Source organism: Apteryx rowi, unplaced genomic scaffold (genome assembly GCF_003343035.1).
Source record: "Apteryx rowi isolate R43461 unplaced genomic scaffold, aptRow1 scaffold_17, whole genome shotgun sequence".
Classification (NCBI taxonomy): Eukaryota; Metazoa; Chordata; class Aves; order Apterygiformes; family Apterygidae; genus Apteryx; species Apteryx rowi.
The window spans coordinates 5,803,668-5,864,801 of NW_020447974.1; the positions used below are offsets into that span (position 1 = coordinate 5,803,668).

The window sequence follows — 61,134 nt, forward strand, 5'->3', positions numbered from 1 at the left end:
AGGGGAGGGTAACTGCTGTGCACAGCTAAGAAAGATGGAACACACAAAGCACTTTGCTGGGCCGCAGGCTCCTCAGAATCACAGAACTGAAGGATTGGAAGGGGCTCCAAGAGATCCTTGCTCTTCCATCTGAAACAGGATGTGAACTGCTTGCCACAGATGTTTACCTAGCCTACTCTCCGAGTATGGCAGGGATTCTAACACCTCCCTATAGGATTGCCGCAGCACTTAAGCATCCTTGGAGTGAAAGGGAGAGAACTATTTTCCTGATATTTAACCTGAATTGCTTGTTATACTGGTTGCAGTCCAGAATTCTTAGAGCCCTCTGCAGGCATGTCACAGAGTGGTACTTTACCTGGGACAAGAGTGTTTGCATTATGGAGCTGGCAAGCTGGGAGTTCCTACGAAGGACATCATAAAAGCCCTGAAGACGGGAAGAAAGGACAGGTTGGCTTACACGACAAAGAAAAATGACCATATGCATAACAGGTTGGCGTCACAAGATGGCAACAACCCTTTGGCACTGCAAGTAATGATAAGCAAGTAAAAGTGTGCTCAGTGTAAAGCCCCATACCTGGGGAAGCAACGGCACAACAGAAAGATGGTATGAATCGCAAAGAGTACGAATTTCCTCACGGTGCCCTCTCACAAGCTGCATCTCCCTAGCAGTGGTGGCATCAAGCCCAGAGTGACTTTCCATGCTATTTAACACTAGCACTAGATCCAACTTCAAACTGTGAAATCGTGGTTCAAAGGCAAAACAACCCAGTGGGGAAACTGGAGGAGGCAAAAATCCTTTAGCCAGAGAAATCTCAGCGGACAGATAAAGCAAGTGCAAGACCTGTAGCGACACCAACAAACATATCAAAAACTCACAGCTCACCAAAAGTCAGTCCAAGAAAGTCAAGGAAGAACACAAAATCTCTCTGACCTAAAGAGTTTTCCTTTCCTCAAAGCTGGTACCCCCTAGTTACCTCAGCAGCTAAGATACGCACCTGCAAATTGCTCTTTATATTAGGCCCTTTGTCACAAGATATACATTAGAGAAGTTGCAAAAGGAAGGGAGAAGGCAGATCCCTTAGGGAGTCATTAAGGAATTTCCCCCATACTTTCCTGCCAGGGCCCTCTCTTTGGAGTCTATCATTAACTCCCAGCAACACTACTCTTATTCCAATGCCYGTTATAACATTACTCCCCACTGGGCACCAAATATGCTTTCCATTTCCTGGGCCACACCAAAGGAGGAGAGACTGACACATTTTAACTATCAAGCAATGCATCAAATAAGGAAGATACATGAATGCCTTCAGGCTTAGAATAGTCCAAAATAAAGAGAAGCAGGAGAACTGAAAAAAATATATAGTCTCTGGGATATGCACGTGTCCCATGAAGAACACGGGATGAGGGATCCTTTTCCACAATAACATGGTCATTATTGACCCGGAGCTACAACAGAACCAGACTACAGAAAAGCTAGTAGTTATTTAAAAGGAGATTGAAGGATCTGTGTTTACCTCATATAGCATGAGTCGGACATCTGCTTGCTGGCTCAAACATCGCCTCAGGCTGCCCAGGATTTCAAGGCAGAAGGCCTCATTAGCTGCAGAATTATAGCAGGCATGAACATCTGCCTGGACCTGAGAGGGAAGATTAGTCACATTATACTGGGTACAATTCTCAAATATCACAACAAAGAAGGAAGGTGATTAGGGGCCTGACCCCTAAACAATCATTGTGATAGTCCTTAGCATGGTGTCAGGCTCTGCACCATCATCATGGAGCAGTGTGAATGCTCCACAGCATACTGACGCTGTAAAAGATAACGACTCCGAGAGGCTACATCCCTAGACCAGCTTCCCTTTGGACACTGCATTTCCAAAAACTTTCCCTCCAGCACTAACCCTTACTGGAGTTATATTTTGATTTGGGGGAAACACTCCGCACTGAGATGTTTCAAACAGTGCATATGATATGTGAGACTGTCTCACACATCTGCACCAGGGGTTGCAGAACAACACTCACCTGAGTGGCACCAATGGCCTGGCTGCACTGGGAAGAGGACAGGCTGCCCAGAACCTTGAAATTTCTCAGCAGAAGTAAAAAGCCAGCAACTGCAGCTTTACGAGCATCAAGCTGCCTGTCAGTCAGGGAGAAAAAAGAGCAGCTTAAGGAAAAACAGAAGCAAGAAGCTCAGAAGAAGAAAGACCACCAACTCAATTATGATAAAGAGTCCACAAATACGGAGYGAACAGGCCAAATGGAACCACATTTCCCAGGACAGCAACACAGTTCCAGGCAGTTAAGAGCTCAGCAGTTTGCTGGGAACTCCTTAGCTCTTCACTCTCACAACATTCAATTTCCTTTCTGCCCTTGCCAGAACCCCAGACAGAGACCCAAGCATTAAATGACCCATGAAAACTTGAAAAGGAGCTTCTCACAGCACTCTTGTACTTGTCAGAAATGGAAAATTCTTAACAAAAAACTGGTGTTTTGCTTTGCTCCCTGAAACTGCAGATCTTTCCCCAAGACCAAGGCCTTTGCATTGAAAAATAATTATAAATTATGAATTCTGTATTCATAACCAGGCAGCCCCTGCTTAACAAAATCCTGTCTATGATCACAGCATTATGAAGACAGCAGGATGTACTGCTCAAAGCATTACCAAGACAACAAGCCTACTTTTCTACCACTTAGTAAAGGATCAGAGGGAAGATGGCAGCTCAGCATTCTGAGTCAGTGGTTCCTTCTGGACTCTTCCTAGCATCTGGACATACTCAGCTGTGTAGACACATACTGGAACTGTTTTTAATTTTGTCATCTTATTTGAATTTCCCAATAGCTTTCTGAATTTCCAAGACCCATCCAGCCAGGCGCTGGGATTTTTGTCTCATTGGGTAGATCTGTGATTGCATTACGGTCCCAGGCTAATGGGGAAGGAAATGTAACCACTTTCTTATAGGAAGAACATAGCAAGAAGACTATTATCCAAAACAGCAAAATTTATTTCAGCTCCAAAAAATGTAAACAAGTTGCAGAAACCTTTTCAAAGAATTCCCTTTCCAGCTTACCTGGAAAAGACAGCTTTATGGAGAACAAGTATCAGGGCRTCCCTCACTGACATGCTGACTTTAAGCAGGGGCTGGAAAGGAACAGATACTTTGGAGAAAAAAAGCATTAAGGCATGCCAAGCCCTGGGTGCAGGTGAGCTCATCTTCCCCAGGCCCATCTGGCCTTACATTTCCAACACTGTTATCAATATAGTAGGAAAGACAAAGTATTTTTAAAACCATATAAAATAAAAACCAGAGAGCTATAACAGCAACACACCTTAGCAGGTTAGCGAGAATATGATGTAAGGGTCTGGGAAAGAACTGTTGTCCCCAAATTGGGCTAAGCAGGTAGAAGTTTAACCCCAGGGCAATATTTCAGCMCAGGAAAAGAGAAATACTGACGTGGAGCTTGGATGGAGACAAATCAAAGCAGCAGCCACAGCTGTTCAGCTGCACACTGTATACCTAGATTTCTATACTGAGTAGCATCTGGGAATCTTCCAGATGAAAGGTCAGCACAGAGCAGCTCCTGTACGATATGCTTTTTGCTAGAGGGCACATGCAAATCCATACCTGAAGAGCAGTTCCGTGCTACTCTGAAGAACCTACAGCAGAGCATCACAGCTTATTTTGCAAGAACAGTTATCAGGCCAAGCATATAATTGTGGCCTAGAGCTATCATTGGAACTAAGCTAACAAAGACATTCATGGAGAAACACAGAGCTTTACCTGTACTGCCCTGAGCAGCCCTTGCACTGTATCGAGGGGCAGAAAGGACAAGTTGTCAAAGGTCTCTGTGACTTTGGAGGATGAATTCTGAAGCACAAGAGGAGCAGACACAACAATATTGGACAGCAAGTCTGAAAAATAAAATGGCAAAAGGAGCAGCTGCTACCAAGGGCAAAAAAAGGTCTACATTAAGGAATAGGGCAAGAGATTTTTGCAGGGATAACAATTATAGAATAATCAAAACCCTTCCATTAAATGAAGAGGTCATGATGAGATGAGCATTGATAATCCGAGAAATTCTGCAAGCACAAAGTGCAACATACCCGCAACCCTGCTACCCCACCAGAGGGCACTGAGGTATAAGACAAGGCTGCAGCACAGGCATCTTGGCAGCCCTAGGGACTCCCAAGCACCTTCCCAAGGGTGAGGAGGATCACAAGGCTAAGAACCTGTAGCAAATTACTGACGGATATCTGTGCGTCAGCTGTTCCATGGCAACTGCCTGCACACACGCTTTCATCCTGCGATAAATGCAAGGTGATCTGAGGTAGCTGACTGCTCGGTAAGAGAGGGGAAGGAACAACTGATTTTCTTGGCTTCAGGTCACTTCAGCAGGAATTTGTTCTGAGAAGCCACGTTCTGAGTGCCCACAGAACAGGACACACTTCTCTCTTTTTCCTGTTACCTATGAAGTGGCTGACAGGAGAAGCTGCTTTTGTGAGGACTCTGTTCAGAACCTGCTCAAGAATATCACTTCTGATGGGCTCGTGGACCTGAAATGAGAAAGAACAATAAATAAATTCAAAATCCACAAAAATCTAAGATACTCCTGTTGGTCAGAGCACAGGCACTGTCTAGTACAAAGCAAATCTACATCTAAAAGGTAAACTGGGACTGGTTGCCAGCAGCCCCCTTCAGCTATATTCACACGGACTGATTCAGATTTCATCCTAGTCCAGTCAGAACCAGCACATAAGTGAGGCATGCACAATACACTAGGAACATACTGGGGCAAGTCATCTGCGAGATGCAAATTTATCACTTAAGTAAAGAGGTTGGTTTTATTCCCAGCTCCATCAGATTTTCTTTGTACTTTTCAATTTCTCTACCTTCTCTGTAGTTTCTCAGATTCTGTAATAGGGATTACCCAAATATCATGCTAGATGGAACACTAAGTCTTTATAAAGAAGACCTCTTCCAGCTGGATAGGAGAAAACAGGAGATTAAAACTAGTATCATTTGTAAAGCACTCAGGCAGGCGAGATTTTGACACTATTTATCAAAAGATAGTAAGAACAGAGTTTCCCCCAAAGAAAACTCTCCAAACTGTACTCTACCTTAAAGGTTTCCAGCAGGATACTCGCTCCGAGTCTACAAGCCTGCTGGGCTGGTGTTTTTGACAGGCCATAACTGGTCTCAGCAACTTTTCCTCCAAATGGCTTTTTTGGTTCATACGATTCCATTAGGCTGAAGCCRAGATCCACAAGCCCCTGAGTAACATGGTCCCAGCCAAATGCACTGAGGAGAACATTAAACAGACCAGGAAATAAACAACTTAATCACAAAAGAAGTTTGGATCAGAGCAGTCAATAGTAAAATCTTCTGTAGTCATGCCAGTGTCCAAAGCAGCAGCAAGAGATGCTTGATCAGGCCCGGTGAGATGACATCCCTCACAACCCTGTGCCTATGTTTAAGCTGAGGGGCAGGTGCTTGGCACAACACATCTTGCAGTACTGGTTTTCCAGCCACCAGACTTCCTTTACACTCCAAAGGTTTCCTTCCTACAGGGAACAGTGTGCACTCATGCCTCATCTGAACATGACACCGAGATATAGTTGGGAGGCATAAATCACAGGCGTAACGATCTGAGGCACAGATCCTGAGTCTTCAAGTCAGAAAGGAAGAGAGAAGAAATCCTTACATCAAACTAAAGGACAACTGATGACAAATCTCAGAGCCGTCCACCTGGATGTTTAAGAGGACTAACCATGTCAGGGGAAACAAACAGTGAACCTATCGCTTATCCCTTGATCAGAACACGAACTACAGCGGGCAGCATGACTCATACTGCCAGCCTGTCAGCTGCTGTCCCATTAAGAAACAGATCGGCTCCTGATCAACTTAGTCCCCTGTACCACTAGATGCTGAGATCTGGGGTGGGGAGGGCAGATACATCCCTATAGTTTTTTTTTTGTTTTTTTTGTTTTAATTCACTAATATAAAACTATGATAAAAGCTTTGGATTTTGACAGTGTTCCGTGCTAGCACCTTTTGGGCAGTATTTAGGATCCCAGAGCATTCTAGCAAGGCTGAAACTCTCCCCCTCCCAAAGCCCACTGAGCATGCTGCAGCACATATCAGCAACTCACCTGTTTTCTACCACTTCCAGAATTATAGCAGTAACATCATACTTTTGAGGAAACAAATCCTGCAGAAACCTGGAGCCCTGAAGGAACTGCAGGTCCTTGCAGCTTCTCATGATTGATGTTTTCAAGAAATCAAATATCTGGAATATAAAGTCAGTGACAGTGAGGACGATATCTTTGAAATGGGATTTATATAGTCTTGAGTAAGCTCCAGTAAGAGCATCAGACAAAGCACAAGTCCCAGCACAGGCTGCCAAAAATCTTAACTCACTTATTTCTCAGGACTGTTACACCAGCCTCACTAAGTTCCTCAAGGAAGGTAACTTGCTACCACATGCCCTGTGGTTTTGGACTGTGGCTACCATAGAGCTAAAAACATTAAAAAAGAAGACACTGCTTTTCTTTTTATCCTATTACACCAGCTCACAAGAATCATGACTCTGGAGAACTCTAATATTGCTTCAGAGTCTCTTTTAGTATTCAGTAAACTACAGCATACCAATGATCTAACTGAATTTGTCCCTCTTCACAAGCATCCTGAAGCCATTTTTCACCCAGATTCTGATGGGACTATCACCTGACCATTCTTCCTTTCCCCTACAAGGAGGATTGTGTACATCCACACGGAAGCTCTCTGCATTCTGATCACACACCTACCTGCTCTTGCAGTCTGTGTTTTACTGCCACCGATAGCAAAAGAGCCACACTGAAGGGACACAGGGCTGTACAAGGATCCTTTTGTTGTTCAGTCTAGAGAATAGCAAGTAATAGTCAAAAAGCTTGTTAGCTGCAATTGCAACATCCCGCAACTTCAAGGACGCCACTACGCTGATATCACACTGCTCTTTTGGAGTAGAAAGGGACGCGTCTCTTCAAACATACCATAGCACTTGCTAAGGTTAATATGACTGTGACCATACAAATGATTAAATCCCTCCTCTAGAAAACCAATTAAGTTGATTTTAAAAGCTCTGCTTCAAGTACAGTGCCTGCCCTACCTTTGTCCTACCTTTAGATGTCTGATTAGTTCCTCGCCTAGGTCCTGATCCAGGTTGATAACAGAAACAATATGGAGAATAACAGTGCCTTCCACATGGCGGAGCTGGTCTAAGGGCATGGTRGCTACTTCAAGGTCCACTGATCTATAAGATTTATCAGAAAAAACAGAGCCATTCAACATCATAAACCATTTCTTAAATATCAAGAAGGACATACTTGTGCAAAGTTTGACAGTTCACATTCAAGGAGCACTGGGCAGAACACGGGTGATTTATAAATATGCAGGTAGGATGACAGGAAAAGAACTTACTGCGGAGCCCTCTGTTCTTCCTTTTGTCTCTTATCCAGCTGATTGAAAAAACTGATGATTCCTTCTAAAACAGCCTTCTTACTGCCCTGCAAGGCAGGACATTACATTAAGCCACGGCACGTTCTGCAGTATGCCAGAGAAATACGCTCTATTCCCACATCAATTACAAATGTCATAGTATCCTCTATTTCCTTTCTTAAATTGCTGTAGTGGGGCTCCKAGGCTGCTCATTTCCATATGAAGTGACTCTGGTTTAGTTTGCATATTTCTTTTGATTGCACTTACCAAAGAGTTGGAAGAAGCTGGATTTGAAGTTCTCAGGGTTTTTTTTTAAGTTATTATTACTAATTAGAAAGGTTCCTTTATGTTATAATCAATTCAGAGGGCTTTCAAACTCTGAAACTTAAACCATTATATTTTGGCCAGTAGATCAAAATGACCTCTTATAACACACGTCATTTGTCTCTGCCTGGATCACTTTTGTTTTGGCTCAGTCACAAAATGAAGCAAGCAAAAGAGCCACATCACCCTGTTGAAAGACAATTACATCATTGGCAGCCTCTGCTTGCAGAAAGAGCACAAAAATGAGACAATTCCAGTACAAGCCAGAATACAACCCAGAAGTGTTATACTGCATGAACTATTATTGTACCAGAAGTGAGTAGATCCCAAAAAGTGAGCAAATCCATACTTTAGAATATTGAAAACAATCCTCTCTGCTATCTCCTGGGTCTGTGTTCATCCCTTCATTCCTAAAGGTTCCTTGTCACAGTTCTCTGCTAGGAAGAACAAGACTGAATCTTCCTCAGAGCACTCAGTCAGCTTCCTCAGGCTAGAAGTTAAGAAAAAACCTCAAATAAGTCTTGCTCTATCCTGCTTCCCACAGCACCATTTGGGAGCAATCAGAATCCTCCCCAAAATCCAGCCTGTAGCTCAATCTGCGTATATTCTTTCTTATGATGCATGCTTAAGGGAAGGCCATCTCCTGTGAGCTTTTACCTTTGCAGAGAGCAGCAGCAGCTGATAGACCAAAGGAGGAATTTCCTGGAGGTCTAATTTGGAGAACATCCTCAGGACCTTTTCCACTACAAACTGCAGCTCCTCTGCTGTTAGTGGGACATCCCTGTAGAATCAAAGATGCAGCTTAATCATTTTCATTAATTTCCTCCAGAACCGAATTGCAGATTTAACTGTAACTAAAGAGCCTTAAGGTCCAGGCAGCTAGTGATCCCCAAGATCCTCATCAAAAGCAGTTGCCATAGATCCCTCAGTACACTGCCACTGTCCTAGGATCCTGTTCCAACCTTCCATGCTTGGATCTTCCTCACATTATGCTTGTCCATTAGTGCACTACTAATTTATCAAGGCATGGAATAAAAGCCACAACTCCAAAGTCAACTATACTCAAGGAGCAAAACCAGTACAGTCATGCACCCATGTGAACACTGGTTGCTCCACAGGTCTAATCAAGAACAACCGGCAACACTCTTATGAGAAATAAGTGAAGGATTTCAGAAGGATTTTAGTGCCCTCACTTGGTGTGACAGAGGTCATTAAGAAAGGAGATAAATAGGTGAAGCTCACACTAAAAGCCAGAAAATATAGTCTTCCTTGGAAGCACTAATGCAAAGGCAGAAGTGACTRGTTTTGTTTTGGGCTTTTTGTTTTTTTTTGTTTGTTTTTTAAACATAAGCGTACAAAATAATGTATGCAAAAGTCTGCTCCTAAGCAGCAGAACAGCCACTAAAGAAGTGGCTCTCACAAGTTGGGAAAAACATTAAGCCTCAGAGCTGTCTCCAGAGCATGCCTGCCCAGCTGTATTTTGTATCAAAATGGATATGATCTGTATGTTCATCAATGAAACCATTCACAGGCCTGTACCTGGTAGGGTACAGACCCACTCACTATTCACACTTTCCACAAGCGGCACTTGAAACAGGACATGGAGATGGCTGCGGCACAAGAAAGTGCCAGTGCTGGAGGAAAAAAAACTTACCTGAACATGTTGGCAAGATGAATGACACTCCGAGGATCCCACCTAGTAAAACAAAAATACCTCACAACACCGGAGCAAGCAGRATTATTATTGATCCCTGCCCTCCTCATACACAGTTATTCAATTCCACCATTTCCCCGTTACTTTCTGAAATGAAATTTCCACCAGRAATCACCACTGCTACCTGTTAATCACCCAGACTTAGAGCAGTTTTGAACTGCTCTGGCCCCCTCAAAAAGTATCTAGAAAGGAGAAAAATCAAGCACTTCCCAAGATCAATTCATGCAGCAATATGACAAGATCTGGGAACAAGGTGTTCCCTTGCCCTCCCAGCCAGAGGAGACACTGTCATGGAGGAGACAGATTCAAACAGAGCAGAACAGGACAGGACAGAGCAGGTGATGTCCAGTTCAGGCTGGCCACTTTTCAAAGGACAAAATGAAACGCATCATTTTGCCATATAACTAAGAGGATGAAGGTGCTACAAATGCTTCTAATTCTGACAGAACCCATATGATACCACGGGCAATTCTGTAAAAAGACAAATAGGACTAGGCACTGACTGCTTTTTAAGCAAACTAAGTATGGAAGAGCTGGCAGAGATGTACATACTTGCTGGAGCAGAGGGTATTTATCAGCTGTTTCTTAAATTCTTCCCCATTCAGTTCACCTGAAAAAAAAAAAAAAAATCTTTTAGGAGCACATTCCAGAGGGAATGAGGACAGAATAGGGAGAAGAAGATCAGAGATACCTTTCCCATAAGCCAGGCACTCCTTAGAACTGGCCAGTGCAGTAAGAACAGTGGAAAACAACTCCAAGGATTTCCCATTAGATAGGCTGCCTCCTTTAATAACATCAACAAAGAAGGTGGCAAGTTCGGCCAACGCACGGCCTGGCAGCTGGCGAGCCTGGTAGAAGATACAATAATACAAGAGCCTGAGGCAGCACACAAGAGAATTCCACATGTATGTCCAAATGATCACCAAAACTCAGCAACGGGCAACATTTTACAGTGCAGCATTSATAAGATAAAATGGGAATTCACCTCCAAGCCCTCTGTTTTATGATGTCCTTTACAGAACTGAGCAGTAAGTCAAGTTAATTTAATTATAGGTTTGAGGTTTKGAGTCTATGTCCAAATATCCATTGATAATCACATGTACACAGCAAATTCCAAAATTAACTAACTTAGTCCAGGGGAGATCCATGGATAGGACATAACTCATCTTCCTCAGTGTTCAAATGAAGCATCTCAATCTACATATTAAAGGATATTCAGCAGACCCCAAGAAAGCCAGCCCAAATGAGCTTCTACCTCCAGCATCAGCAGTCCTATGATTTCAGACACCTTGGCCAAATGCAGATCCCCTGACTCCACTAGTGGGACACAATGCTTGTAAACCATAAGCCTTCTGAGAACACCACTTTCCTGGGAACAAGGGGAACCTTATAATAAGAAAAYAAAGACAACAAAGAAAGAATGGGAAAAAATGACGTAAGTAACAACATCTTACTAAACAGCACAAAATTAGCAGAAGAACAAATCTGCTACCCAACTTCAACTCCTAGTTTTAACTATCTGACAAAACAGATAAAATAGCACAGGAAATGATAACCTCTGGGATAAAACAGCTGAAACACTCTCTGCCATTATCATACTCATCGTTTCACTCCATCTGCTGTCCACCATCAAGAAGTGTCAATATTTTGGAAGAAACCAGCTTGGCAGTTAAGTTCCAGCTGGTCAGCTCAGTTCTGCTCACAGACCCCTCAGGGCTCCCAAAAGTAAAGCCCACTTGCAAACTCACAACAAGTTAGAAGTGTATTAGTCCAATTTCCTATTCCCCCATAGCTATTTATTGATGTCATGTTTATGTTAAACCTGACTGCCTGGTTCTTACCAGAAGTGACACTTCCTCACACAGCAGGAACTGCTGCCCGCTCGCCTCATCCTGCTGGCCTGTAAGCAACCGGCTCAGCAGCGCGGCTGCGGTGACAGCCCCCCCAAAAGCGCAGCTCAGCGATCACCCACCTTTGAAGATCCCCCTTAGCAAAGCCGCCGTCTCCCTTCCCTTCAGAGCCTGCTTTGTCACCATGTCGCCCAGCTGCAAAGAGAAGGGGTCGCCGTGAGCTCCCCCAGCCTAGCTGCAGGGCCCTCACCGCCTTTCACCCCCGGCCTCTGGGCAAAACCACCCAGGCCTGGCAGGGCCCGGCCCGGCCCGGCCCGGCCCGCCCCGGGACACCCCTCCCCACACGCACGGCCCGGCCCGGGGGGCCGCACCTCGCCCTCCCCCAGGCTCTGCAGAGCCGCCTGGAGCCGCTCGGGGGCCTCCTCGGCCGCCAGCGCCAGGATGTGCTGGGCCATGGGGCCGCGAAGGGACCGGGCAAAGCCCGGTGAGCGCCGCCGCCGCCGCCGCCGCCGCCCTCGGCTCCGCCACCCCGAAATTCCCGCCCGGAAGTGCCCGCCCGTCCCCCGGGCGACAGGCCCCGCCCCCAGCGCTCACTTCCGTGCTCCCCGCACCCCCCGCGCCTTCCCTCGGGCCACAGGTTCGCGTCCCGCGCGGGGCGCCTCGGCCGCGCTGCGGGTGCCGCGGGAAGGGCCCGCTCGGGAGCAGCGCGGGGTTTGGCCCGCGATCCCGCTCCGGCTCCCCCCGACGCCAGGCTCTCCCGGGTTGCCCCGGCTGCACGCTGGGGTCGCTCGCGGGAGGTTAACCCGCGTTCAGGGCACCCTGCGGCCGGCCCGGCTGCGGAGGCAGGCCCTGCGCCCCGCAACGCCTTCGGGCCGCCTCGAGCCCCGTGTCACGCTCCTGTGGCCGGTGCAGCCGGCTCCCCTCTGCTGCAGTGTTTTCCTGGGGCAACCGGCTTTCAAGCTCCTTCCCCAACACCCCGGCGCATCACCGGCGCCTCGAGGTTGCCGGCCCCGCGCGCGGGCTCCCGAGCAGGCCCTGGCGCCCAGCGGGCCTCCCCGCCGGCGCGGTGTGTCTGGAGGATGCGGGGTGCGTGGCACGGGGCGCCGCAGCCAGCGGGAGCATGGAGCGCCCGGGCAGGGCCGGCCAGGGCTCACCCGTTTCCGTAAAGCCCTTAATCCTCCGGGGGGTCTTGGTTGCGGAGGAGGTTTAACCTGCCTTTAAGCAGCGGGATTTAGCCATGCGGCAGCGCGGGGGCTTTCGCGAGCCCTGTGCCAGCCGGGGGCAGGAGCCACCACAGCGGCTGGAGGGAGGACGGCAGCGCGGCTGAGCGGTCCCGTCTGGGCCTCCAGGCCCTTTGGCTTCAGGAGGAGCCCGGCGCTTGCCCGCGAAGCCCCTGCTGCCGCTGTGCCACCGACCTCCGAGCAAGGCGCTCGCRCCAAACAGGACACCCACTGATACCAAAAAAGCCAGGTTCACCCAAAACCGAGCAGGGGCTGCTCCAAGGATGAGAGAGCTTTGCCCTGAAATCAGYGGCTGTTTTGCATGACCTTCCTGATCTGCCTCTCCATGCCTGAGTCCAGGGGGTCCAGGGCTCTTTAGGAGCCCCTGCACTGACCCCGTCCCCCCGTCCTGCACTGTCCTGCTGGCTGGAAACGAATGTCCCAGGAGCTGGTGGGAAAGAGCAGCCCTGGGAGGGAGCTGAGCCTGGCGTCGGGGCTGGCGTGGGAAGGTGATGGGGCAGCTGGCAGGTCTCCCACAGGCTCCCTGCGGTGTTCCCAGCCATCACAGCATCGCCCCGGGACTTGGCACAGGTCTGGGTTTTCCTTCCCCTCTTCCCACCTGGCCTTCATCCCCAGTCACGTGTCTTCCTCCTCCTCCCCGCCTCGCGGCGGAGTCTCGGCCCTGTTTGCAGAGCGATGCCGTGGAATCCAAATCCTTAAATCCGCGCAGCGTTACAAAACATGCCTTGTGTAAACCCCTTCATCCTTGCCCCACCATCCTCCTCCTCCCCCTCCCAAAACCCCCATCACAGTAAGAGTCCAGCCAAGGCCCGGGCCTTTCAATGGGCTCTTGTCTTCCCTTCCCTCCTTGCCGGAGGTGAGTGAGCGATGCCTCCACCTAATAGGAACTTTATCTGCAGGGGAGAGGCTGTGAAAGAGTTACCATGCAGAGCTCCTTCGCTTGGATGAATTAAAAACTCAGAAACCTGCCTCCCGCTCGCCCCTYGGAGCAGGACAGCAAGCCAGCGGGAGGCTTTCCAGCCTACCACCCAATGCCCAAGAGAACAGTGGTGGTTTTGACATGGAGTTCAGGGTCTCACCACACCAGCCCGGGGCAGAGGGCAGGCTGCTGAGCAATGCTTGTCTCATGCAGCCCATTGTGGCCAGAGGTCTGAGGGTTCATTGCTGGGGATGGGGCTGGGAGGAACCAAGGACATGGGCAAGGAGTGTGCTGGGATGGAGCTGGGCAGCGGCTGGCCAGCAATGCCTCCTCAGCCACAGCGTGCCTGTGCCACATCCGCAGGAGGCTCCTGACATGCAGCTGTTACAGAGAGGGACTAAAAGCTGGAACAGGCTCCATTTCATGGCATAAGCCTGCATGGAACTGCGCTTGGCAAATGAAGCTGGCTGGGGGATTGCACCACGGCAAAGGAAAGAGCCCCACTGCTTCATACCTTAAATGCAGAAATGGAAAAATGGCCTTTGGCTTGGGGAAGGAGCCCTGCACAGCACCATCCACACAGCGTCCTTAATCAGCTCCTCATCCAGCTCCTGGGACAGTGAGGAATTAAAGCCGTGATGATCCCCAATGTGCTGCACACAAGGCATGCCGAGATGGTGAACACCCCCAGAAACCTCTTCTCACTGTCACTGCCACAGCCCTTGGCTTCCCTCGCTTGTACGTCCACAGCCTTGTTTTGGGGGTGAATTCATTTCAAGTTCCCAAAGCAAATGAGCACTGCAGGCAGCCAGGAGCAACACAACCTGGCAGTGCCTTGGCGCGGTGTGAGCTTCCCCTTGTGCTTTTTGTCCTGGCACAACCTGGTGATCCCCTCCTTGTGTGGGATGCTGCCAGCATGTATTTGCAGCGGCACGGTCAGAGGCTGTCCCCTTCCTGCACCCGTAACGCTGCCCTGACGCACGGCGCTGCGCTGTGGGGCAGCTCCTGTGCTGCAACGGCACAGGACTGCATCCGTAATTCAGGAGGATTGCATCTGCCCACACTTGCTCTTTAAAGGCTGAAGCACGCCCCCGCACAGAAGCTGGTTTAGGTGGTGGGCAGCCGCTGGGCTGCTTGGGTGCGTGGTGGAGGGAGCTGGTGGATGGGGTGCGCTCGGGGTGGAGGACGGCCCTGGCGGGACCAGCCGGGGTGCATGGGAACAGGCTGTGGGAGCATCCGCTAGCCCCCTGCCCTGGACCCATCCCCGCGGCCGGACCCTGGCAAGGGGGCCAGATTGACGCCGAGATCTTGAGAGGCTCCTTGGGAGCGCGGGAGACAGAAGCCACCAGAGACCTGGCCCTCTCGATTGCCTTCCCATGGAGCCCCGGCTCTGAGCGGGTGTTTTCCCCAGGGTGGCAGGCTGCCACCGGCTCCCCTCAATGTGCCTCTCCCCCTGCCCAGCGCTAACGAGCGAGTTACACAATGAGACGCCTTTATACTTCGTTAATCGGTGCCAGCATCACTCCCCAGCCCGCCTCCCCTCCGCACATGCTCCAGCCGGCCAGCAGCCCTCTGGCTCCCTCCTTCCCTCTCATCTGCCTTTTGTAAAGTTTTAATGGGGTTTCTTGCCTGGTTTGTGCTGACTTAATTAAAAAGCTGCAATGAGTTGATGCCTTGTGACAGCCTAATCCCAACCCGGTGACTACAAAGCTTTTGCTGGGCTTTCTTGCTGCTCCACTCCGGCCTTGCTGTCTGTGTGTCCGTCCCTGCTCCAGCAGCCCCCAGCCCCACACGCTGACCCCTTGAGGACAGTTTAGCTTTTCCTTTCTCCGGTGAGTATTTGGGAGTCTTTTCATCTTAACTGCTTTGCCTCAGAGACTGTAATCCAGCCCCCCTTAACCTGTCGCCTCCAGGGCCGTGTTTGCTTTTAATTTGCAATACCTCAAAAAAGCGGATCCCCATCCCTTCCCCAGGGTAAAAGTTTCCTGGCTTGGGAGCTGAGGAGGAAGAGGAAGCCACTGGGAGGTGCTAGGATCCTTCTGGTCACGCTAGAGCCCAGTCTCTGGCGGCAGGACTGGCTCAGGGTGGTGAAAAGATCCCTGGGCCTGCAGGCGAGCACGGCAAGGGGCTGCGTGGCTCGACTTGTCACCCGGCGCCTGGCTCCTGCAGTTGCTGTCATGGTGGGACAGGCTGTCGTGGTGGGACAGGCACCGTCGCCGGGAGGAGCACAGGGCTCTGCCTCCACGCTGTCCTCCCCAGGACCCTTCCTCTGCTTCCTGACCACCTCAAGATGCAAATTGCACGGAGACGGCAGCTCATGCAGGAATCCAGCAGCTGCGGCAGAGGAGCTGGGTCTGCATGCAGGGAGGCCGTTAGTCTCTGCAGCGGGATCAGGCACTGGAGCGATGAAGGCTACCCTCCTCTCTGCCTGCAAAATCAGGATGTTTCACCCAGAATGTGTTAAAAAGAGGTCAAGTTGTTTCATCACCCAGCTAGAAGTCCAGTCTTACAACTAGTGATGGGCTCGGGACTGGAGTAGCAGGGGCTTGAGTGTCTGATCCACTGTTTATGAAACACCTTGGGGACAATATGTTAGTAGAAATAAAAGGTAATAAAACCACCAGCCAGGTTGGGGGGCCACTCTGCACTAAGAGTGCAAAGAGGAAGCGTTGCCTGAGATGTTTCTGCATCATCCTCAATGACTCCAAGCAGAGGTCCTTGCTACAGACCTAGGACTAGTGTACGAAGAGCCCCGGAGTCAAGGAGAGCCTTTCGGAAGTGGGCACAAACACTGCTGTCCTGCTCCCATCAGCTCAGCTAGGTACTGTGGGCAGCACCGGACGGCTGGATGGGTCATCCCACGAGGACTTGCCAGGTGAGAGCTCTCCAGACCTGTGTGATGTCTCTGGAGCAGCGTGCCCCCGTGTCAGCCACGCTGGTGTGGAACCTCTCCTGCTTCCCATGTGCCATAAGCTGGGCATTTATGTCTGCCTGTATGAATATGCCTGAGATGAAACTGCACTGGATGAGCTCAGGGGGTTGTGGGTCCCCGTGACTCACTGAAACCCATGGATGCGTCTTCCCACAACCTCCAGCGGAAATGCAGGCCCTGAAACAAATGATGAAGTCAGAAGACCAAAAGCCACATTTTTAAGCTGCTTTTGCAAACATCCCTGGTGTTTCTCAAACACACTCAGCTTCCATTGGGCAGAAAGGGACACAGGCACTACGTGATCGAGCCGAGAGGAGGGCGAGGGTGGTGTCTGCTGGGAATCTGCCTCCCTCCCACCGCAGTCATCGCTGTCCCAGCTGAGCAGGGTCTGGGCAGGAGGGGCAGGGGATCTGGCCAGGGCATTGCATGCTGGCACCGGGGCTCTGCAAGGGCTTCAAAGGCCACTGGCATTCTCTTACTCTCCTCTAGATAACGTGGGGTTCCTTCTTCTGTCTTCCAGCGTCCCAAGGTCGATAAAGGACAACATGTCTGCAGTTGTGAGTACTGCCTCCACACTGCCCTGTCCCTGGACTCTGAGCATCTCCTCTCTGTGTGCTGGGCACCTGAGCACCCTTTGTCCACCAGCCCGGTGGCTGCCGCCGGCCCACGGCAGGCTGGGCCGGGCGCTGCGGGGAAGCACTGGTGGCTGCCCCGTGCATGGCCTCAGGGAGCCTCGGCCAGCACAAAGCTGGCCACAAAACCCCATCCCATTGCATCCCCTCGGATGCAGCATGGAGGCCTTGCCCAGCCCCACAGCCCCCAGCTCAGGCCCCCTCACCCCAGCAGGGATCCTTGTCGCTGTGGGGCTGGTGGTGGAGAGGTCGCGTTGGCGGGGAGGCTCGGTGCGGAGAGCCCGCTGTGGACGTGATATCAGCCCCATGGCCTCCCAGACAGGCACGTTTCGCTTCATCTCCGAGGAGGAGCAGGCCTTGCGCACCAAGCTGGAGCGCCTCACCACCAAGGACCATGGCCCTGTCTTCGGGCAGTGCAAGAAGATCCCACCACACACCCTGCAGAAGGTGAGGCCGGTGCTGGGTGCGGGGAGGAGGCACAGCCCGGAGCACATGCTCCTTCTCCAGGGGATGGGGATTAGCACGATCTGGGTCAGATGTCATCCTTGCAAGCCTTGCAAGTGTGAGGGAACCACTACCCCGCAGGAGGGATGGACTGGGGGCAAGGGGGGCTCGTGGTGGGGCAGGACTGAGGCGACCCCACTCCAAAATGCCTTCAGCGAGCAGGACTGCAACCAACCACTTTTTGCTGCCAAATGACACCTGCCCCTGGTTTCCCTGAGCTTGGTGCTGGTTTCAGGCCCCACGGTGTGCTGCAGGGTGCCCAGGCCATGCTGAGCGGGGCGTCTCTTCCCTCCTCAGGCAAAAGATGAGCTGAACGAGACGGAGGAGCAGCGGGAGGCAGTGGTGAAAGAGCTGCGGGAGCTGGTGCGGGAGCGGGCTGGCAGCGGCGAGGATGCGTGCAAGGCGGTGGCCGAGAAGGTGCAGGGCAAAGACGACTCCTTCTTCCTCCGCTTCATCCGTGCCCGCAAGTTTGACGTCCACAGGGCCTACGAGCTGCTGAAAGGTGGGGGCTCCCCAGCTCTCCCGTGGTGCGGACCCCCATGTCCCTGTCACATCGCCGGCTCTCGGGCAAGGACAGGGAGCCCCTTTGCCTCAGCAGCTCCCTGCCGCTTGCCAGGGCTTCCCAGTGCCCCCGGGCCTGGGCTCTGCCAGCAGAGCAGGTCCCTGGCAGGGAAGGGTGGGAGGAGAGAGGACAAACACCAAAAGGCAAGGCCAGGGGTCTTGGGGCAGAGGGAAAAGAGGGGAGATGGGGAAGGTAAAGAAGTCAGGGTGGTGCCGGGCTGGGAGGGGCAGGGGGAGCTGCCGCATGTCGAGCAAAATCAGGACAGTCCCACTTTTTGGTTATTTAACAAATAAAATGGTAAAAGTGTCCTTTGTGTGTTGGCTGGTGGCTGTTCCCAAAGCACTGACTCACTTGTTCAGCAGGGACTCGGATGCTTTAGGGAGCAGGAAGCAGCCCGAAGGGGGTGGCTGCGGGCCCCAGGTCCTGCCTGGCTCTGCTCTGGTCTCCTTTGCTTTCGCCTGGGGGATAATGAGTTGCAATTATCGGTGCTGGCTCCAGAGACGAGCAGTTTTGTTTAYTCATGTTTTCCCAGGGCGAATTTCCTTATTTCATGCCTGAAGGCCCTTTGTGGCTGCCGGGTGCCAGGGGAAGCAGAGCTGGGCTGAGGCGGGTAGCTGGGGATGTCACCCAAATGTGGAGCAGGGGAGAAGGGTAATGAGGGGGAAAATGACTTTATCTGTTCCTGGAAGTGCCAGAGAAAAGGCAGCTGTGAACTGGGTCTCTGGGGAGTTTCCAGCTCCTGACATGGGGGGGATTGAACTGAAGGCAGCTGGTCTGCAGAGCTCCTCTCAGCCCCTTTGCCAGATGATACCTGACCCACCTGGAGCCTGGGCACAGCCTATCTGAAGCCTGAAACCCTCAAGAGCAAAGCTGTTCATCGGGAACGCATCTCACCATCACCAGCCTGCCCCATCCTCGGGCGGCTCCCCTGCACTCCCCTGGGTTCCTGAGGACAGGGCAAGGAGCCACTCTTGCTCCCAACTCCATTTCTGTCTCTTCCCAGGCTACATGAACTTCCGTCAACAGTATCCTGAACTCTTTGACAACCTGACCCCTGAGGCCATACGCAGCACTATTGAAGCAGGCTACCCTGGCATCCTGGCCAGCAGAGACAAGTATGGCCGGGTGGTGATGCTCTTCAACATTGAGAACTGGGACTATGAGGAGATCACCTTCGATGAGGTCAGCTCAGCCCAGCTGTTGCTCCAGGAGCAGAGCAGTCCCTGGGTTGTCCCACTTGGCACATCTGACCACAGCGTCCCTTACACACACGCATGCACACACCCACCCTCCAGACATCCAGATTTAAACAAAACTGCAGACCTTTGAATTTATCCTTCCGGGGACTCACAAGGGAGCCTGGGAGAGCATGGTGCATCCCAAAGGGTTCCTCTTCCTTCTTCTTGACATATTGCAGGCTGCAGGCCGAATTCAGGGTGTGCATTTCCCAGCCCAGGCAATGCATGGGTTGAAGAAAAGCACTGCATCATTAAATCACAGATCACTTTACAAAGGAAGGAGCCCTCAGGACAGAGGAGGAAACTGAGGCATAGAGCAAGGAAAGGGCTTGTTAGCAAAGAGTTCTCCAGGTATGTAACTCACAAGTCCTCCCAACTCCATTTTCTGCTCAGCTCTGAATTTGCTTGCACATGTGAGAATCATTGACCCAGATCTGAGACGCACCTGCCTGGAAAGGGGAATGCGGTAGCTGTTGAGCATCCCCAGGAATGCCCTCCCTGATCTCAAGGCCTGGGGGCTGGTTGTGACAAGCAGGCTGGAGTTGAACAGACCGGGGTAACACTTCCTGTGACTGTTCCTGGGAACCTCCTGGCATCTACAGGAGGGGAGACCTTGCCTTCACGCACCAACACCAGACCCTCCCATCTCTCAATTAGATTCTTCGTGCCTATTGTGTTATCTTGGAGAAGCTTCTGGAAAATGAAGAGACCCAGATCAACGGGTTCTGCATCATTGAGAACTTCAAGGGCTTCACTATGCAGCAGGCATCAGGGATCAAACCCTCTGAGCTCAAGAAGATGGTGGACATGCTGCAGGTGAGGTGGCAAGGACTCCAGCCAGGCAGAGCTCAGAGCAGTGGCAGTGTGTGCCCTGAGGGAGCAGAGAGCTCAGGGAAGGGGGAAGGCAGTGCTAGCAGGGGGTTGGGGTTGCCACTGCATTGATGCCATGAGAAAGTTTTGTGGAGAGGCTGTTCACCATCACATGCTTTTTCCCTTGCTGACTAATTCGCTTAATCCTGTAAGATGGATTCTATTTTTCTGGCCCCAGCTCCCCACCCTCTGAAAAGCCCAACCAGAAGTGTTATCACCGCTTCTCGCAGCACCCTACAGCATGGCAAGGAGGCCTTTCCTCATCACCCTCTCAGTCCAGCCACAGTTCGGGCTGGGCAGAGACTCACATACTCCAGGAATTCTGCCCTTGGACCAGGGGCTGAAGATGCTCAGCTCTCCCCAGGGGAAGAAGGCAGCAYAGGTGCAGTATTTCTCATGGAACAGGAGCAATGAGCCATCTGGGAGGCTCTTCAGCTTCCCTGGTGCTCTCACACTGGGCATCCCATTGGACTGAGATGTCCAACCATCTGGGTCAGAGCATAAAAGAGACCGTCATGACAGGGGTCAAAGAGAGAGTGGGAGACTGGAAAAGGGGAGCTAGGGGAGTCCCAGCGTTTCCATTGCTGCCCACCTCCTCTCTTAGCTCAATGTGGCCAGCATAGTCTGTAACCTGCTGTGTATGGGTTTGGGATCCATAGGACTCCTTCCCAGCGCGGTTCAAGGCCATCCACTTCATCCACCAGCCTTGGTACTTCACCACTACCTACAATGTGGTCAAACCGTTCCTGAAGAGCAAACTGCTGGAGAGGGTGAGTGTGGGAAAGGGAACTAGGGGTAAAGGCACATCCCTTGTCCACAGCTGGGTAAAACAGAACAGCTGTGGGGAAATCTGCTGCCTTCAGTATCTCCAGCCAGTGGCTGGAAAATGTTTTATCCTGACAGCCTGCCTGAGCATGTCTCTACGGTGTGGGGACAAGTTTGCAGTTGAGCACAGCTGGTGGGAAAAGCTGATGGCTCAGCACAACATGGGGGCTGCTGTCAGCTCATTTGGGAAAGTGAGCTTGCAGCAATGCACAATAAAGGCTGCGGTTACATTGATCAGAAATAAGGCCAACCAGTCCCATCAATGCTGGCGTCCCCTGGCCCTCTCCTCCCCTGTGGGTAGAGTTGCTCATCTCCTCTGCTGATGGTTGCTCCTGTCTTGCACCAGGTCTTTGTGCATGGGGAGGAACTGGAGTCCTTCTACCAGGAGATCGATGCTGACATCTTGCCAGCAGACTTTGGTGGCAATCTGCCCAAGTATGATGGCAAAGCAACTGCAGAGAAGCTCTTTGGGCCCCGCATTGAGGCTGAAGACACGGCTCTCTAAACCAGGGTCCACTCCCTCTCCCCTGTAAAATAGGATCAGAGCGGCTGTCTAACCCCAGCCACCTCCTTACCGTAGCATTGGTTGAATGACTGCTTGTGATGAGGCACTCTGGGTGTGTTGTTCCATGCCTGTCCCTCCCCACCCCAAACCTGGCAGCCCTGTCTCTCTCAGGAATAGCATCCTTTTCTCAGGAGCCAGCAGAGAAAGGAAGCCACCAGCACTTTCCACAGCACATCTAGAGGTTGCGATGGGAGGGCAGGAGAGTGATTTCACCAGAAAGGGAGGGCTACAGCAAGAAACAAGCCTCTTTGCTCAAGGGCACACCAGGAAGTGCAGAGGTCAGGATGTGGCTAGAATGTGTTTTTCTCTGCTTCAGCCAGGCTTGGCTTTTATTTCCATGAGGCAAGGCAGCAGGAGGACCTCCGTGGCCAGGTCTTGTATACCCATAGCTGTTTATTGAAAAGCTCCTGGGTTGGTTTATCAGCTCAATGGGAAGCAGCAGAAGCATGGAGAGGACAGGCATTGTGGGAAAGCAGGAGGGCAGACCCAGCTCAGCAGAAAACTGAAGCATCCTGTGCAACTGTGTGGATAACACAGCCAGAGGCCATCACTGCAGGAGACCCCCCCCCCCCATGAAGGGTTGGTTGAAATGTGTACACAGAGAAATAAAAGCGTTTAAGAGTAGAGCTGTTGGGTTCCTTGTGGCATGTGGCAAGGAACAGGGGTGCAGCTTGTTAGACACAGGCAGGCACTGGCTATGCTGCTGTTTCTAAGGAGACCAGGAGTGCCAGCACCTGGGAGGAGAATCCCTGTACCTGTTTCATTGACAACCGGATCTGAACAGGCTGTTGTAGCAGAGGGGCCAAGGAACCAGCTTTCTCCATCCTCCTTGAACCCTAGAATGAGGTCCCCCTCCCAGGTCAGCCAGGACCCTGACTTCTCAGTCCCCTGCTCTAACCAGGAAAAAGAAATCAGCCTAAAGGTTGCAAACAAGAACCTGAATGGGGATCCAGATGGAGCTGGTTCTACCTAATCCCCACTCAGCCAGAGATGAGGAACAGAAGCTATGCAGCCACTAAGGATAGATGGGTTTTAACCACAGTACAGTGAAAGCCAAGCAGAACACAGCCTCCTAAACCCCTTAACACCACCGTCTCTCTCCTACCACTGCATCATGAGAGGGAGCCCAGATCTAAGCAGTTCAGTCAGAAAAGCCCCATAAAAATCAACCAAAAAAGGGAAAGGAAGGCCCTCTTCTAGCACAAGAGCTGTTCATGATCCTGTAACAGGTGGCAGCCCATGCTAATTCAGAGTCAGCAGGGAGGCAGATGTAGCTCTGTCTCAGGGAAAGGGATGGATTCTGGTTTATGAACTAGAAGTTCATAGGTGATGAAGCAAAAGGAAGCTCATCTGAGGAGCATATCTCATACCTAGTGCTAGACCACCTTCTCCTCCCTTGGTGACCTGGTGCGAGAACAAAAGGGCCTGGAGAGAAGCAAGTCCCCAATCTCTGCCCAGGACTTCACGGTTACCTTCCTTTCTGTCAACCCGGTGTACTGCTGTGTGCTTCATTCCTCTCTTCCTCCCAGCTCTGCTGCTACACACAGGTGCCTTTCATTAGCAAAGCAAAGGACCAGAACCCCATCTGAAGCTGTTTGAGGTGGAGGGTGCTGACAAGAGCTGCATTCACCAGGGCACTGGCTCAGACTCAAACCAAACAGGATGTTGGCTCTGAAGCTGCAGGGAGGATGGGGCCTGTCTGGGCAGAGATGACTAGGGTTAAATCAATTTTCTCCGGCCTCAGCAGCACCACTGATTCACCAAAAACCACAGAGCATTGCAATTCCCAGCCTGAGGCCRGATCAACTTTGTGCAAGAACCCAGAGGAAGACCAAAAGGCACTTCTTAGCTCCACTTGGCTCATTACTATGCTGTGCTCTCTATGGGGCCAGGGAGCATCTGGAGAAGTCCCAGGGAAGCCATATGTGAGAGCTGTACAGCTATCAGGCTAGTGCAAAGACAATAACCCAGCTTTCTTGGGAGACTGAACAACTGTACTTTTTTTAAGAGAAAAAAACCACACCCCACATGCAGACACATGAGCACCACACTCCTGCCTCTGGGACTCACACTGGGACAGTTACAGCCTTTGGGAGATCCCCATTGCTGGTCCACACTGGTTGTGACCAGAACTGGAAGCATGATCCATGCTGACCTCTGCTGCTTCCCCAGAGTGACTCCCACCAGGGGAGTTTTGAAGTAGATGCAATGGCTAAACCACAAAAGGCTGATAAACTAGACATGAAGCCCAAAACACTGCCTCCTGCAGAGCAATTCTAATTACAGAGGAGCAGCAGTGACGGTCCTGTCCCCAGCCCAGCAGCCCCAACAGCCCACCAGTCTCAATTGCCCTGCTCACATCTGTCTCACTTGGTCTGTAAGGGGGGGGGGGGGAAGCCCACAGGAGAGCATTTAGTGGCAGTAAAACACTGGTTCTGGCAGTGCTTCTTTCTGCCCTAGGCTCAAAGAAGTGGTTAACTCTATATATGCCCTTTTCAAGGTGTCCTGGCCAGAGAGGCTGCTGTATGATTTCTTCTGTCAGCCACTAAAAGATGAGCAGACTCCATTCAAATCTCCTGAGCCTTTGGTGACCCAGGAGTTTGACAGGCAGAAAACAGCCAGCAGCAGACGTTCCTATGTCCAGACAAGGTGCTTTCATAGCCAGCAGTTCCATGATGTGGGAGGGTACCATTCTGACCACTAGCACAACTGCCCTCAGGTACCTGAATTGCATGCAAGTCAGTACCGCTCTGGGGGAGAGCCCTCACTCACTGCCAGATAGGGAAAAACAGCAAATCACCATTTCTGCAGAGATGCATGAGCTAAAAGCCATCCCAGAGAAGAGTCCTTCCACGCACTACAAGACACTGCAGGGATAAGGCTGCTAGGTCCTGTGCCCTCCTTAGGGCATTTCTTGCTGAAATGAGTGGGCCATTCACACTTCCTAGAACAATTAGACCTTTTGCATTTGACACCAGAGTAGCCAATGTAGAGGCAGAGTTCATGAAACTGGAGTGAGCAGCAAGGGTTGTCCTGCCTGGCAAACACATGAGGGAACAGAAACCAACTTACGTCTTGGAATATACTACAGTGGTGTTATGATTGCCTTTCCTCCAGACAGTCACATTTTAGATGTTAACATTTCTGCTCATGAGTGTTCTAATACTAAGTTCATATTTGAGGCCTGGGGCTAAATGATTCCTCCTACTCTGAAGTATTTATCTAATCCAAAGGGAGGGGAGGATGTTCAGAGATACCCAGTTGTATTTTGAGGAAGACAGCCTTGTTGGCTAAACATATTCCCGTGTCAGATGATCCTTTCCTTACCACAGAGGAAAGGCATAAGAAAGTATTGATGCTGTCTGTCAGAAGTGACAGTTTGATTTTTCCCATCACCCAATGACATTGTACATAGTCACTACATGTAGCACTGACTTCAATAAGTCCTTTATTTTTAAATAAGAAATCCCACTGAATCAAAGATAACAAAATTACATTTTGTTTTGCAATGACCTCCATTTTACACCACACAAGAACAAAAACTAAAGAAAATCAAAGACACTTTTATATATTTATATGTAATTTTAAAGGTAAACATCAGCAGATATAGAAAAATTGCATTGCTAGTTGCAAATCATCTCCCCTGCAGCCGTCAGCTTCAGAGAATCTGACTCAGAACTTGGCAGCTGGGAGGGTATCTCAGATACAAGCTTTTTCAGGGCAGCATTTAGAGATGGTTCCAGAGTATAAGTTTGCAAATTTAAAATATTTTCCACAGTAAACTGTGCTGCTTACCAAGAACATTAGAAATCACTCAGCCTGTTCTAACACAACTGCAGGAACAACATGAGAAGGGCACAGATCTGGCTTCCTGAGGTGTCCACATACCTCTTTACCTTGGGGATATTCAGAAAGAACAAGGTATCTCTTGAAAAGAGGTTGTGCTTTCTTGAGAAAAAAAGTCTCTTGTGATCTTTCATTTGGAGTTATAGACAAGCCAACAAACAGTGTGAAAAGAAAACATGTTCTGTGAAGAAGTATTCACTTGGGCTAAGTAGTAGGGTTTAGTTATATCAAATACAAGTTGTTGGATTTGTTTTTGAAGACTACCTAGTTTGCAGGAGCCATCAGAAGGGTCAGCATCCCAGTAGAGCTATGACATTAGAGAGATCCTAGAAGGAACTTGTGTCTAATCAAAGCACTGGCATGACTAAAGACAGGCAACATAAGCTTGCCATTTACATAAAAGCAAGAAAGGTTGTATGTGTAGAGCCACCTCATGGATCAGGCTCCTTACTGGCATTAAAGTTATCCAGCTTAGGCAAGACCATCCAGTGAGAAGGAAAGAGACATGGCCTTTATGGACAAGGGATGCAGGGCTGGAGTTTCTGGAAAGTGTTATCAGATAGACTCAGAAAAGAGGAAAACACTGCCCTGGACTGCAGTGTTTGTGTCATTAACCAGCAAAACCAAAAATCCAGGTGTTTGAAGGGCAGTAGTTCAGAATAACCCTAGCAGCCCTTCCAGCACAAACTGAACATCTGGCAACTGCTTTGATGCATTGGTGGCACTTACACCTACACTCTCCCAACAACTGAGAAAAAAATCCAGGCCAACAGTGTAACAAGGATGCCCAGCAACAGAAGGGACACATGCAAGGCATCCCTTCCTTAGGTCTGTGCTGCTCTGAGGCATCTTAAGTTCAGCAGAAACCCTGAAAGTCTTCACACCAAGAACTGTTTTTTTTCCCTAGAACTAGTACTCCTGAAGGAGACGCTGTTTTGAGTCACAGTGGGCCCTGGACACTACCCAACCTACAGACCTTCCAAAGGAACAAGGACTCATGGAGTATGACTCAAACCAGAAGCAGCAAAATGCTCTTTACAAGAGATGATTTATACATGCAGCAGAAGGCCAGGGCCTTTTCTGGTCTCCTTGAAAAAGGCTGTGAAGAACTTCAATAAACCCCAGATAGGCATAATATTTCTAGGAAAAACTTGGAAGCAATCCAGGTGACTAAACTGTTTGGCAATCAACTCCTGAAGTGCCATTCTACTCTTTCAGATATAGCCATTTATAGAGAATCCACCTCCAGCTATATGTTGTTAAAGAGTTAGACATAAGCAGCTTGAGATTACAAGGTAACAAGCCACTTAAGCAAACTCTCCTTCTACGACTCAATCTCTACTGCTAAAGGCAGATTTGAGGAGCAGACAGCTGAAAGATGATCCACTATTAATACACCTTAAAGCCTTAAAATAGACTGTAACTAGTTGTAGGCTGCCCACAAAGGTCCTTTAAGTCAGCACACTTGTACAATAGCACTTGTACAGTGTACATCACCAGGGGTGTCTCACTACTTAGTGCTGAGAAATTTATTAAAAAGCAGAACTCAAAAGCTCTGACAGAGCTGTTACTGAAGTCTCTAGATATGCTGATATCAAGGGAGGAGGAAAAAAGGGCAAGGCACCACATGTCAAGGGGCTGTAGTCTATGAGCTTGTGACAGACCCAGGGCAGATGACACAGGTAGCTTAGCTAAGTTCAGTATTGGAGATATCAGTTCTTGCCATCTTTGCTTAATGCCCAGTCTTTGTAACCTGCATCTTCACAAACAGGAATTGCAGAAGTAGTGCTCAGAAGACAACTGCAGGGAGGTTCAATTATCTGTCTTCACAGTGCAACTACAACAGTCAGACCCATCTGAAAAAACCTTCAATTTAGAAGCTCAGAAAGTGACCATTAAAAATGCCAGCAGATCTGATTTAATGGAAGCTGCCAGTTCCTCATGTTTGGTAAGATGAAGCCCCAGCTGCTCACCTACAACCTTCAGATCTCTCCAAAGATGATGGCTGGACCAGCCTAACCATCACACAACTTGCAGTCTGACAGGGAGTGTCCTTGGGGTTTATGCTCAAGTGCTACCACATCCAGCAATGGGGAGAAGGCTGTTTACCATATGAGACTAAATGCTAAAGAGCTCTACTAATGCTTTTTCTAATCCCAATCTCAAATGAAATAGAGCTCATGATAGATTTTTTCATGCCAAAGTCTTGAAGAGCTGCATTACCAGACTATATTTTAAGGATCTAGAAGTGCACACTAACAAGCTCACTTGTCTTGCAGAGAGATTAAATAAAGACTTAACCACACAGACTTCAGCTCTAAGTGGTAAGAGTTCTGACTGCATTTGAGGTTGAGTCCACTGGCCAAATGGAGGGCATCTGTCCACATCACAAGACTAGCATTGCCTTATTTGAGAAGAATATTCCAGATTAGAACTGGACAGATTCCCATTCATCTTTGAATACAGGCACTAGGTACCAGTTGCCAGTCACTGTCAGCAGCAAGATTATACAGAATTACCTTCTCTGAAGGTCTTTACATAGCATGCACTGCAGCTTAGCTTTCTCCTCTCCCACTTCCAAGGTTTCTTTAGGCTACTGCTGCTAGTCTTGACATCATAAGTCTTGCTTTAAAAGCTATGTCAAATTGGGGGGAGGAGGGAGGGAGGACAGGAAAAAGAGATTTTACTGCTCCCATCTACAGGCTTAAGATGTATTTTAGGTGCCAGAACCCCTACACAATGTTTAAGCCATGACAAAAATTCTTCCCCAAACAGGCTAGAATTAATTGGTCTGGACACAGGCAGTTCAAACAGCTGTAGATGCAAGTGTACAGTGCAAAAACAGGTCAAGGGAGCAAGAGACCCATATTAATATTACTTCTCTAGCCAAGTTTCAGAAAGTCCAGGGCATTGGCACTCTTGAAATATGAAGGCTTAGGTTGTGGGGCAGGAAGGATTAACTCCTAGAAAAAGCCCTCTGATTTTAAAGCAGAATCTCTACTTGAATAGACAAAAATACAGCTCCTACTGCTTTGTCAGTTCCCTAGATGCCCGCCTCATCTTAGGAGATACTTGCTCAAAACAGGTCGGTCATTGACTGGTCATCTGCTATAGTGAAGTCAGTCAGACCTAATGTTATAGTTGATGAGAAGATAACTTCCTTGTACCTCAGAAGCAGGAAAACCTGCTCAGTCAAGACTGAGCAGTCAAGACCTAGTCAGTCAATACTAACCACCTTTAAAAAAAGCAAGGAAGAAAAGCTCTTCAAAAAAAGGCTTGCAGAACAAAGCTTCACTTTCAGTGAGACTGGCATAACTTGGATGAAAAGCAGTGTGTCACCTAACATGACCCCAGAAGCCAGAAAACACTTGCTTTGCCTCAACATTAGCCTTCCCAGATAGTACCCAAAATTCTCACTTCCTACTTTCATGTTCTGGGCCATTCAACCAAGTGAATTGCTTCTGGAAGTTTGGGATCCTGGGAAGAAGGCAGAACTTTAGCCACTTGGGGAGTGGGGCAGAGAGCTGCTGCTTTTGATAAGGTTCTCAAACTTGAGGGAGGCAGGTATTTTGTTCTCAAATTAACTAGATACATGCAGTCCTTCCTTCTATAGGTATCCACATGTTGGGCTCTTCCATTAGTATTAGTACCAAGAACAATTTCCGTTTCTCTAGAGCTGTCTGAAGTTGTTACTCACCTGGAGGAAGGATGTGAAGTGTTCCAAAGACAGAATCTCTTGCCATGGGAAGGGCAGCTTTGTACCTTCAAGGCAGACAGCAGTGATTTGTGTCAACTACAGCTGTAGAGTTTGCTATGAAAGTTCAAACAGTTCTGAAGCTGTAACCCATTGGAATGGAAAACACATCCCTATACATTTATACTGTATCTATTTGATGTGTAGAAGTGTTGCTTCCCTTCAACAGAGGTGGACTGTAAGATATTTAAGTCATATCCAATGAATATTACATAAACAGCTACTTAAGAAAAATCTAATGTTTGTATGACAAATTTTGGTGATATACAGATGCAGTATGAATAAGAGGATAATAGCACAAATKCATCGTTTAAGAATATCCTTGCTAACTGATGCCCCCAAATAGTCCTAAGAAACAGCCACAAGCATGGCCAAGTATTGCTATAGAGCTTTACTTGGTCACACCTTTTCTTTGAGAGGAGAAAAGGAAACCTGGATCTACTAACAAAGGGAATGTGCAGATAACCACAGTTCATTGTAACAGGCCAAAGTGGCTGGCCTAAGGCAAACTGAAAGGAATTTCCTGATATGATAATGCACCTTTGCTACAATAGTTAATTATTGCTTTATTAAACAAAACCCCCACTGCTCCAACCCACTGAAGTTCAGGGACAGGGCAGTCCCGAATGCTTGTTCCCCTATGTCACTGGACTGAAGTCCTGCAGCTTGTTTCACCCTTAAGCTATAAACTAAAGTGCCTAGAACACAAACCAAGGCTAAAGCAATAAAGTGCTCGTTGATGTGGGAAGTATGACAGGAAAAAAAAAAACAAAAAACCCAAAAAAGCTTCATTGAGACCACGTCCCAAGGATGGATTAACAAGATTACAACATCAATAGAACAAACAGCAAAGCAAAGATTTTGATCACAAAGTCTCAGTCTCCAGATTGTCATGGGAGAACTTCCCTTCCAGGAGAGACTAGTCTTGAATAACTGTCTTGGCACAGACCATAACAGCCACTTGAGGGAATAGCACAAGTGAGTAGGCATCTTTCCTGCATATATGGTTCCACACTTCACTTTGCACTTTAAAACTAGAAGCAGATGTATGAGTGTGGAAAAGGAATTCAAGGAAGGAAGAGCCCAGTGTCTTATTGGAGCCAGTAATCCTACAGCATTTACATAGATATGGAAGCAGTTGGCCATGTGAAGGTACTACTTCAGTTGCACAGGGCTAGAGCCATCCAGTTCCCATCACCTCTAAGGCAAATCATGTGCCTGAAAGCCATTCAATGCTCTGAAAGTTAAGGGGAAGAATTTTGATAGAGCCTACCCTGGCATAAGGGGAAGCAAGTCTAAAGAAAAAAATTCCTCCCCTACAAACCAGCCCCTAACAGTGTACCTCAATTCTATGAATTACTTTTAAAAACAATTTGACCCCAGAGAAAGATCCTGCAGATTCATAATCACCGATTTCCATTTGGAAGCCAGAGCCAGCTTTAAGAAGCCCTGGGTCAAACAAAAATCCAGTACTAAAAAATACAACTACATTTAAAGAGGCAAATATGATAAGGTGACTGATCTGGTCTTGGTATGAGAACATGTTTATATAGAAAAGCATTAACTGGTATTACCAACCTGCAGCTTTTCTCTACCTGGAGTCCCAGCATAAAAACATCTCAGACCACAGACAGCAGAAGAGTGGAAAAGCTAAGTATTTTTAAACCCATTGACTTTTGGAAGTGCATTTCTAGGAAGCAAAAGATCCCCTTGAGATGGCACAAGGCTGGAACTCTACTTGCAGTCAGGCATCTGTTTTTTCAGGCCACATACTAGACTGAATCACTGGCTGTGGCTTGGTACAGGGTTTTTTCCAGCACTGGGACAGAGTAGAACAGAGTCAGAGGGTTGTAGTTGGCCTGTCATCTACACCTAAACAAATGCTGCAGACATGAAGTTTGACCAGCTGGTGAAGGAATTTGATATTTGAAACTCCTGATCTATTTAAAACAAGCTCTTTAGCTCAACAACCCTATAACAGGCCACAGTCAGCAACCCAATTCAAGCAGAGCAATAAGTTATGCAATATGCAGTATGATAAGTAATATGCAAAGATGCTCTGACCAGATATTAACTTCTGCTGTAACTCCACTTTTCAGAAGGAAACATTGTGATCAAACCCCAGCCCTAGGATATCAAGGAGAATAGAAACCTGAAGCAGCAGGTGAGGGAACAAGGGGTTCCCAAAGGGGGAGATATACTGAAGTGATCCAGAGAGTCTTTGGGTCAGTTACTCCTGGCCAGATACAGCCTGCTCTGTGTCTGAGCAGTGAGACTTTGTCTTCTCCCACTGGCAGATGGCATTGGCATATTGCACCACAAGCTTATCCATCCAAGTAAGAGGTTCTGGGAAGAGTACAGACCCCTCAAAAAAGCCCAGGTGGCCTCCATGAAGGGGCAGCACATGCATGACATTTTCCCGTTTCTCTGTAAAACAAGAGGCACAAAGTTCCAGAAAATTAGCATTTTAGAGCTGAGAACTAAGCCGTCTTAAGTTGTGACAATCATCTCTATCCTTGCCATAGTATCTGAACCAAGGGAAGAACCTTGTGGAGGAACCAGAAACACTGGCAAAGGCCATGGCTAATTTGAAGTCAAAAGCACATAGCCTCACCACTTCACACAACAGGTCAGTCCACAGGAACCAATCCTAGCCAGTAATAGACGGCTGCCCAACAAATACTACTGGCTGGGCCCTGATGGCAATAGAGGTCACATCCTTACCAAAATGCTCCATCTCTAACTCATGTGCTGAAACTGGGACTGTTAGTTTAATGCTAAACTGCAAAGCTCTGACAGTACATTAGCCCTCCTGTTCCATCAGTGGAGGAAGAATTCCCCTGCCTGCTTCAGTCTGGAAGATCTTATTAATTCTCCCCTCACATCTTTCAATAAGGGAAAGAAAGAACCTGCTGCATTCCCTGTGCATCAACTGTTTGAAGAAACAGCAACCAACCCTCTTCTAGGAGGGACCTTTTCAAAAGGTCATTTGCTTTTTTCTTGGCTGAAAATAGACAGCTCAACTCTTCTTTCTCAAGTCAGCAATCCCAGTCCACTAGGAAATAACCTAACCACGCATCTTCTCCCTTATCAATAGAGGGGAGTTGTTCATCTACAGTTGCTCAAGACCATCTCATCACTATAACAACTCACCTTTCTATTAATCCCCAGCGAGGAGTGAAGACATGAGAAAGCATTTTTTGCATTAAAGAATGTAACCTGAATACAGCCTTCTGGCTATCAACATGAGCCAAAACAGCACAAGGTCCCTGGAAGGAATGCTCAAAAGTTCCTTCTGCTCAAAGTTAGCCTTGCTGGTTCTAGCAACTGGTGATTTAAAGAGGCTTAGTGCATCTCTCAGGATTACAGATTTAAGGCAGCAAGTCAAGCTGCTTTGTAATCACGGATCATTATGTAATAAGGAAGCTGAAGTACACACTGCTTGAGCAGACTGCTTCAACATACCTGAAAGAGCTCTTGGAATTGATAGAAGACTCTCATGCACCAGAGGGTCATCAGCAGCATTAACCAACAGGAGAGGAACATAGATCTGCATCAGGAAACATGGCAGAAGAAAAACAGTAAGGGGTTGGTATTTGAATTTCATTCTAACTGCAAAAATCATCTGCTTGAGTTTACTCAGGCACCTTATTTCAGGGTTGTTGTCAGCTGGAGAACCATCAGGAAAACAGGGACAGTCAAAATTAAGACTGGTGGCTTTTCACCAATAAAGTGCTCTGCAGCACTTTATTTTTCAGTTTAACTGTATGAAAACGGATGGGATGTAACAGAGCAGATTCAGGTCCAGAGTCAGCACTTCCCCACTCCCAGAACTCAGACACCTACAGTCTTTGCTCTGCATTACTTTGCATATGAGGCAGCTAGTGCTAGCTCTGTTACTGAAGCTCAAACTTAAACATCGGAAAACTCCTTTGGAATGTCTCCATCCTCTGGTTCTGCAGAGCAAGGAAAAGTTAATCATCTTCCATCTTTACCTCTGCAGCACTTCAGTCTGCTATTTACCTTTCAGATAGTACCATGAGCCTCTCCCAGAATATCTAGCAAGTCATTCCTCCTTGAAACTACAGGCTGTATGCCACCACTTGCTTCCCACTTTACCCATGTATGCTCAGAGGGGTTCAGCTGAATGTCTGGATTTATCTAGACCACTTGGGTGCTACTACACATTGGGGTTATAATCTAAGGGCTTAGACCATTTAGCACCAGTATTAGAAGCAGGAATTGAAATTCCACTCCAAGCTACTCTGTCTAGGAATAGCTGTGTCCAGGAATCAGCAATACAGAAACTACTGACCATTTCCCCTCCAGCAGGAAAATTAAGGTACAAGAACAATCTCAACTGCAAGAGCCTACCCTGTGCAAGTACTGCAGGCAGCTTTCTTCTTCATAGTACTCCTTCAGGGAACTGTAGCCATGGAACTTCCTGAAATGGAGACATTGCAATTATCTGTTTCTAGTACACATTTGACTTCCAAAACATTCTGACTCCCAAATGAAAGATACTCACACAGAATAGCTCTGATGCATGGATTTTTATAGGCCAAATATTTTCTGCCCAGTTTATCTCAGATATCCATCTCTGGCAGCACATGCCTTCATGCTTTGCATGCTTACTCAAACACTGCAGTAGTAGGATTTGTATTTATTCTGTAGATGGCAAGTTAAACATGCCGTTTGGAGCTTAGTGGCCTTCAGGGCTTTAAAAAGTATCCTTTCTCACTTATTAGTAATTCATACACATGAAGAAAAAAATTATCTTGTTATGTTATTACATTTGAAAAAGCTTTCAGGTGAAGATGACAATTTATGAACTGTAAGAACTGGACAAATACAGGCCATTCTGAATTCACTGCGGTTCCAGTTGTTCACCACAGCCTAGTTCCCTAGTCACCAATTCCCTAGACTTCTCTTCCAAACCAAGGGTTCAATGAACTCACTTAGCTTTATTTTTTTTGGAAATAAGTGACAATTTTGCAGTAAGCCCAAAACAAAGGCCTCTGGGATTAGGGGCAAGTAGGAAGATTTAATTATGAAGCATTTTTAGAAAGGCAGGAGAGTCCAATACTCCCAGTCTCTCAAAAATCCTATAGCTCTATAGGGCACAGCCAGTTTACAGCTTCAACATTTTGGAAAGGTGTCACTGTCTGATACAGAACATGCCATGGTATAGGAAAATAAGGCCACTGAATGAAGTGCTATGCTGCTTTCAAAGACACAAGAGTAACAGAATGCTGCTTAATAAAGCAGCAAGTTTAATTTGGGTGTTAGCATGACCATTAAAAACTGTTGTTGTTTTGGTAGACCTTAATGCTCATGGAGAAGGCAGTAATAGGGTTTTTCAGGAGGGTTTGTTTCAATCAAAATTAAAGCAGGGCTAAGGACATTCCTGAATGGTTTTGAGCTGCTTTCCACATTCTGTACTTTCAGGTTTTTGCTACAGCTCTTTAGGCCTGGCCTCTTCCTAGGTTATTCCAGGCTGCAAGTTCAGATGTTACTGATAGTGAATACTCTGAGTGATTTTACAGAAGCTGAAATTGACAAGTAGGGCTTTTTTTTTTGGCTAAGCTTCATTCAGTGCAGAGGCAAAGAAGGAGTCCTGAGGCTGTCAGCACTGCATTTCAGAAGATTCCCATCAGCATAGCTAGAGGCATGTGAGAACAACACTTGAGAATGAAGGTACTTTTAGAGAGCTACAGAGAATCAGTCTCCCTCATACCTCATGACGTTATCATCAATCTGCATGAGGGATGTTGCTGTGTAGAGTTTGCTCAGATCTGCATCTGACAGGCTCTGTGGCTTCTTCATGTTATCTCCAAAAAGAACTTGCCTGAAAGAGTAATATCAAGACAGACATCCAAGTACCATAACAAGGGCAGCAGAGCCATGACCAGCTCAAGGGAAAGTGAGTTTACCAAGTCTGACAAGATAGAAGTGGGCTCTGTAGCCAGGAGGCTTTCCTGGAAAAAAGCAGAGCTTATTTGTCCACCTCCCTTTGCAGCAAAAGGTAACAGAAACACTAACAGCCACTTTAGAGCAAATATGCTTTCCTGTTGCACTAAAAAAAGCAACCTTAGGGACCTCTGAAAACTTTTCCCAGAATGGACAGTGTTAAGGGTACTTGGAACGCAGGCTTTGTGTTAGAGGGAGGGTCCTTTGGCTTCTGACCAAACCTGTGGGTGGCTTAAGTGAGAGCACTAACAGTCCTGGGCATAGCATCTCCTTCACCATCTGGTACTAAAGTCTCCCCAGCACAGAGATTAGATTAGCTCATCCTTCAGAAACTACTTGGGGCATTACCTTAGCAGAAAGCTATTTACTATGGACACTTGTCATAATTAGTTATTACCCTCAGGAGAGGATGTGTTTCTTTACCAGAACAAACCACTCCCTTAACAAGTAGAACAAAGGCCACAAGCTGGAAAGCAGGGTTTTTATTCCCTTTTAGAGACAGCTGCAGGAACAAGCAGGAGGGAGACTAGGTTTGATTTTGGGGAGCTGCCCTAAAGCACAAAAGATCCATTAGAGAAAAAAATATTTATCTTATTTAACAGATTCTCCCTTCACCCCAGCACTGGATTTTTCTGGATTATGACTCTAAGCACCATTTAGTGCAGGGGGGAGATTATATACTTTCACATGTTGATTTCTGTCAAGTTGTCTAAATATTTTCCAATCTGGAGCAACATGGATCACCCTACATGACAGTCTCCACAACTCCTTCTGCAAGTGTTTCACATTGCACAGGAGTGTCAGGAATTAACTGAAAGTTTGCAAGTGACACACTCTTAATAAAAATGGGTCATAAGTAGCTATTTCCCCCTTCTTCTCTTGACTTGGGCATCTTCAAATATACACAGATGAGGTACTTACATATTCATTGCCCGGGAGGTACCTAGAGAATTTTTGATGGAGAAAACTGAACACTGAGCAAGCCACCTGTTTAACACATTCCTTCGGTATGTGAGAGCCACAGATCACAACAGTAGCACAGGGATACTAAGAATATAGCTGCACTCCAAGAGCAACACTGAATATTCTGCTAGCTACACGCTCTTTCTAGAATAACAGCTAGAAGCTAGATCTAAAGTTTGACTGCTTATTTGATAAGCAGCAGCCCCATGCAGATGATCCTCACCTTGAGGATTAATCCTACCTCAGGTATGCAGCAGAACAAAAGGCTCCTTGAAAAAGGAATTCTTTGGCTAGAAGTGAAAGAGATGCAGAATATTCCACTTTGAAGTTTAATTATGATGTTTTCCTGTGCTCATCTTGTTTACTCATTAAAGCAAGTCTCCTTGGAAGACAAAAACACCAAAGCTTGCTTTCTTCTAGCAGGATCACCAAGGCTTATTTGTATATTGTAATGCATATGAATGAGATTGGGATGAGCTCCCCTTCTCTTAATTGGTTCATTTAAAGACCCTTGAGCAAGGGATGTGYGCATAAGTTTTCAGTATTTTGATTCTAAAGGGCTGAGAAGAGAGGACAAACCCAATACARCAACTAACACCATCAATACCATCAGTGCCCGTGACCAACTACAGTACCTGTGAGAAAGGATTATCTTTTTCATGTTGTCGGCCATGAGGAAGTTATAAAATCTTCTACATTGATCCCACTGCATGAAGGTTTCCTGGGCCCTGAAAAAGTGCATAACAATCAAAGCAATTAAAGATGATCTTGAAAGATCACAGTAATAGCATAAGATCTTTGGCAGCCTAGAGGCTATGTAAGCAATCTCCAGGCTTCCCCTGCCATAGCTTAACCTCTTCCAGGAAATGGTCTCCACTTTGATGAAGGTCAGTAGTAACAGAATACACATCTGCACTCTCATTTTGCACAATGCAATTAAATGCTCTGTTGATCAAAACAGCTAAGAGCCATCAATCAAGATCTGCAACACCAACAAGAAGATTTTGGTATCCTTTGCGTAAATTGAATCTAGCTTACCTAATTGGACTACCAAGCAAAGGACTACAACTTAAGCCTGTTGCTGAACACAGTGTTGTCAGTTGTATGAGTTAACTCTGCAGAAGAAACCATTTGTGCAGATGTTTTCAGTATTTACAGACTATTACTGTCAGCTTCACTGGCAGGAGCTATAAGAATAAATTCTAGCTGCAGCTGCAAGCGGTATCTGATTTGAAGCAGAACAGCACTTCACAGCTTATCGGTTGTTAAAACAGAATTAAAGTCATCCAGACTTYTGTGAGCTCTGCCAGATACAAGTACTTCTTTGCTATGCAGGGTCATGGCCAGGTTATAGCTTTACTCTCAACAAGGTTTGCTGTTACTGAGGAAACATCCTATCATTTACCAAGCAACCCAAGAATGCTGGGAGCAGAATTTCAGCTACTGAACTACTCCTGCTTTAGTTCTCATTGCAAGTTAATGTTTAAATGGTAGATTTAACATGACTTCCCAAGCTACAACCTGCAAGCTCCCCAGCAGAGCATAAGCTATATTTTCTTGTAGTAAGCCATGCCAGAGTATAGGTTTTTTGTGTTTTTTTTTTTTTTTTAACCAGACTACCTACCACATTTGTAGTGAGGGAGAAGAATGAAGATGGGAAGATACACTTTTTTCTCCCCACAAAACACTTTCAAGYAAACCTTAAGTAATTTCAAGATGATTGAAGTTAAAGCTACTAGACTTCCACACCACAGTTGTGGAAGAAATACAGCTTCCTGTATTTTAAAGCTGACTGCACAGGTTTCAAAACAGAATCCTCCCCACAGCCTGTAGCTACAGTGAAGATGCATTCCACAAGATTAAGAAGCAGAACCAAGCCTGTAGAGGCAGAGATGAAGGAATAAGGAGCCATGTCCCCATTTAGCCTCAGGAACAAAATTCCCCAAACTGCATGTTAATTGATTAAACCAAGAGCTCCATAGTCCGCTGGCGGATTCTTGTATCGCTGCCACTTTACATCTGTATATGGGACACAGGCTTAATGCCCTGGAAAGGTTTTCATATTTCAGTTTCATGTGTCATCTTGCCCACCACCACTTTTCTTCCTTTACTTCCTAAAGGTATTTGGGGGAAAAGGCTGTACAAACTATCACAAAAAAGAAAGTTAAGTTCTAAGCTAACTGGTCATGTCTACCAGGGCAATCCACTGTCATGCAGCCCAGAGGTAAGAAGCCAGCTATTTTAACCTACCAAAGTCTAGGAAGGCTAAGGCTTACCCATTCCATCTGGAAGTGTTTTGTACCTTCCCCTTCCATAATCAGGGGCATAAGGCCCTCTCTACCCCATTTTTCTTAGTGGATGTTTACTGATGCTGCTTTTCCCCCAGCTATTTGGCTGATTAGCTTTTAGAAGCAGCAGTAGAGATTAGGTAAAGAGACATGAGATCCGCTATGCATTACTGCATTTGACAAGAAGGCTTTTCAGATGTTTTGTGACTGGAGACTTGCTAGTAGATGTTTACCCAGMAGGTGGAGTCAAGAGCTCAATAATGCAAGTCTTCAGTGGCTTCTTGTGTGAAGAAACTCAGACAAGCAGCTGTTTCCCGCCCCTACCACCACAGAGAAATCCAAGTCCAGTATTGTTAAACAGGTTGCCCTTATGCTGTCAGTTTACCAGCACATCATGACATATTAATAAAGAAACCAGTTAGTGAACAGCATTACTCACATCATTTGAGACCAGAACTACAATACTGCGTAATTGCAGAAGATGAATCAAATGGACCAAGGCCAAATGTAATCCTTGTAAACCCTGTTTGATAGCTGCAAAATGTTTTGGGGGCTGGCTCCAAAAGGGTGCTTGTGCTCCATGCCAGAACAACTAAGAACATTTTACTTGGGGGGAAAAATAAAAAGACTATTGCTTAAAGCATCTGTTCAGATTTTAAGGGGTAAACTCAGAGACCTAGCAGTAGCTAAGTTTTTAGCAATAGTCAGATTTGAGCTGAAGTCCCAAAATGGACCAGGTACATTGGAATATTACTGAATTGCATACCAAGCTTTTAGTCATGTCTTAATGCTTCCAGAAAAGCTTTTTACTTACCTGTAAGAGCTTACTCATAAAAGGACTCTTTGGACTGAGTATCAAACTTGTCGCTTCCTAGCTATTATGTATTAATATGTGCTCCAATCATCTCAAATGGCTGTACAGGCAAAGCATAAACAGTATCAAGAGCTAATTCCACCAGGCTGGGGGGCCAAATTTCACAGCAAGTCTCCTGTAGAGCTGCCAGTTTTTTCACCTTCCCAATAGATCCTGACCCAAGTACCCTAGTCTCAATAGACTCTTTCACCTTACAAATATTCTCAGTGCTTAGAAATGCAGTGAAGTTACAGTAATGTCAGCTAAAGCCCAGTAGTTGCCCATATTGACAGTAAAAATTGGAAGCATTAGCTTAGCCAGTTACTGTTTTAACCTTCCATGTGTGCACAGCTAGTGAAGATTACTACACATAGTTAAGCAACAAGTTCAAGTAGCAGCGCCATAGCCAGATCCTCTGTCACTAAGTTTAGGTATTAGCACTAGGTGGGGCTGTTAGAGCTCTTCTGAAGTACTATAGCCTTGGTTTCCAAGTAGGGAACCACAGATTAATGGTTTATGCAGGCCTTAGGGCTATAAGCCTTCTCCTCACCTTCCAAATTTCAGGTCCACAGCACTATTGCAAATATCTCTCCATCCCCTCATTAGCCCACAGCACCGCCTTTGCATTAGAGAAACAAACATTAAAGGGGAGCACGGAGTGCCAGTATATGAACTCTGTGCCTCTTTCCAGTCTCCTCAGCTGAGGACTGCTGAATAAGACTGCACACTGAAGGTGGAAAAAAGCCATTATGAACCTAGGGATAGTTCTCAGACCAATGAGATAGTGTAAGCTATCGTTTTCAAAAGTGGCATCAGCTCAGTAGTTTTTCATGCTGCCCAACCTGCCAGATTTGTTGCACTAGGACTGCACAGGTCCTCTTAGAGACCAGAGCAATCCTACTGTGGCAGAGTTAGGGCAACTCACACATGCAGAAAAGAAGCTGACAGCATTTGCCTGCTCAGAAGTATTTATTGCTGACAGAAAGCTTCTGTACCACTAAATCAAAGCTTTGGCTGCTCATTCAGCAGGGTGGCATCCTGCACACTCTACTCTGACAAACAGGTTACATTGCTTCTCTTGCATACAACTCCTCCCCCACCACACACACTCCCCAAAACTAGCCCCCTCCTCTAGCTCCCCCAGAAGTCATCCCAGAGGTAAGAACCTCTAAACTTACCTCAGTGCGCTGTACCCTTGGCACACACTGACACAGCACAGGACTCTCTCCTGGTTGGCCTGGGTCTCTCCAAGGTATTTGCACACAATATTTCCACCCAGGCTGAAACCTACTACAACCAGCTGGGTCTGAGGGTAGGTCTTCTTGATGTAATTAACCATGGCACCAAATTCCCAAGTGCAACCTAAAATAAGAATAATGTCAAGAATCATCTTCTAACAGCCCTAGATTCACACCTCAAACCTCATTTGTATGCTTTAAGCTTCACCTTCTTACCCTTTCTGACTTAAATACCCTCAAAGCTTTAACAGCTCCAATTCACACATGTTCAGGTACCTGTTTTGAGTCTTGTGGACCTTAGCTCATGCCTGGTTCTGACAGATTGCTAAAAAGATGAAATTCCTTGCTTAATCATGGGAGCAGCCAATTTGACAATCCAAACTGTCTTCCTAAAGGACTTTGGAAAGCAGAGTCAAAGGACTCTGGGCTTGGCATTGCTATTTACTGAACATAGTATATTACTACCTTCCTGAGGCAGTTAGCCACTTCTGAGCACAAGTGACATGTCTGGAATGCAGCTTGCTCCTGCCTTCAGCAAGACTGCCATGGACCCTTATATCTGCACAGATCAGGGGGCAGTGGAAAGAGCTTGCTTGTCAGGACAGTGCTCAGTGGACTGTTAGAGTGACTAAGCAGGTACTCTCTGGAATAAGATGGGAAGGATTTAAGCACAAAGAAGCTAGCCCCTTATAATCACTGTAGAGGTAAAAATACTGCAGCTACTTAGAAGAGGGATGGGTCCTCTCCACCAAGGAAAAAACCTAATTGCCTCCATACAGCTCTGTTCTGCTCATAGCTAATAAACATTCGGCTGCAGGCACTGAGGAACCCAGTTTCTGGCAGCACTGCAGTCCTTTGATATTGTCTGACAGATCTGAAGGCTTCCACACACGCAAGACTAATATCTGCAGCTTTTTCTCCTGCCTTTGAGTTTGGAAAATAAGGAAAGATCCCCTGAAGAGAAACACCTCCAAAACTGATGGTAGTAGGGCACTGGCATCAACATCAACAGGCTATGCACTTTAACAACCTTCCAATTAGATTTAAGATTGCAAATCCTACAGTAAGCACCACATGAACATAATAAAACTCCAGCTGTTTCTGTTTAGAGTTAGAATCTCAGTCTTATCCAGGGAAACATGCCCAGGAACTTTAGTTCTAAGAGTTTGGATCCTTGACTGTGCCAACTTAACATTGCTCCACTGTACCCCCACCCCAAACATCCTTGCTAGACACACTTGGGTTTTGCCTAGTTCTGGAGTAGGATGAGTAGGGTTTGTGTTTATTTCAATGAAATATGCTTCTGGCTGAGTGCTTTGTCAGACTTTGGAAACTTCATTAAGAATATTCACAACGAGCAATTTTCTTTAAGATGACAAATGCCGCACTGCTCTAGCTTCCTCTGGAAGAAGACAGCAGTCAAAATATTTTAGTGCTTGACTTTCATGATTTGAGAGCAGCTGGCAGCCACTTCAGAAGCCTGAAACTAGAGTAGCAACAGGTCAGGTTTGATAATAAAGGCTGGAAGAGTCAGCAAGTCCTGAATTTAGGCTATTCCCTCCACAAACAGTGTCAAGAAACCAGCAAAAGCTGTAATGATACTGGGATATTTGGGTAGGAGGCAAAGTAAATTCTGCTCAGGGTCTTGCCTGGCACTCCATTTGGCAGAGTCACTTAAGTAAAATTTACTGGCTTACTCAAAGGAAGACCTAGGCATTCCTTGCCCTTTCCAAAGGGCTATAAAAGACTCAGAAAGGCTCATCTTCAGAGCTGCACGACAGAAGAATACCCTGAGGTCTAAAGCAAAGCTCTAAAGTTAATGGAGCCTGCCATCAACTCCAGCAAACTTTCAGAAGTCTAGTCTAGACTAGCTAGACATTWGTCTAGCTAGTCTAGGCATTTGACACTAGCTAGAGAAAGGTTAAGAACACTGTCTGGATTTCAWAACTGCACTGGACAAAGCTGTAGCAGATTCATATTGTCTGTGATGTTTCTCTCCCGCACCCTTTATTACCTGTTTCAGCTCCTAATCACTGAACAATTTAGGTGAGAGCATTATCTTTTGGTGTCAGGCTAAAATTATTTTACCAAAGGCTTCAGAGAGCAACTAGTGACTTTTGGGGTTGTATTCACAGTCCTAAGGTGGTATCATTTTTGGAAGAAAGCTACCAAGATTTAATCAAGAGAAAGGCAGATGTTTTAAGGTAGTCAAGCTTGGTTCCCAAGACAAAAGCTCAAAGTCACTAACAGCTAGAACTTAATGACAAATTGAGGCACTCTGTATGCCTAAAGCGTTTTCATACTCACAAAGAGTTCATAACTAAAACAAGTAACAAAGCATTATTGGCTGCTTGCCTACCAGACCCACAGTCTCAAAGCACAATACATTTCTATTTCAGCAATTCAACTGTTGGAGATAAACACTCAGCTGTTAAACTCTTAACAATAAGTATCTTCATTATCTGTTCTAAAAGAGAAACCTAACAGCAGTCTGCTAAATGCACAGACTCCTGACATAATGTACTTATATGCTTGCAATAAAAAGGGACATGAGGGCTCAAAAGAAATTGGGAACAAGTAGGTCAGGTCTCAGGCAAGAAGGTCACTTTGAGATTGTTACATACTAGCAAAGCAGGTAATAGCTGGTGGCACTCAACACAGTGCTGAACACAGCAGTGAGCTAGTGTAGCTCAAGAGAGCTGTTAGTTTTTATTCTTTTTATTACCTAGGTTAAGAAGGGAAAGACATTTCCTTATATTCAAGGTGAAAGCCCCAAATCATACTTCTACAGTATGACAGCAAAGCTACAGAATTGTTGCCTTTCCTTGTTGCATCCAGGGACAAACCTGTCTTCATGTGTCCTTCCTATGATGGCACTTTCTGGGTAGCCTAGTACAATCTCCTCCCATACTTTTCATTTTACATGGCCTCAGAAGTAGTGTTTAATCCTACAGGGCTGGAAGATTGTTTCGTCTCCCACTGAACTGACATTTGAGCACCTCAAACTATTTGAGCAGGCTTAGTAGCCTCAAGTGCCTTTTTCAACATTTTCCTTTCAAAATCATCTCCTTGATTAGAATGCATGTGTAAGAGCTGGGAGAAACAATGAGGAAAACTAGATCGCAGTATTAGTCTCTTCTTCTCATATGTAACTTTAGTTCAGTTCTTATGAAACAATATAAAATGAGCAGACTAACATAACACCTGCCATATCTGAATGAGGTTAGTATCAGCAAGCCCTAGAAACACCACAGACTCGAAAGTCATCAGCTGCCATAAAGTACCTACCATATGTGAACATTCGTGGAGAAGTCAGCTCAATATTTGGTAGGGCTCCCAAATGATTCAGGACAGCACATCTGTAACCATTTTTTTGCGCATAGTCAACAAAAGTGCGGWTATACTGCTTTTCACTATGGTTAGCAATCCCAGGGCAGATTACCATTGTGACATCCTCTGTGAACAGAAAGAGAGGGGAAGATAAGTAAATGTCACTTCATGCAAATGCAGAGATTCAGAAGCTTTATTTCAGATCCATGGGAAACCATCTACCAGAAGACAGCTAAAGTCCTACACTGTGCTGCCAAAGAAGTCTAATATGAGACAGGAGACTAGCAGCTATAGTGCTAAAGATGTGAAAGTGTAATTCATGTTACAGGAAATGGACAGAATTTAACTTCAGGGAAAGCTGCCCAAACAGTTTTACAGGCACTGCCTAGAGACCAAGGCTGAATTCTTCCACATTGTTCTTCAAACAAGAATATTTTTGACATTACACATGTTCTGCCTCTGACAGTCTATTGTGACTGCTAAGTGTCTGCAAGCTTTGGAGCCTGCTTCTCATTCATGTACCAAGCAGACTGACTAGGCTACTTTTCCCTCATTTCCTTTCCACATTTCTGTGTGACCAAATCCTTAACACTAAGCTTTGCTAAGCACAGAAATAGTGTCATTAGTCTTCTGCTTCATGGCTTTATTGATGTTTGATCTACTGACAGTGTTTAGTTATAAGTTAGTTTTTCATATAAGAAAGCTATTTTAATTTTTAAGCACAGTAAATCAAGTCCAGGATTAGCATAGACTTCCAGCCAGCACACTTTGTACTTTGTTTACTAGCAGCCCTAGCTATTGTGAATTTTTGCCTCATTAGGAAAGCACTGTTCAGATTCTCTTCAGTAATACAGATAACAGTAACTGTTACTATGCAACATTGTACCACAAGGATCTCAACTCTCACATGATTAAGAAAAGAACTTGGCCTTTTCTGAAGGCCAAACTAGAGTCATGGGCTTACAATTAAATCAGCTACTGCAAGGGTAAATTGTACTTCTGAAGTCAAGTCACAGTAACTCAGTTTTAAGCGTTGTTGTTATTACTAGCAACAGCAAATTTGAAAGCTGACATTCACTCTGAAAATACACACCTAATGAACTAGAGAATCATCAAGCTTTTTTTACCTTTTAAGTAGAATTTTTCAAGTCTGGACTCTTTCATACCCTGTGTACACAGAGTTTGATTTCACACAGATCTTGGAACAGCTACTATGACCATATTGTGAATAAAGACTAGCAAGTATCTGTCTTTAAGGGGGAGATAAGGTTCAGCTTCTTTTCCATACACATCAAGGCTATGAACAATCCCATATTGCTAGTGTTTGTTCTATGATCCCAGTTTTATCAGGTAAAGGACACAAATGCAAGTCTTACCACCAGCTTCTTTGCCAGACTCTCACTTGGGGCACAAGTTATGGAACACATTTCTGTTCAACCCCCACCCTTGCCACCTAAGGTTAATCAGTCCAGCAGGGCTTCCCCTGATGTCTGGGATGGTCTTGCAGCCTCCACTTGTGGGTTAGTATTGCTTAGCAGTCCCCTTCCCATCACCAGAACTAACATCTACCCTGACAGATCAAGTAGCACTGTCCTTGTCCATCTCCTTCCACCCCTGAGCACAGAATCAAGGCTTGCAGGTAGATGCAGCAGGCAGCTGTTCAACTGACCTCCAATGCAGTGCTCCGACTGTGGCTCAAAGAGATCAAAGGTTGCTGTTGCTCCATCTGGCATTGTGAGGTACTTGCGAAGTCCATATGGATGTGGTGATCTCACTCTCCCCATTTTCCCATAAAGGGCAGTTTGGATATGTCCACTCTTTCCCCAGATCAGGGGTGGAATGTACCTGAAAGAGGCAGCAGTATAATTGTGTATCCCTGTGACATTACCAAGGCTTTGAGAACAGTTAAGCAACCCTGTAACAGGATTTCCCCCACTCCCAGTTAGCAAAAACAATTTCATGTTTTTCTTATTGTATGACTGAATTGGCAGCACTGATCTTTGCAGCCTTACYAAAGGGGTGACACAGATAAGCTCTCAAAGCTGAGAAAGCAGGATGGACAGCAGCAAAAAAAGGCTAAAGTTCAGGAATTCCTGTATAATGAAATGTTACATGCACAAATGCTTCTCACGGAATAGCCAGATGCCTTGTGTCTTAATAAGACTGGGACAGCATGTTGCTAGCCAACCAGATTGACCTTCAAAACTTGTCAAATGCTATAAATCTGTTTTAATTGAAATATTGAAGCCTGTTGGGTTGAACCACATAGGAACTTGTATAAGCACTTGACTATATAAGTCAGTGGCAGAAACTGTACAGGATTCATACCAAGTCTTAGAAGACTCTGAAAATCCCCAAGTCATGCTAGTTGGGACTGTTTTGTGTAGCACTGCCTCTCAGTTGAGAGGAGTATGGCACAGATCAATTTTGCTTTTCAAGCAGAGAGACAGTAAAGCAGAGAGCTGGAAAAGGACCTATAAGAATTGGTCAGCTGAGCTTCACTAACACACTCCTTTCAAATTAAGAGGGAGACTCCACTAATTACATTTATCAAGGGCATATTGAAGCTAGGTCAAAGCAGACTTTCCTCCCCTCTGGCATTCTGCCCTGAAGACAACATGAGGTAGAATACAGCTGTTAGTTGGAAGGGGTTAAAAGCTTAGTTATCCATTTTGTTAGTACAAGCACATCTGCCAAATGGTTTAACAAACAGGAGGTGTACTGCTGCCCAAGTGGTGGTGGGGGCAGTCACCTGACCRCTTTGCTCAGGAGACAGACTGAGCAAATGCCTTGAAAAAAGATAGTTACATCAGCTCAACACAAAAGCACGAATGATACATTATTTAGGAGAACAGCAGCCCCAGGGGACATGCTTCCAATTAAGGAACTGTGTTCTCTACTACACAGAGRGCGTTACCCACAGCAAGCTGAGAGCTGCTGACACCACCTTAGGATCTGAGAGATTAGCACCTCCCTCCTCTTTTTGTTTTTAGGGCTTCCTGCAATTATTTCCTTTTATTGCTTGAGACCAYATGAAGCAGAGATCCTCCTCTTTCATGTTTTCCCTGTTCATGGAAAACTAGGCAGTTTGGAGCTTATCAGATTTACTATTTAAGCCCATAACCCACTAAAATGTGACTGGACAGGAGTCTTGCCTTTATGCTCTAACACTGTCCACACAGTTGGACCTTCTTCCCCATGTCAGCTTTGTGTACCGTATCTGCAACTCGCTGTCCCCACACACTTGTGTCCCCACATACTTCTTAAAAAAAGTATATGACTTCCTATAAGACAGGAAGTGCCAAGGCTTGTTTAGCAAGACAAGAGCAGCAGTTCTAGGTAAGTGAGGGCAAAGTTGGACCAAAGCCTTTACACATGTGGGTATGTTAGCACAAGGGAGAAGGGCAGATCCTGCCTATAGTAAGATAACATTTTGCTTTAAGAAAAAAGCTCCAGCTCGAGCATGACGTATATTGGTATATCTGCAGTCCCTCATCTCTCCAAAATGTAGGCAGTGAGAGATTCTTAAACTCACAATTGGAGCCCGAGTTGTTTCTTTAGGCCAGGGTAAGTCTGAAGCACTACAAGGTTTTGCTAAGTTGGAGACCAAGGATTTTGCAGTTTGTTCTAAGACATCTTCACTTAACTGGCTTGAGACAAACATGTTTGCCTGTTAGGCATACTATGGGGGACAAATAGGGGGTGAAAATGAGGCCACTGATTCAGTTCTCAGCTATTAACCTGAAGATACATAGCTTAAAGCAGGTGCTATTCTGTTTAGCAAGTTTCTAGACCTATAGAAAACCATCACTGGAAATTCAGAATTATCATTTTAATAATGTGCATTTGGCTTTCAGAGTATGCAAGAGGAACTGTATCCCTGTAGAGGATGAAGACAGTTACTACCATTGTAGAGACTGAAGTTCACTAGTACCCACAAGGCAAAGAYACAAAGCCACTAGACAGCTGAAAGACCATTTGAATTATGTTCTCAGAAGACAGAAGTCTTCTAGCTCTAGCACCTCAAGACAGGTGTTAAACACTTTCACCCTCCATCATCTTTCAGACTGCTCATCAGGAAGCAATAGTCTGTTATAGTTTGGGACAAGCAAAGGAGCACTCCATTTGACACAGGGCAGGGAGACCAAACAGAACTTCAGCTCAAAGCAAGGATCATCTAGACATGTAACAGGAGAAGCTACAGAAAAGTCAAGGCATTGGCCTGACACAGGTTCCTGGAGAAACTTTGACAGGGCTTGTCCTTCTCCCCATGCTTTTTTCCCCTCATCCACAAGAGGACTTCAAAGAAAATTCAAAGCAACACAGTAGCTCATTATACAGATTCACTCAGTTCTTGCAAGCACACTTCCCAAAGAGATCTAAAATAGATTTCTGTAGAAGTAGATACCATTTCAATAAAAGCTACAGAAGCTGCCAACAGATGCCTTGTAATCTTGTATGTTGGCCCTCAGTGTATCTTTGATTCTATTGTCCAGCTAAAGCTTTTAAAAAATTAATAAATGCCATTAATCCTCATGTAGCTTCTTTTATCAGCCCAGCATTGCTGTACCAGGAGCTACACACTGCACCTGGGTGCCTGCCAAGCACAGTGTGCAGCATACCAGCCATGCAAAGATTGCCAGCAGTGATGCGGATTGCACAAGCTCATTCTCTACAAGTGCTGATAGAGATGGAAAGTTAGTAGACATGCTCTCATGATTCAAAGTAGACATGTAGAGATAGTACAGTCATTTAAACAAGGATGCACAAGCAGGACTATGATGGTTCTACCCAAGTAATACACAGTTCACTGCATAGGGTTTTGAACAGTTTCCAGGACTACCATGCCAGACAGGAGACATTGTTCTTCCAGCATAAGGGAGGCAGCTTGCTTCACCCCACTCATTTAAGACCCTTTCAGCTTGGCAACTATACCCCATGGCACAATGCTTGACTGGCTTTTTACAGAAGTCCTTTGTGGCTGGATTTTGCCAGCAGTTCTTTCCTGATGAGAACTGTCAAATACAATCTATAGTAAGAATCTCCAGTCTTCTAGAGACCCAGATGTCAACTTTGTTGCATTTGTTCTAATCCCAGGAGAAGCACATGCCTTGGAAAGTTTTAGTGACCATTTCTGCAGAGCACTGTTTATCAAGAGGATCCCAAGTAGAATTCAAAGTCTTGCCCCATAGGGCTAGCAGGAAAGCTATTTATCTGGCTACAGTAGTTATACAGCTGTGACTGATTAATGCTACCACCTTGATGAAAAATCCAAGATCTCTGCAAGCTCCACTCCTTCCCTCATTTATTTACAATTCAGTTTCCAGTTACAAGTTAGTCATGCAATGCAATAGATGCAGTAGCTGCAGCAGCGCATACCACAGAATATTGTTACTCAAAGGAAACTAGAATTGTCAAGGCCTCACCATTACCAGAGCTTAAATGTAGACAAATGGCTTCCAGACTATCACTTATCACTGTGCTGCCTACCACAGCCTGCTTCCTCAGGTTGCAACTAGTTTCTTTGGAAAAAGTCCCTCAGACTGCCTTCAAAAAACCTGACTGAAGTTACCTGAAGAATTGATCTTCATGATCTTATATCATTTTACATAGCTAAACAGAACATGCAGTTTCATTGAACTGTGCTTCAGTGAGAGAAAGATTGAAAAGAAGTCAGGAATCCCTATGACTCCACCCATAATTATGGACGGAGGCTGCCTATGGATTCCAAATTCCCATCTGAAAGCTAGGATTGTGTAGAGCCCTACAAACAAGCATGCATTCACTACTTTCTCCCTTCAGAGTTCACAAGCTAGTTTCTGAGCATCCCAAGTAGGAAAAATGCTCAGCTTGAACAACTGACTGGAGTCAGGTTAAAGGATAAGTACTCACTCTGCATGAAACTACATTCTTCTAGATGAATAGTCAAAGGTCAAGGATCTAGCATGAGTAATGTACATAGGACAGTACTCTGATGCAGAGATTTATTACTCCCACATGAATCAAAGTATTGCTTCTGCAGTTTGCACTTAGCAACTATCAAGCTCTGAAATACATGAAAATGTTATGGTGGCAACTTGCTATCTCACCTACCTTTTGCTTCACTGCCACTAAGCAACAGGCTTATGATGAGATAAACATCCTAGAAGTCCCTTAAGCACCCAGGCTCCAGGAGACCGAATATCATAAAACTTCAAAAGGGAGGGTTGTACAAATCTTACATAACTAGGGAAAAAAACTAAGAAAGATTTAAACTCACCTTTTCAGACTGACAGCTTGCTTGTCTTTAAGTCTAATATATATTTAGACATCATAATTTCTAGCTGCTTTTGCATCAGTCTAACCTATTACAAAACCATGTAAAACACCTCCTCCCCAGTATTTCACTGGGAAACTCCTGGGTTATGGCAAAGAGTGAAGATGAACGCAAATCATTTCAGAGCCCACTTTCAACTGAAAAATGTTTGATACAATTAAATCATTCAGTTCTATTTTGGCAAGTTGGTCACTCAAGTAGTAGAGGATGATCACAAAACCTCAGGGATCATGCCTGATACATGCTGTAAGTAACAAAAAGAAAGGTGATCAACAACAGTATTATCAGGGCTACATCATTTGTTTACTGTTCAAGAAACTTAGAGGAACAGCACTGTCTTAGCTGTAGTTGCTGCCRTATCAATTTGTTTGAAGACTCTGACCCTGAGCAAAGTCTGTTCTTCAGAAAGTCAATGGCTTGTCTAAGAATGCACCAATCTCTCAATATCAAATTGTAGGATGGTAGAAAGTAAAAAAGAATTTGCTTCTCTAGAAACAAGGGAAGGTATTAGTAAGGTATCAGATACAAGTAAACTTCCAATTCATACGCAGTGTGCTTCTCAAGCAAGCAGTTTGAGGAGGTTATATTTTGGGACACAAGTTACTAGTATCAGCACGTTTTTAGGTATCAAGACAAAGAATACAAGACCAAAGTGGCAAGAACCACTTCTGTTTCACATTACAATCCAAAAATATATCTCAGACCCTCAAACACCATGTTTTCAAGCAAAATAAGAATATTGTAAATCAGAATTCACAACACTGCTTTCCCTACTGTTACTGTTAATGACCAGCAACCATTCTCACCTCAACTTTCTTGTTATGATCCAGAGAGATCAAAGCTAAGCCACATACAAGCCTGATTCAAGTCAGTTACACCGTTTTGGTAGTTCCACCAATTTAGTCACATTAAGAGGCTTAAACTGTTCATTTTACTCCTAAAATTAGATATTAGATTATGAGATGACAAAAATTAACCATAAATTCTAGCCTTGCTTCAAAAAATTTCAGCAGGTAAATRAATTGTGCACTTACAGCCTAAGGCAAAGACTTGAAGGTTATTCAAACAGACACTGAGATACAGATCATCTTATGCTAAGTCTGTACAATATTTAGTTTGATAGTAACAAAGCAATGCATCTGTAGCAATACACCCCAGTAAACACTGTCCTCAGCTGATAGTAAAGTTATACTTTGCAAAGAATTCTTATAAATTATACCAGGATCAGGCCCATGATCCGTCTGTTGGACATTATGTTTGTTGACACTATTTTAACAATACACAGATCTGTTTTTGAAAGTCTTCCCATGAGTGATTTCTGTCTATATCTCAGGAGAAAGTAGTTCACTAGCACTTCCAGGACCAAGCATTGAGCACTATAGTGCAAGACTACAGGACTGCAAAGGACAAGATGTCTTTTTATCCAGAGTTTGTGTGGACTTTCAGCTTGCTTTTACTAACACCATACAAGAAACCATAGAAAAAAATTCTTCCATGATGAAGATACTTGATAGCACACTGGTGGTGAAAAAAACTAGCCAAGAATTATGAGAGTTTCCACCCTATAAAAGCACACATCAGATAAGCTATTTTTCTTCACTTATGCCATACTCTATGAAAAACTAGTGTTGGAGACATTTTGGACTCAAGCCAGCTGACAAACCTAAGTATTCAGTTACTTGAGTGCTGATAGCTATGGCTTTAGCACAGATTGTTTTTCAATAAGACCATCATTCCTGGCAAACAGCTGGAAAAAAAATGTTCCTCTAAAACAAATCAACCTGTAAGCAGAAGGGCATGTATCCAGTCTATTTTTCTTAAGGTAAGCTTTAAGAAAATAAGCCCAGCAGGGTGTAACACATGGAAAATGAGTTAGACACCATGCAGGCCAGACTCGTAAAGGCAAGCAATTAAGTATTCAGTTTAAGGAGCATTCAAACATTACCCTTTAGATTTTATGCAAAGACAGTCACTACCACCAAGTAGGAACAAAAAAAAAAAAGTGTTCAAGGACATGACAGAGGTTTCTTCAGCTTCTCTACAAAGCCTGCTATAAGCCAAAACAGTTCTGAAAAAACAAACTCCCACAGAGCTTATCCCAGGGTAACAGGTTTCACTCAATGGAGATGGTTCCCTACCACTATACATTTCCTAGTGTGCACTGTTCCAGCTAGGCAGCTCTCATGCATGAGAGGCCAGGCAGAGACAGCAGAACTATGTCTGCAGGCAGCATACCCACTACTCTGCAATAGCCACTTACAGATTTCAGGAGCTAGACAGAATGAAGCCTGAGCAGCCAGGTAGGTGAACAGCAGTCAAGATGACCTCTGGCCCAAGAGGAGGTATCTGTGTGCCCACACAAGGAAGAGGATAATGTAGTACAATCATGTAGACATTCAAGTACTGATAGGTGGGAGATCTCAAGGCAAGATTATCTTGTACCGGATACAGAAATCTTGGTTTCTGTGGAAAAAATGGCTTCCCAGCCTGCTCTAGATACAAAGGCCTGTAACTGAACTTACCTAAATGTTTTCCCTGTTTTGATTTGGTCAGTCAGAGATACCAGGTATTCTGAMTAATGACAGATATTTGAGGGCCAGCCCTGTAACTTTATATGCTCCRTGTATTTCAGTAACTGAATTCTGTGACTGAAGGCAGACAGGAGAACAAGTGTGGGGCTGCCAGTTACTTAATATGGCAACTGACTTGTGACATGATGTAGGTACAGAGTTCAGATAATTGGCCTTAACTGGCTAAGTGAATTCACACCCAGTTATATTAATATACTCACAAATGCTAAGATTTTAGCTCTAAATGTTCTATTTTAGCTATATAACCCAGCCCCACATCTTGATAGGTGATAGAACAATCCATGAGAACAAGAATTTCTAGGTGTTCAAACATTGTGCTAAGTTTATATTAGGGAACAATCCCAACAAATGCTTGTAGATTATGTTTCAGTGTCCATCAGACAGATTATGGTTTCAGAGCATGTRCATCACCCAGTATGTAGGAATTTAGAAAAGCAACAGCTGTATAAGCAGCTCAAAGCACATGAAAGCCGTGCTATTTTTACTAGCAAGCATCAGCATTCAGATCCTCAAACATCTGAAGTGGAAGCCCAGCAACAGGCTTATTTCTGGAGCATTATTTCATTTCATCTGAGGTTAACACTTTAAACATTAACTCTTACATCGACTTTAATGTGCTGTTGCACATTGGATTAAAAAAAGCAGAGTCTAGAAGTTGCCAAAGTCAGGAGACACCCTGAGAACTATTGCCTGCACTACAATAGGTGACTTTTACAAACAAGTCTAAAGCTGTTTTAGAGGAAGCTGAAAACAACTTCTCTTATTTGATACCAAGAAATTCAATTTAAATCTCAGTCCAAAAAGCTCATCTAAAAGCCAGAGTTCAACTCCTCCAAGTATGTAGAACACAGCTTTTTATGCATCAGCTCAGCTGGACCGTCAAATGTGATGCAGGACACAGCAAATATGCAACAGCCAAAATTTAAAGCAACTTCAAGAGCTTCTTGTTCCCCCCATAAGCTTTAAAAAAGAAACATAAGTGCAGTAATGAAGTTTGCTTCCCATAGAAACTGTATAGTCAGAGCTATTTAAGAGTGCAGACTGGCCTCCTTGGTTAAACCACCTCCTTCCCAGTTTAGGTAGCTTTTATTTTATTTAGTAGAGTGCCCATCACACACACCTCTTTAACCTTCAGTGATTACAAAGAGAAGCGTTCTAGTCAAAACAATGGACGAGTATTACAGCATATTGTCCTTGTTGGTGAGAGCTGCAGAATGCAAGACTGCTACCAGTGACGCAGCTGAACACACAGAAAGGACTTGGACCTCATAAGGCTGCTTCCCTCCCTAAGGTCAATGCTCCAACTTAGAGCAAGCTGCTTTTTTCTACCTCTTAAGATGTTCACATGCCAAAGCTTCAAAATACTGTTCTTCCATTTTTTTTCTACTTTATTCCATCCAGCATAAAAACACTAAGGAGTTGGTAGGAATCAAACACTTTGTCATTAGACAGAGGAAAAGACTATTAAAGATTGAAGTCAGCTTTTCTGACTGCTTCTCTCCTCACATCTAGGGAAGAATGACAGTGCAGAAGAGTATTCTGGTATGAGACAGCCTATTTATCAGTATAAGTTACTGTGCAAACAAAGGATAAGAAGGATCTAGGCTAGATCTTTGACAGCATTTACTAAGAGGCTTGACAGTCACTTGCTTCAGTCTGAGGAGCTTGCCTTTATTAAGGATATAAGCATGCAGGAGGCAAGTATAGTTATTTCCTAAAGATTTGTGGCATAAGCATCATGCTTATGCAAAATAAGGATACACACTCTTGACAGTAGAAGAAATTGGGATCAGCCAAAAAACCCAGTAGTCCAGCACAGTAAATACTGATCAAGATCATCTTGGAGTCAAAGGAGCTAATACTGTATTTCTATAGAAACAGGAGAACAGATAGCAGGCTTTCTGTACCAGTTTGGAAGACAGGAAAAGGAGACMGCTGCAGCCAGTGCCTAGGCAATAACGCTCAACGATACCAATAGTTGCGTGGACTGGTAAGAGCTTCCAAGCAAGAGGCAGTTCTTTAAATGAAAGAGGGACTGATTATTCTAATTCACCCGGTAAGCCAAAGAACTAAGCTGGACAGTAGTAGAAGGAAGAGGTAAGAAAACATGAAATCTAGGTAGGCAGATTCTCTTGCTTATCGGGGTTTGAGAGATAACTGTTAGAAACTTTTTACTTAGAGAATTGTTAAAAGCAGTACCAGCATTTACAAGTACAAGGTATTTGGCATGCAGTCATCTCATGCAGTTTTACTATCCAAAGCTCGAGTTATTTATCCACCACTTGTCTTAATGAATGAAGCTAAGTTCACAATTTATTCAATAAATCCATAGGTAAGGAAGGTGCCATGATGGTGGAGGGGGTGGAGAAAAAAGAAAATCAAAGCGGTTTACTTGTGGAATATAGGGGCAAGTGGCAGGTCTAGCTCAGCTGAAGTAGACATAGCCAAGTTAAGAGAGATTCAGTAATTTCCACACTTCAACCTATAAACTGCTTCAGAAAAAATTCTTTACTCCCTGTTGATGTGTGTAACTAAAGCTGCAGTTTAAAGGCTGATAGATAAGTTACAAACCAGGCCCTAGACACCATTTTAGCTAGTTTTGAATAGCCACACAGGTAAAAGAATAACTTAAGTCATTTCCACTCTCTTCCTGCCACCCTGGCTTTTCAGCCACACCCTTACCATTAAGGAGGGTGACCAAATTCTTTCCCTTCCTCCCTTGAGGATAAAGCAGCTGAACAGACCAGGTCTGAAAACCAGTTCACAGCTATACAGAGGAATCAGTGGGAGATCTCACAAACCCAGTACTGATATGAGAGAAGGGATTGCTGGGCTACTTATTTTGTATTCATGCTTGAGTTTGAAAAGAGCTGCTTAATCAGCTTTCCTAACACTCAGAACAATTAGGAAGTAATCAAAGCCTTATAAGATTTTTTCCAGTGGAGTATGGCACAAGCTGTCTCTAGCTAATTAGCYCTACAAACTATTTCATGCATAATTGCAGGAATTCAGATACATTTGTTCCCCACTAGACATGAGAGTCACCTGGAGACTWAAGACAGAATTTCTTTGATTTCTTTGCTATCCTGTTGAAGGATCACAGATATTTTTAAATAGAGATTAAAGTCACATACACATCATATTAGAACAAAGTTATCTTTCCTGCAAACACTTTCAAGATCCCAGAGAAATTATATTCCCCTCTCCAGGTAATAAGATTGAGCAATTAACTATTGACAYATTTTATTCTAGCTGTTTTGTTCAGTTGTGTTTGTTTCCTGTTGCCATAGAAGCCTTTCAGGCAATATTCTGCTCAAGGACCTTGTGTTGGAAATCACTGCTACAGTTTTCAGACAAGTCTGAGCTCTGACTTGATCAAGACAAAGCAGACAGCCCAAGACTRCACACTAATAACACAACACTAAGGTTCTGCAAGCAGTTCTTCTCTTCTGCAATTAGTGTACAACAGATGTGTTGCAATTCTTTCAGACATTTTCTTTTTCACTCCTGTAGATAGCTTTTCCCCCGCCCCAACTGCGTGAAAGTCCAAAACATGGCTCTAATATAGTAATGTTAGAAGCCTAAGCTATGAGAGCAGAGATGAAACGGAAGTAGTACAGACTCTGAATTAGCTTACTGTAAGTATATCCATCTAAGCTTCCAGAGTAATCTGAGATCAATATGCCTTCAAGACTGGTAATCAGCTTCATGTTTGTTCTTTCACTGACTAGGGACATATGAACCTGGAATGCCAGCACTGAGGTGACAAGCAGCTAAGATACCAAGTAACCAGAACCTCCTCAGTCTTTAGGGAAGCAACTGCTTTGCAGTTAAGGCACTAGACATAATTAAGATCTAATTTCAACACTCACCTTCAACATAGACTTATGTTACCACCAGACTCAGTTCATCAGGCAACCCTCTTTGGAATCTGCTTTAAAAGAAGTAAYGCTTTGTTCCCTCTAACAGTTTAGGAACATGATGGCCTAAGATCTTAGGTAATCAAAGCACCTAACATAACACTGCTAAAAGCCTCCCATCTTCACTAGAATGACTATCATTAAGTCAGTTCAACTTYTGAAATCCAAAAGGAAGGTTTACCTGATAGCACTCAGAGCTTACTAGATAGTTGACTTATTTAGGGCTTTTTAATAGGACTTATAACCTTAAGGTGATTGCAAGAGAAATACTGTAATCAAAAGTACTCCAAAAGCCTCATGAAATTGTAGTGAACGCGTCATACTATTAGGGAAAGTGAAGAGCAGCTACACTGATTCTGAGCCCCTACAATGGGAGGTCAAGGACCAGTCTGCTCAAATACACAGCTGACCTTAAGGTTGACTTAACAGTGAATTCAACAGGCTTTTCTTACAACTGGCCAGGATGTCATTACTTTAATGAACTAGTTGTGAAATCTATTATTGGAYAGAACACATTATCACTAGTCTAACAACTTAAGGCACTTCAAAAAAATAGGCACTTTAGAACTAATAGTTATCCCTGTGTTCATTAGCAGTACACGAAATCTTTGCTTACTGTGAGCCCCAATAGAGTTCTTCCCTACTAGAAGAAAGACTGTGATCAGGAACAAGTGCTGATTGCATTTCTCCCTCCCCATTTCCACAGACAGTGCTGTATTGTGCAGTCCACTGCAATACCAGCAYACAGATCCTAATAACTCAGAGTAAGCTCCTGAGGGGCAGGTGCAATTTTCCATGCACCCACAGACAGTCCTGCACAAGGCTTGGTCCTACCTAATCCAGGTACCTGGGACACTAGCAATAATAAAGTATTTGACTGTTAATACATTGGTTTCCAGATCTAGAACATCTTTATTTCCTCAAGAGAATACCCTGCCATTCATTTGCACCCAGGTTTAAGAAACACCCTAGGCAGAAGGATGGTTAAGTGTAGCTCTTTTCCCCACAGCACATGGCAACACGCTAAAGAGACACTACTTACTCTTTGGTCAGAAGTGGGCAGGATTTGAGTAGAAAGCGGGACAAAGCAGAGTCCTGGTAAATGAGATCAGGAGGGGCAGTTGGGCTCTTTAAGTTCAGGCAGCGAACAATAACATACAGAACAGCAGCAACTGCAGCCAGCTTCACCCCATCAAATACTGCCGGCAGTTCAGGGGTTTCCAACATTGCACTCATTTTGAACCTGAAGATTAAAAAAAGCCTTTTGCAATAGACTGTTGAGTATGAATGTCAATTGCCATGTTAAATATAAAACCATGCTAACCACATTAAGTTGTCAGTTAACACTACAAAAATYATAACATCAGATACCAACTTAGATTAGCAACTTCTAAAATGAAAGGAAGTGTATTTTGTACTGCTCTAAAGACCTTGACTACCACTGGATAACCAGCTGGGCAGATTTATTCCTAATCAGCACTGCACTAGAATAGCAGCAATGTCTCAGGTGTCAAACCCTACAGTCTGCAGCCAGTCAATCTTGGCCAGGATCAAGTGTCTAACCCAAAGAGAAGATGAGTTAAAAGTTAGGCTACGAGGTAACATCAGCAGCTTCGTATGTTTTTCTTCCCAGATGTATAAGCCAAGCTTGAAAAGGGGAACTCGAAAGAATTACTGTGCTATTTCCTCAGTCTGACTTTTGAAATTCAATGAGAATATTGGTACTAACTCCTGCAGTTATTTAAGGTAGACACTTGTATATTTTAATTCACTGTAGTTCTACAGCTAAAGAACTAGGATTAAATCCAACCCTTCGAGGACTTCAGAGTAAAGGAGGGGAAAAAAAATAGTCATACAGAACTAAATCATCATTCCACTTTAAAAGTAATTTCATGAACTGATCCAGCTTCTTTTGAATGAACAGATGGTTCAAATAACTGGCTACAATTAGAGATATTTTATCTGTACTGAAGGGGCAGGTTTTTCCCTTGGTCTTGGCCCTTCTTCAACCACCTGGGTAACCCAAATAAGATAGTAATTGACAAGCAGTCTTACCAGTGTCACTTTCTTCAAGCTAGAAGTAACTGGCAGGCCTCAGCAGATGCAACTTTTACTGTCTGGTTCCACCTGCTAGCCGAGTTACCCTRGGGGTGGGGGAGAAGAGAGAACAAATCAATTAATATTGGTAAAGCCGCATCTCTACTGGAAGATAAGAACACAAATTTATGCAGAGGTCCTATCACAGACATTGTAATTGATTTATGTATTCAGTCATAGCCACTTCTACTTTTTGATACACTTGTCTCTTGCCTACAGACAGACTCCAAACTAGATCAGTTGCCTATACCATACTAATTCTCTCAGCTGCAGCAGGCAAATACCTTCATGAGAAAGCATATATAGGAAGCAGTAACAAGAACTGGTGCAACTTCAGAGAAGGTTGCTGTGATCTGCCAGAGCAGGGCTACAGACTTCAGAGGAAGGCATATGGTCACCATCTTAGCCACACAGTAAAATTGTCCCTAGTTATAAAAGGTACCCCAAATCTCTTAACATTTAAGGGACTTGAAGTGATGGGCTACTGCTCTTCTCGACTTTGTAACATTTATGTTGTTACCTCAGTGCTAAGTCAGATCAAAAGAAGTTTCCTGCTACTTTTACACAGGATTAATAAGGAAGCATCACTTTTACAGACAGAAACTTGTAAACAGTCTCTGCTTGGTTTCTACACTTGCATTGAGAAATTATAATATAAACACACTTCAAGACAGTGAGAACCACCAGGAGGCTCAGATACAGCCACTTAATTAGCACTCATGCACATACACCAAGGCTCATTACAAAAATTTGATAATGCCAGTGAAAGGGATATAGCTTTAGGCCTGTAACCAAAATGTAAGTGATATTTACAATTAGCACTTCTGATTCCCTACAGGCACAACAAACTGATTTGGAATCAGAGYTTCCAGGAAAAAGCTTCAGAGCTCTCTCTGCTCTTCTGAGGCTACCATCTCTGACTAGGAAAATAAGCCAGTAAGAGGCCATACAAAAGTCTTAATCTTCTGCCAATAAGGATGAGTGTGATATGTGCTAATTTGTTGCATCAAAGTGAGAAACAGCCTTGGGAATATCTTGTATTGTGGTATGTGCTAATTTGTTACATCAGCGAGAAACAGCCTTGGGAACATCTGTGGGARCATCCTACASCCTGTGGTGGGGGGCATGTACCCYGCCTGAGAAAACTGAGTTGAGCTAGCGAAGCRGCAATRTTAGTTTAGATAGCCTAATATGGCGCACAATGCAGAGGAAGACTCCAGCCTTCATCCCCACGACCACCAGAGGGCTGAAGAAGACCCCCTAGCAACAGCCRGYRCAACYGYAGAAGWTACAGGRAGTGCCAKGTATACCCGGAACTGGAATCGCATATAAGGAGACTGTGAGGGGGGGGKKKSSSSKSSCSKTKGKKGRRSMRGRRRMYYCCCSRSCKSCCMRSSSYKKTTTKSCTTACTTGTGACTTGCTCAATTATTTTATAAATTGGAATTTATGCAACCCGGCCCGAGTGGTTGTCAATTTGTCGCGTTTACTTATAACAATTTGGTGCCGTGACTCGGATGCAGGTCTCCCTGGTTTCGGGACTCTGACTCAGGGGAGGCGCCCCATCTTCGGATGGCCCYTGAGTGGGTAGTTCCCCTACCACAACCTGTATTTCCRAACCCTAAATCAGGACAAGTAAGCAAAAGAACTGCAGTACCCCGTAAACTTTGYGCACGAAGATCCGAATGAAGACTCAGGACTGAGTGAGTATTGGTATGCGGTTCCGTTCGGTTGGGGTGGGATACCCGGAGCACATCTGAGTGAGACGTCCCCAGGGGACGGAGTGAGTGCGGACCCTCCAGGAGGGTGATTGTGTAGTGGGGGACCAAAAAGGGGCACCCGTCGGCCGACTGGGCCGCCCACTGCGAAGGGACAACCGTCCTAGCAGTTAAAGACTCGGGTGGTGTGAGTGCGGTCCCCCRAGGAGAGAGAAAGTGACTGGGGTGGGTGCTCCAGAAGATGGGACAGAAAAAGAGCAAGTCTTCTGATCCCATAGAGGGCTTTACAGTACGGTTACCGGATATACCGCCCGATAGCCCTTTAGGATTAATGATTAAGTATTGGAACGATTGGCCCTCCAGAAAAAGGCAAAAGCCGAGAAAAAATGGTATATTACTGTATGCAAGTATGGGGTGGGAAGCAGATTAGAAGAGACCACCTTTACTGGCCAGTATACGGGTCTTTTGAAAATTGGATATGTCAGGCTCTAAATATATATGTGAATTCAAAAGAGCCCTTTAGTTTAGAAGAAAGTGAGTATGCTAGTTTATGGATAAGACCAGATACTCGGACCATGATATTTACCCTGAAAGAGAAAGGTCC

The 61,134-nt window shown here is 45.5% G+C and overlaps 3 protein-coding genes across 7 annotated transcripts in view; 1 reads left to right on the top strand and 2 right to left on the bottom strand.

Annotated features, from left to right (window-relative positions):
* Positions 1–11,839, bottom strand: part of FANCI (FA complementation group I) — a 25,358-nt gene extending 13,519 nt beyond the window's left edge. For 3 of the 4 annotated variants that reach the window (XM_026060612.1, XM_026060613.1, XM_026060614.1), the window contains exons 1-18: positions 11,732–11,839; positions 11,483–11,555; positions 10,766–10,896; positions 10,202–10,358; positions 10,063–10,120; positions 9,451–9,492; positions 8,454–8,577; positions 7,455–7,540; positions 7,155–7,287; positions 6,803–6,895; positions 6,149–6,285; positions 5,117–5,297; positions 4,465–4,552; positions 3,780–3,910; positions 3,069–3,139; positions 2,023–2,137; positions 1,515–1,637; positions 356–424 (exon numbers count right to left, since the gene is read on the bottom strand). In XM_026060612.1, the coding sequence (XP_025916397.1) occupies positions 356–424; positions 1,515–1,637; positions 2,023–2,137; positions 3,069–3,139; positions 3,780–3,910; positions 4,465–4,552; positions 5,117–5,297; positions 6,149–6,285; positions 6,803–6,895; positions 7,155–7,287; positions 7,455–7,540; positions 8,454–8,577; positions 9,451–9,492; positions 10,063–10,120; positions 10,202–10,358; positions 10,766–10,896; positions 11,483–11,555; positions 11,732–11,815 (1,896 nt within the window). In that variant the 5' untranslated portion in view covers positions 11,816–11,839. Of the gene's footprint in view, positions 1–355; positions 425–1,514; positions 1,638–2,022; positions 2,138–3,068; positions 3,140–3,779; positions 3,911–4,464; positions 4,553–5,116; positions 5,298–6,148; positions 6,286–6,802; positions 6,896–7,154; positions 7,288–7,454; positions 7,541–8,453; positions 8,578–9,450; positions 9,493–10,062; positions 10,121–10,201; positions 10,359–10,765; positions 10,897–11,482; positions 11,556–11,731 lie in introns of those variants that run through there. The other variant, XM_026060615.1, reaches the window with a different exon arrangement.
* Positions 11,840–16,919: 5,080 nt separating this feature from the next.
* Positions 16,920–21,745, top strand: RLBP1 (retinaldehyde binding protein 1). Of its 2 annotated transcripts, XM_026060611.1 has the most exons (7): positions 16,920–17,009; positions 17,403–17,531; positions 17,886–18,090; positions 19,154–19,332; positions 20,046–20,204; positions 20,918–21,028; positions 21,430–21,745. In XM_026060611.1, the coding sequence occupies exons 1-7, from the start codon at positions 16,998–17,000 to the stop codon at positions 21,586–21,588; spliced, it is 954 nt and encodes a 317-aa protein (XP_025916396.1). In that variant the 5' UTR covers positions 16,920–16,997; the 3' UTR covers positions 21,589–21,745. The 2 variants fall into 2 exon arrangements, with proteins under 2 accessions (XP_025916396.1, XP_025916395.1); XM_026060610.1 differs by lacking the exon at positions 16,920–17,009 and having other exon boundaries at positions 17,391–17,531.
* A 3,326-nt stretch (positions 21,746–25,071) lies between these two features.
* On the bottom strand, positions 25,072–58,923 carry ABHD2 (abhydrolase domain containing 2). Its single transcript, XM_026060528.1, has 10 exons — positions 58,773–58,923; positions 57,760–57,960; positions 45,560–45,735; positions 43,849–44,016; positions 40,501–40,684; positions 36,817–36,909; positions 34,986–35,096; positions 33,623–33,692; positions 32,714–32,798; positions 25,072–31,675 (listed from the first exon to the last, which is right to left on the bottom strand). Exons 2-10 carry the CDS (start codon positions 57,951–57,953, stop codon positions 31,479–31,481), a joined length of 1,278 nt encoding a protein of 425 aa, XP_025916313.1. The 5' UTR covers positions 57,954–57,960; positions 58,773–58,923; the 3' UTR covers positions 25,072–31,478.
* Between the last annotated feature and the right edge of the window lie 2,211 nt (positions 58,924–61,134).

Coding starts and splice junctions, on each gene's coding strand:
- RLBP1 (XM_026060611.1), top strand. Junction 17,532..17,885: donor CACCACACACCCTGCAGAAG/GTGAGGCCGGTG, acceptor TTCCCTCCTCAG/GCAAAAGATGAGCTGAACGA. Junction 21,029..21,429: donor AGAGCAAACTGCTGGAGAGG/GTGAGTGTGGGA, acceptor GTCTTGCACCAG/GTCTTTGTGCATGGGGAGGA.